The sequence below is a fragment of the Chiloscyllium plagiosum genome, unplaced genomic scaffold (genome assembly GCF_037043375.1).
Source record: "Chiloscyllium plagiosum isolate Xiang-an unplaced genomic scaffold, Cpla_swu_hap1 HiC_scaffold_12, whole genome shotgun sequence".
Lineage (NCBI taxonomy): Eukaryota > Metazoa > Chordata > Chondrichthyes > Orectolobiformes > Hemiscylliidae > Chiloscyllium > Chiloscyllium plagiosum.
In genome coordinates, this window is record NW_028270150.1 from 27,134,137 (window position 1) to 27,205,634 (window position 71,498).

The 71,498-nt window shown below is 42.4% G+C and overlaps 3 protein-coding genes across 8 annotated transcripts in view; 1 reads left to right on the forward strand and 2 right to left on the reverse strand.

The window, feature by feature from the left end:
• Window positions 1–7,335: 7,335 nt before the first annotated feature.
• On the reverse strand, window positions 7,336–14,558 carry cbr1 (carbonyl reductase 1). Its single transcript, XM_043701254.2, has 2 exons — window positions 14,078–14,558; window positions 7,336–7,974 (listed from the first exon to the last, which is right to left on the reverse strand). The coding sequence occupies exons 1-2, from the start codon at window positions 14,466–14,468 to the stop codon at window positions 7,538–7,540; spliced, it is 828 nt and encodes a 275-aa protein (XP_043557189.2). The 5' UTR covers window positions 14,469–14,558; the 3' UTR covers window positions 7,336–7,537.
• setd4 (SET domain containing 4) lies at window positions 13,415–58,931 on the forward strand. 3 transcript variants are annotated; one of them, XM_087992546.1, is made up of 11 exons: window positions 13,416–14,008; window positions 18,381–18,449; window positions 33,451–33,546; window positions 37,126–37,163; window positions 38,852–38,940; window positions 44,250–44,679; window positions 46,705–46,879; window positions 47,665–47,746; window positions 53,071–53,151; window positions 55,329–55,452; window positions 58,321–58,930. In XM_087992546.1, the coding sequence occupies exons 4-11, from the start codon at window positions 37,143–37,145 to the stop codon at window positions 58,462–58,464; spliced, it is 1,146 nt and encodes a 381-aa protein (XP_087848672.1). In that variant the 5' UTR covers window positions 13,416–14,008; window positions 18,381–18,449; window positions 33,451–33,546; window positions 37,126–37,142; the 3' UTR covers window positions 58,465–58,930. The 3 variants fall into 3 exon arrangements, with proteins under 3 accessions (XP_087848673.1, XP_087848672.1, XP_043557181.2); XM_087992547.1 differs by lacking the exon at window positions 33,451–33,546 and having other exon boundaries at window positions 13,415–14,008; window positions 58,321–58,931; XM_043701246.2 differs by lacking the exons at window positions 13,416–14,008; window positions 18,381–18,449 and adding an exon at window positions 27,400–27,739 and having other exon boundaries at window positions 58,321–58,931.
• A 4,106-nt stretch (window positions 58,932–63,037) lies between these two features.
• cryzl1 (crystallin, zeta (quinone reductase)-like 1) overlaps window positions 63,038–71,498 on the reverse strand; it is a 92,662-nt gene continuing 84,201 nt past the window's right edge. For all 4 annotated transcript variants that reach the window (XM_087992548.1, XM_043701259.2, XM_043701258.2 and 1 more), the window contains 3 exons: window positions 69,518–69,623; window positions 65,747–65,792; window positions 63,038–63,987 (listed from right to left, as the gene is read on the reverse strand). In XM_087992548.1, coding sequence (XP_087848674.1) covers window positions 63,888–63,987; window positions 65,747–65,792; window positions 69,518–69,623 — 252 coding nt within the window. In that variant the 3' untranslated portion in view covers window positions 63,038–63,887. The remainder of the gene's footprint in view (window positions 63,988–65,746; window positions 65,793–69,517; window positions 69,624–71,498) is intronic.

Genomic DNA, 71,498 nt, shown 5'->3' on the forward strand with positions numbered 1-71,498 from the left:
GAGACAGTGAGGTGTACTTTACTGGTGATAATTGGATCCAGAAAATACAGGTGAAGTGGAATGATTGTTGAAAGACACATGAAGCTTTGACTGATACTGGGGAGAATTGAATCTCTGGTAGACAGCTAGGAGTGATTTTGACATAGTTAAAAATCAAACAACACCAGATTATAGTCCAATAGGTTTAACTGGAAGCACTAGCTTTCGGAGCACTGCTCCTTCATCAGGTGGTTGTGGAGTACACAGTTGTAAGACCGAATTTATAGCAAAAGTTTACAGTGTGATGTAACTAACATTATACATTGAAAAATACCTTGACTGTTTGTCAAGTCTCTCATCTGTTAATGACCTTGTTAGTTTCACTTCTTTCATATATAAACCTCAAAACTTTTTTTAAAAGTTACATTCTCAGCTTAACTGTCAGCCCAGATAATGTGTTGAAGGTGTTAGCCCCCTGTGTGCTGTTGTCTGTGCCATAATGTTTAGACTGATTCTAACCTAAAACATGAGTTAACAGAGTCTTACATGGATTCATGCAGTTTTTGAGCAAAGTACAATGTAACTCTGCAAGTACAAATTCACTCCACATTTACATTTATACACTATCTCTGATACGGAGACTCAAATGCAGAGAAATTACCTTGCTATTTCAGCTGTTGGGCTTTTACCTTAATGATGTTTTACAGTTTCTTTGTTGTGAACTATCGAAGGAAGAACGTGCTGGCTTTCAAGGGGGTCCAGAGGAGGTTTACAAGATTTATCCCATGAATGAAGGACTTGTTACATGAGGAGCGATTGATGACTCTGGGTCTGTACTCAATGGAGTTTAGAAGGATGAGGAGGAATATTGAGGGAGCTGGATAGAGTGGACATAGAAGATGTTAACCCAAGTAGGTGAGATGAGGACCCGAGGGCACAGCCTCAGAATGAAGAGACAATCTTTTAGATCTGAGATGAGGAGCAATTTCTTCACCAGAGAATAGTGAATCTGTGGATCTCGTTGCTACAGAAGGCTGTGGAGACCAATCTATTGAGTGTATTTAAGCAAGAAATAGATAGGTTTTTGATTGGTTAAAGGCGTCAAAGGTTATGGGGAAAAGGTAGGAGAATGAGGATGAGAAATGTATCAACCATGATCGAATAGTGGAGCAGATATAATGGGTCAAAAGGCTTAATTCTGTTCCCTTATTTTGTTGTCATATGATTTTGTGGACAATACGAGGAGTCCTTTCTATTTTACCAACACAAACTAGGAGCCTTAATTTCCTCGGTTCTAATAACCTTAAGATTTCTAACCAAAATCTTAGTTTAGATCATTTCACAACTAAATCTATCTGCTGATGTATCTTGTTCCCTGAACTGCTCTTAACTCTTCTGAAGTGTGAAACTAAACTTGCTTCTAAACTCAATCTTGGTGTCTTCTAAATTTATTTTGTTGAGAAAAGAAATTGCTCTACCCTGCAGTCTTCCAAAATCAAAACAATACTAATGTCCTTCAATATTTACTCGAACTGTCAAATCCCCATCGATATTAACAACTTTTCATTCATACCACAAATGTCTGCAGTCACTTGCTGTATGACAAATGCAGGATTTAATCAATGTTCCAGAAAGACCTTTTTTTAAAAGCCCTTCACAGAAGTAATCAGCACCCATCTTCCTTGATTTTAAAATCAACAATTCGAAAAATGATATTAATACATATGTATATCTATATATGTATAAATTATACACCCTCTAAAGAAGAATGGAAATGTCCTTTTAAGAGATGTTTTAATTTCCTATTAAATACTTCTTCATAACATTATTTGTATGTTACCTTAATAGTGCCAATAAATATTAAACATGTTTCATGGTAACCCTATTTTACACAAGTCCATTTATTCTTGAGTTTCCTCAACTTGTGCTCTTAACAAAATATCTGCTGTAATATTATCCTTTCCAGCCAAATGAATGATATTTAAATTGTACAGCTGGACGATTAAAAAACTGTTTTTTGGATTTAAGTTCTTGTCCTGAAATTTCTCAAAACAAAAGAATATTGTACTCTGTATAAACAACAATTCCTTCTGAGTTGTTGTTATACGTAATTTGCAAAGTGATGTCAAGCCAACACCTCTTTCTCCATTGCCAAACATTTCTGTTGGGAGGCACTCAATTTCTTTGACAGGCCTTCCAGTCTCCCTCACTATCTTGTAGTAAAGTGCGACCATACCAACATCACTGGCATCACCAGCAGGTTTGCATGACTTCTCATACTTTGGTGTTGCAAAATCTGGTGCAATTGTCACCGGCAAAATTGTCAAATGCAACTCATCTTTGAGAAATTGACTTTTAGCCAGATCTGTAACCAAATGAATTTTTTGTAACCAATGTAATAGTTTAATCAAATGGTGTAAATGTTCATCCCACGATTGCCTGAGTACAACCAAAGTGTTCAAGTAGATAATGCAGTTATGTAGGTTGCTAATTATGTTGGTGGTTAATTATTGGAAATTTGCTAGTATTTTCTCTTCTTTCTAAAGAGCATGACTTTGCATTGATACCGTCCATTTGGTTTCACAACTGAAATTTATATTGCTCAGTCAATGGAAACTACCAACATTGTTTCAGTAAGTCAATTCTAGCAGTGAGTCATGTGTGTTCAGTTGCTTGAATGCAGTCCTTCAAATGTTGAATTGGATATGAATGCACTTTTGATTTTAAAATCATCGATACATATTTTTGTGACCTATTCTGTTTCTATTACAATGACAATGTTCAATAATGTCACTGCCCATCAATAAGTTAATCTCTTTCCGCAAAAACTTATTTCTCAGCATTGAGTCTCTAAAGGTGTTATTTTATGGGTATTGCATCCCTAACATTAATGTCATATAAGCCAAATGCAATTTTATTGCCTATTCATACAATTCATTAATAAGTGTTTAGGCTTGTAATAGCCTTGGAAAATCACTTTGATAGCATAGTATTTCATCTTGCAGGAAACTATCTAATATTTTAAGCACCTCCATATTATTTAATCTGATTGCTGGAGGATTAAAATTTGAATTTTTAATTTCTGATTCATTCTCCGATTGCCCTGACATTTTTATTTCGCCCTCTGTTTCTTTCACAAACAAGAATACACTTTTCTTGACAATCACGTCATGTTCGGCACACGTCATGGGCCAAAGGGCCTGTTAGCTGTATTAACATGACACGTTGACTGATGTTTCCTCCTGTTTGGTGTACTTGTCACATAATTCACATCATCTTTTTAATTTGTTCAGGTCCACGGAACCTTGCCTTCAATGGTTACCCAGAGATAAGTAATAATCCTAACACCTTGGGTGGAATCTTCCCTTGAACGTAGGCATTAAAAAGAAAGTTGGGAAATTACATGATTTAGCCAACAAGCAGCTTCTCAACAGAGAGTAAAAACTCTCATTTTCCAAAAGTGTTGAATGAGGAGGCGAGATTTGTATTAGTGAGTGGTGAGAGACTGATTTGCTTACCAGGCCATAGTGTCACGACACCGGGTAAACCCTCCTGCTTAAAGCAGCAACACAGAAAATATTTGTCCCATGCAGTAATCTGTGAAAATTCAAGAGGCCAAGAACTATTTAAAATACAAAATTAACAACTTTATTTCTTAAAATATAACAGAGAATAATTAACTAACAACTATTTACAACTCCTTCCTTTAACCTAGCTTTTACTTTCCCTTCTATAATACTAGTCTGATAAAAATCGCTGATTAAGATTGACTGAAAAATACAAATTTCAAAACCAGCCAGCAGTGGAACCTTATCGTTCTATCTTTCTCTGTAGATTTGCTCTCCAAGTCGGTGTTGATGTTTTTCTCTAACAGCCTACATCTGTTGGCCTTTTGGCCATTCTTCTCCAACTTTTCATTTTTTTTCTGGTTTTATATCCCCAAAGCATTGGATTATGTCATTGGCATTTAAGATTGTCAATATACTCAATTCAAACTTGATTGGAGTTTGGTATTTTTTGGGGGTATAGTTCATACTGATTGGCCTAATTTGAATTTGGTTTAGTCTCCAGGCAACCAGCTACACTAGCTGCTGGTCCAAAAGGTTACATTGGACCTTGTTCCAAATACTTGGTGCGGTCAAGTAGTTCTGCTAGTTTTTAAACTTTCTTAAAGATACAGTACATCCACATCTTCATAACAATAGGGCTGCGCTCTCATTAGGAGACATTCGTGATGGTTTAGCCTGAGTTCACAACACCTCAGGCAAGGAGAGAAGGCAAGGCCTTCATGATGCGGGAATTGAACCCATGATGTTGGTATCAGCCACCCAGCCAATGGAGCATGCAATAACAAATTATTATTCCTGAAACTCACCTCGTTAATAGGTAGTTTTCCATTCCTCCACCTGCTGGATGGAAACTGGATAGCAACACTTCCCGACATGAAAATCGGAGCAGTTACTTGGTGTCCCCAGCTCACCATCTTGCTCCTCGCAATCTCCATCCAGGACAGCAGTCACCAACATCTCAGGGCACACTCCATGGGCAGCGACCACCTGCAAGTCTCCTGTCCATGGATGTTGCCATCTAACACATACCAGACTCAATGCGTCATCATGGCACACCTCTGATTCACTTACAGTACAGTGCTGTGCGTTAATGCTACACTTGGGAGTGCAATGGTACCTCTAGTACAACTCTCCTGCATAGAAGACCAGAAATTCTGAAGTCCAAACCAGTTTTAGTCAGCCCAGTGTCTGACATGTACTTACAATTGTAAGGATGCTGTCACTTTAAAAAGGTTATGTTGTCCTTGATTTTTTTTTCAAGAGGTCATAAAGACAGAAGTACCAAAGTGTCTAGTTTAACAATGGGAGGGGAGTGGCGGGTTCTGGTTTATTCTAGTTTAGCTAGAGTGGTCATAAGATGCTAGTGTCCAGAAAAAGGTTCCAAGCTTCCGTAAATGGTTTCTGACTGACTTTCTCTGAAATCGCTTTGGATGTTGTTCCCTCCCGCTTGTAAGAATCTGTGTTTCAATTTACTTTTTTTAACCAAGAAGTTACTTGATTGGAACAGCTTCTTAGTTAAATTGCTATATTGGGCTAGTTAATCTTCCAATAGTAAAGTTATTCTAAATTCTGTTTTCTTTTGTTCATAGTTTAACTGTAGTGTTTAAATAAATTCTGTTTTTCTTAAAACCGAGTGGTTTGACTAGCTGTGCCACACCAGGGATATCCACTTCACATCAACCTGTAAAATATGAAAAAGTTAGGGTTTGGGCTACCTTCTTAAAATATTTTGAAGAGTTCTGGCCTGGACCAAGACATTATTTCTGAATCAAAATACTGATAAATCTTTCAGATGTCTGTGTACTGAATCAGGAGCATACCATCTCTCTCTGTAGGGTCATATCCCATTTGCCCAAATCAGCGTACATTGACAGAGCCAAATCTTAGGAAGCTCCATGTCTGGCAGACAAACCATAATCTTGAAACAAATAGATATATTAGAGAGTCACACATTACGGAAATAGACCCTTCGGTCCAATTCGTCCAGGCCAACCAAACATCCCAGTCTGAGCTAGTCACATTTTTCAGCATTTAGCCCATATTCCTCTAACCCCTTCTGTCGTGACTGCAACAAGCACCAGGTGGATTGCATTTACTGTGAGTTCCTTGATTGGAGCTGCTAACCTGGGCCAGTCAGGGAGCCCTGGCTGACATATAAACAGGAGATTCAAAGGGCATCTTCCTTGAGCTGGCTAATCAGAGCTCATGTACTGTATATGTATATATGAAGGGTTACCTGGTTATGGGATACCGGCCTCTATGCTGATATTTCAGCGGTGACGAGAGAAAACAATATGGCCCTGAAGAAAATTCACTCACAGCAGTCATCTTTGAGTTGGGATAAACATTTCTGGCATCATACCTTTATTTGGGAAGCTTAACTCATTCAGCACTGCCATTGAAGGCTGGGCCCAGTATATGGGAAGAATGACATTAAGGCAGATGAAAAGCAAAGATTAATCCTTTCAAGTGCTTGCGGACCTAAAGCATGTTCAGTTATTAGGAGCCTAACTTTCCCTGAGGTACCAGATACAAAAACTTTTCAAGCCTTCAGATTTAGTTAAGGAATATTACAATGTCAAACCTTCTCTAATTCTGAGACTATCAGTTTTATTCAATTGTTTGAGAACCAGAGGTATCTGGAGCTTCTTCACTCTCCACTACACCACCTATGTTAGTGTCATCTGCAAATTTACTAACCATGCATCCTTTATTCATATCCAACTCACTTAACATAAATGACAAAAGGCAGTGGACCTTGCACTAATCCTTGTAGCACACGGTGGTCACAGACATCTAGTGTGAAAAACAACCCTCTACCACCATTGTTATGAAGATGTGGACGTACTGTATCTTTAAGAGAGTTATAAGCTGGTAGAGCTACCTGACAGCACCCAGTGTCAATAAGGTAACAATGTAACACTTGGTCGAAAGCTAAATTAGTTGGTTGCCTAGAAACAACAAAACAGATTCAAATTAGGTCAGCTTGAATTATACCCCAAAAAAAAACCAAACTCCAATCCAGTTTGAATTTAGTATATTGACAACCTTAAAAACACAATCTGACGCTTGGGGGTATAAGACTGGGTAAAGTTGATCAGTTCAGTTGAGGGGAGTACTGTCCAGCAACCAGCATGGAAAAAAAACCTTGCCTGAAAATTAGCTCTCTTAAAAGGTAACCTTATCGATCAGTAACCTGTGAAACAGAATCCCTAAGAAAGGAAAACACAGGAAGATCCAAATACAACTGAAAGCTGCCTGGTTCAGTACTCCCCTCAACTGAACTGATCAACTTTACCCAGTCTTATACCCCCAAGCGTCAGATTGTGTTTTTAAGGTTGTCAATATACTAAATTCAAACTGGATTGGAGTTTTGTTTTGTAAATCTTAATTGGGAGTTTTATCAGACGAGTATAGTGGAAGGGGAAGGTATATGAGAGGTTAGAGGACTGAGTTGTAAATAGTTGTTAATTAATTATTCACTTTTACTTTAAGAAATAAAAGTTGTCAATTTTTACAGATTACCGCACGGGATAAATCTTTTCTGGGTTGCTGGTTTTAAATTAAGCAGGAGGGTTTACCCGGTGTCGTAACAACCTCTCTGTTTCCGATGTCCAAGCCAATTTTATTGAGGACAAAAATGCAGAAGACAGGATTATCAATTTGAAAAGTCAACAAGAAATTATAATGTTTAGTAAACACACTTTTATCATTGTTGAATACCTAACTAATCAATGTTTTACAACACTAGCAGCAATGATTTTATTTTTAAAAACTGACACATTAGCACAAGGCAAAATTATTGATTTTAATGATAGTGGTTGAGGAAAAGATATTACACAAGTTAGTCATTGGAAACAAAGAAAGATTTGCTGAAGTAAATTATAACCTAGTGATTGTCAGTTTCTGTGTTAGCATAAAAAGGATAATTTTCTGTTTCTTCTACCCTCCACTGTCTTTGCCATCCTGTTCCCCGAAATCTAAAAGGTTTACCATTTCTGAACTGTTTTATTGCTTACAAACTCTCCATGTGGAGCTTCTGCCCCTGCTGGGAGCAGAGCTAAATAAACTGGGGTCACTGCCCCTTCTGCTGCTGTTCCGGGTGCATTAGGACCTGCCATGTCTGTTTTTACCCAACCTGGACAACAAGCATTCAACAGGATCCCATCTCCTGGTCTCTCTTTCGTCAGTTTTCGTGCATGGATCCTGGAAAGGACCGTAACACCGATCTTTGAAACTCCATAGGCTGAGGATGGCCACCCCTGTTCACTGTGGACCCCTTTTGTAGCATCGTCAACAAACTTCTTCATCAGCTCCACCAGTTCTTCCTCTGTGATGGTGGAACTGCGGAATTTCTTTTGGAGCTCTGGGCTGCATTTTTGCAAAGCCATGGAGCCGGCTACACTGGATACATTCACCACTCTCCCTGCAGATTTAAAACGGAAACCAAAATCAGGTTATGTACATGAGCACAAAAACCAAAAGTCATATCTCTCTCTCATCCCATTTAGATCTTATTTTCTCTTATCCTGAACAACTAACTCCCATTCCTAGCCATGATGGTACAGAACACCGAACGGAGAATTCACCACAAAGGTATACAGGAAAGCCACACACACAGACCAAGTCCTGAACTACGAAAGCAACCACCCCAACACACACAAAAGAAGTTGCATCAAGACACTGTTCAAAACGGCCACAACACACTGCAGTACACCAGAACTGCAGAAAGACGAATTAGAACAATGTATTCGCCAAAAACGGATACCCACGCAATTTCAATCATCAAATGCCTAAGGGAAAGACAACGGAATGAGGACATGCCGCAACCCAAAGGACTAGCCACACTACTATACACCAAGAGCATTTCCGAACTGACAGCCAGACTACTACGATCACTAGGACTCACAAACCAACAGCCACTCTCGGACATCAACTCACCAGAACAAAGGACCCGAGACCCAGCATGAGCAAAACCAATGTAGTGTACAAAATCCCATGCAAGGACTGCACAAAACACTACATAGGACAAACAGGAAGACAGCTAACGATCCGCATCCATGAACAACAACTAGCCACGAAACGACACAACCAGCTATCCTTAGTAGCCACACACGCAGATGACAAGCAACATGAGTTTGACTGGGACAAGCCAAACAGAGAACAGCCAGGGAATTCCTAGCGGCATTGCACTCATCCATGGATTCAAACAATAAGCACATCGATCTGGACCCAATATACCGACCACTGCAACGGACAGCTGGAAAGGACAACCGGAAGTGGCAGATTCAAACCACTACAAATGCCGGAGGAAAGATCACAGAAGCGCTTCACAGGAGGCTCCCAAGCACTGAGTATGTCACATAGACAGGGGACGAAACATCTGCAACACAAATTCCCAGCTCGGCGAACAAAACCACAACAACGAGCACCCAAGCTACAAGTCTTCTCACAAACTTTGATGAATCTGAGCTACACTCTTTCAAAGATCAATATAGATTTCAGAACTGTACTCCAGATGCGAAGCAACCAATGCTTAGCAAAGCTGTAGGAACATTTCCACCACTGTAATTTCTTCTGCTGTACTATCTAGGCCCTCAGTTCATCTATCACTTTGATTAATTTTGTAATAAGCTACCATATTTCAGTGACCCATTTTTATGAACTTCCAAATATCTTCTAGCCACCATTGTGCACGTGTTGAAAGTCAGAGCAGTTAGTTTGTGGGTTCCAGCTCACTCCTCTGCAGCTCCATCTTACACACATTCTCATGATTTAAGCACACTCGAAATCTGTAACATCCTGAGGGGTCTTGATGGGGTGGATACTGACAGCCTGTTCCCTCTTGCAACAGTATCTAGAATGAGGGGGCATCGTTTAAAAGTAAGGGGCCACCACTTAAGGCAGACGAGGAGAAACTCTTTTTCTAAGGGTTATGTATCATTAGAACTCTCTTCCTCAAAAGATGGTGGGAGTAGCATCCTTGAATATCTAAGGGGAGAATAAAGAGAGTTTGTCTTTAGAAGACTGCTTGATATTCAAACCCTTGCCAGCACAAGAAAACTCAGAAGTGGAGTGAACATGGAGGATAGTAACAGACTTAAGGGAGACATAAAGGAGAAGACACTAAATATATACAGCAAAGAGTTGTGGTTTATTTGTTTTGCAGCTTAGTAGACACGGTGCTATGTTTCCATTGATTGCTTTTAGTATTTGAGAGTATTGTTGAGAAGAGAATTATGAGCTGGGTCACCTATTTGAAAAGATTTTCAATTAAATCAAGAGTTTTCTTTGAAAATTGTATAATTGAAGAGCAAAAATGTCCAGCTCAGTCCGGGACCCAGACTCAACTTTAAACATAGCTAATTGGTAGAAAAAAGGATTGAGTGAAGCAAGGGGAACTACACATAAGCGGCCTGTTACCCTATCACAATTATGTACAACTGTCCACATCCCCAGGCTAATACAGCCTTACCTCTGAGCCAAGAGAGGTGGGTTCAGGTCCCACCTGCTCTAGAGGGGTGTCGTAACACCCCTGAACAGATTAGTTCATAAATGCCTACATTGTTATCGCTCTTCACCTGATCATCCGAGAAAAGGCTGTTGGCAAACCCTTCCAGAAAACCCATACTTGTGCGCCTGCACATTATACAGTCCAATTGCCTCCCTCCCTTTCCACTCCAATGTCTGGAAAGTATTGTCACCTCCAGGCTCCCTGTGCATCTTTCTCACAACACCAAGAATTCAAGAAATTTTATGCTACAGAAGGAAAATTCAGTGCAAATGTATGTATCTGCTTGACAGTACAGTTGGTGCCATTCAGACCTCCACTCCACAAACCTGCACAGTCTTCCACTTCAGATCACTGTCAACTCAGCAAAGGAGTTTATCATTCAACTCACAAATGGTTTTGAGACTGCACTACTTATCCAGAACTCCAATTTAATGTTCTGAGGACGTTAGTTCAAAACCAACCACAGCAGACAGTGAAATTTGAATTTTGTAAAAATCTGGAATACAAAGCTAGCTTAATGACAACCATGTACCCTATCATGAACACCCATCCGGGAAGGAAGGAAGTTTGCATTCCTTACCTGGTCTGGCCACCAAGTGACTCCTGACCCACAGCAACGTGGCTGACACTTACCTGCCTTGTCGGAAATTAGGGAGGGCAATAAATGTGAGTGAACAACCCACGAGTGAATAAAAATAGTGGTATTACCATGAGATGTGAGATACCAGTTTGATATTTTTGTTTAACAAACAAACAATTAGTTTACGTGAAATGTAAAGGGAAGGAACAAACTCCTTTAGCCAGAGTGGTGAATCTATGGACTACATTGCCACAGAAGACTGTGGAGGCCAGGTCATCGAGTACACATAAGGCAGAGATAGGTAGGTTCTTGATTATCAAGGGTTACAGGGCAAAAGTGAGAAAGTGTGGTTAAATGAGGAACAACACCTTATCTTCCGCCTGGGCAGCCTACAGGAATCAACATTGAGTTCTGCAATTTCAAATAACCTCCCTTCCCATCCCTGACTCCCTATCCAGCCTCTTCCCCTTCCGTCCATTCCTCAACTGCCAACGGGATTCATTATTTCCATTGACCAACCAGGTCGTACCCTCTGCCTGTGTCCACCTATTCCCATCTCATCACGCTGCGCTCCCCACCCCCATCCCCTTTATCTGCAGCTCCCCTTACACCCACCCCCAGTCCTGAAGAAAGGTTACACCCGAAACATTGATTTCTCCACCTCCTGATGCTGCCTGGCTTGCTGTGTTCTCCCAGCCTCCTGCTTGTCTACCTTGAGAAATATATCAGACATGATTGAATGGTGGAACAAATTCTTGGGCTGAATGGCCTAACTTCTATTCCTATGTCTTATGGTGTGGTTTTTGAAAAAGTTACAAAGAGGATTTAATGAGGACATGGACATGATTTATATGGACTTCAGTAAGGTGTTCGACAAGGTTCCCCATGGGAGACTGATTAGCAAGGTTAGGTCACATGGAATACAGGGAGAACTAGCCATTTGGATACAGAACTGACTCGAAGGTAGAAGACAGAGGGTATTGGAGGGTTGTTGTTCAGACTGGAGGCCTGTGACCAGTGGAGTGCCACAAGGATCGATGCTGGGACCACTACTTTTTGTCATTTATATAAATGAACTGTATATGAATATAGGAGGTAGAGTTCGTAAGTTTGCAGATAACACCAAAATTGGAGTGGTAGTGGACAGAGAAGGTGATCTCAGATTACACCGGGATCTTGATCAGATGGGCCAATGGGCTGAGGTGTGGCAGATGGAGTTTAATTTAGATAAATGCAAGGTGCTGCATTTTAGGAAAGCAAATCTTAGTAGGACTTATACATTTAATGGTAAGGTCCTAGGGAGTGTTGCTGAACAAAGAAACCTTGGAGTGCAGGTTCTTAGGTCCTTGAAAGTAGAGTCACAGGTAGAAAGGATAGTGAAGGCAGCGTTTGGTATGCTTTCCTTTATTGGTCAGAGCAGTGAGTACAGAAGTTGGGAGGTCACGTTGCAGCTGTACAGGATGTTGGTTAGGCTACTTTTGGAATATTGTGTGCAATTCTGGTCTCCTTCCTATTGGAAGGATGTTGTGAAACTTGAAAGGGTTCAGAAAAGATTAGCAGGTCAGGCAGCATCCAAGGAACAGGAGAATTGACGTTTCGGGCATAAGCCCTTCTTCAGGCATGAGGAAAGTCTGTCCAGCAGGCGAAGATAAAAAGGTAGGGAGGAGGGACCTGGGGGAGGAGCGTTGGAAATGCAATAGGTGGAAGGAGGTCAAGGTGAGGGTGATAGGCCGGAGTGAGGTGGGGGCGGAGAGGTCAGGAAGAAGATTGCAGGCCCCCACCCCACTCCGGCCTATCACCCTCACCTTGACCTCCTTCCACCTATCGCATTTCCAACACCGCTCCCCCAAGTCCCTCCTCCCTACTTTTTAATCTTAACCTGCTGGACACACTTTACTCATTCCTGAAGAAGGGCTTATGCCCGAAACGTCGATTCTCCTGTTCCTTGGATGCTGCCTGACCTGCTGCGCTTTTTCAGCAACACATTTTCAGCTTTGATCTCCAGCATCTGCAGTCCTCACTTTTTCCTTCAGGCACAGTGGCTAGCACTGCTGCCTCACAGCGCCGGAGACCCGGGTTCAATTCCCGCCTCAGGCGTCTGTGTGGAGTTTGCACGTTCTCCCCGTGTCTGCGTGGGTTTCCTCCGGGTGTTCCGGTTTCCTCCCACAGTCCAAAGATGTGCAGGTCAGATGAATTGGCTATGCTAAATTGCCCATAGTGTTAGGTAAGGGGTAAATGTAAGGGTATGGGTGGGTTACACTTCGGTGGGTCGGTATGGACTTGTTGGGCCGAAGGGCCTGTTTCCACGCTGTAATGTAATCTAATCTAACAAAAGATTAATAAGGATGTTGCTAGGGTTGGAGCATTTGAGTGATAGGGAGAAGCTGAAGAGGCTGGGGCTGTTTTCCCTGGAACATCAAAAGGCTGAGGGGTGACTTCATAGAGGTTTATAAAATAATGAGGTGTATGGATAGGATAAATAGATAAAGTCTTTTCCCTAGGGTGGAGGAGTCCAGAACTCGAGGCCATAGGTTTAGGGTAAGAGGGGAAAAATTAAAAGGGACCTAAGGGGCAACTTTTTCACGCAGAGGGTGGTGCATGTGTGGAATGAGCTGCCAGAGGAAGTGGTGGAGGCTGGTAAAATTACAACATTTAAAAAGGCATCTGGATGGGTGTATAAATAGGAAGGGTTTGGAGGGATATGGGCCAAGTGCTGGCAGGTGGGACTATATTAGGTCAGGATATTTGGATGGCATGGACGAGTTGGACTGTAGGGCTTGTTTCCGTGCTGTTACATCTCTGACTCTAAATAACAAATTTATTTTTAGGATTTCACGGTCTGCAAAGTTTGATGACAAATTCCACACTAGTGAAAAGGGCACAAAGAATCACCTGAGGAATCTCGTGGCTTTTCACAGCCAATCTCAGCTCTTGCGTCACATGGGCCAGCTCTGAGTGAGCTACCAATTCAGGCCACTACGCCTACATTTTTCCCTTGGTATCCAGTTCCTTGCAGAAAAAGGTTCAAATGGACCTCCCCTCCCAATGGGCCAATATATTTCAAATCAGAACAACCCCTCCAGTAAAGATATGCCACTCCTGCTTTTTGTTCTGACAAATTATTTCAAATCTGTGCACCTTCCTGCTCAGGAGGAAACAGCTTCTCCCTAAGCCTAGTTTTCGAAGTCCCTTAATTTGTTTTCAACAAAAGTTATGTTTAATAGTACTATAGCTATTAACTCTCATTGTTACCTTCACCGCACAATCTGACCTAAATCAGGAATCAAATTAAGCTGCTCCCATTGCTGTTTAACCCGATTGAATCAGAAGAACTGGGTGTGGGCCGAGCTGATCTGAAATGAAGTGGTTAGTTGACAATGAGAGATTGTTTTAAAGGTGAAGTCTGCATTTCCAGAGCGTGTTTGTACGCTGTACCTTGGGGTTTGACGATGGGGAGGAGCTCGGTGGACACGTCCCTGGTCCCGTAGAAATTGGTGGCCATAGTCACCTCGGCTTGGATTCCAAACGGAGTGGTATCTGCCATTTTAAAGGCGATGCCGGCGTTGTTGATCAGGACATCGACGCCTCCGTACCTCTGGGTCATGAAGGTCCGCAGCTTTCCGATGCTCTCCCGATCGGTGAGGTCCAACTGGTGGTAAAGCGGCTTCAGCTGCTCCTGCTGCAGTTTGTGTAGCGCCTGTTGCCCCCGCTCCACATCCCGGGAGGTCAGGTACACGTCCCCGTCAAACTGTCGGCACAGAGCCCTCACCACCTCCAGGCCGATCCCTTTGTTGGATCCGGTCACCACGGCCACCCGCTTGGACATGTTCACGGTGTGAGTCGGCGCTACCTTTCTGCAGCAGGGACTCACCGAGAATAACTCCGGGCCAGATTGTTACATTCAGCACCCAGTGCGCAGGCACCGCCTCTGGTTACAGTCCAGAGGAAATGCTACCAATGCACTCAGGGAAAACTTCAGTCCATAAAGTGTTCGAGTTTAATTACTTTAACGACTTCATTGGACCTTTCCAAATGTCGATATAATCAGTCAGTTATGCAATCTAGGAATGTTTGAACTAGATATTAATACTTTGCATAAAATCAATTTCATTGCAATTATTTTTGTGGAAACAAAAACCAGATTAGATGCAGCCAGTTTCAATTCATCAACCAGTTTAATCGGGCAATTCAGTTTCCAGCGACAGTAATGACAAACTGTCTCCTACAGGGATTAGGGATGGTCAACAGATCGTTGTAGTGCAGGGTATTGTCCCTCCCCATGGACTTGGAGACCCAGGGTCAAGTCCCAACTGCTCCTAACGTCTCTGAACAAAAAGAGGCTCAGTACTATGAGGGAGAGGCAGAGGAACAGCCCCCAATCTGGAAACACCAGACAACCCAACCTCCAGCCATCAGGAACAAGGGGTACCCACTGCACCACAGCTCTGGGCAACTGGGAGCAGTAACGCTCCAAGTAATGAGCATAGCAGGGCAACCCCTCTGTTGGACCCAGAGCTAGATCTTCCTGGCTTTGTCCCCTGGACCAGGGCAACACCCCCAGGAAGAAACGGGATGGCTACAGTGCAGAAAATGTCCAACAGTTAGCCCACAGGATGGGAATGCACAAACTCTCCCATTGATAAGATTGCAGGGCAATGGACATTGGATCTACACGTAATTTTATGAAGTCTCAAAATGAGTTTTAAAATTGTGAGTTTCAACGTGTGTAGGGTTAAATCTATTATGCGATGTGTTTCCATGTTGGCTTAGCTGGCCAATGTGAAAGCAGACCTCCAATTTCTGCAGAAGTCTGGGATACTGCACCTCAGCAGCTACAAGAGTCATATGGTCAAACATGTGGGCCCATTGGCCTTAGATTTGGTCAGAGGAAAGTGATTGCCATTCCTCCAGCCTGGGTATTCTTCTGTGAGGAGGCAGTTTCACCATCCCCAAGGTTAATGAGGTTGTGGGCGGGTGCTTCCTTATATAAGACATTACATATAGAAACACTCCTCTGAGACTAATTAACATGTACACCTCGGCAGTAAAGAGAGAGTGCTGGCTGACTTGCAGCAGCTCCCACTGCTGCTGGCGAAGTCCAGGCTGGTCATTCTGTTAGTTGGACCGCTCCTTATCACCTGTCCTTCATCGAGAAGTTTGTAAAGAAAAATACTTTTAACCACCAGTCGGTCAGGAAGTGGTCAGCACACAGCATCCTTGAGACCCTGTGGGGAAAAGGAGAGGGTGGCCCTGTTACGTGGTTCCCTGAGCAGACAGTCAAAGTCATTCAGCAAAATGCCTCATCACCAAAACTTTCTAACGTGCACCAGGATATCACTTGGGTAGTGGTGAGAAGGGGACTGCCTGTGAGATTCTTTGTGTATGCCTGGAATCTCTGCACCATTGCATGTTCCCCTCTAAGCGGCTTTGGAGAGTTGAGACTATCACACATCTCCTTCTGGAATGTGCCTTTGCAGAGGTAATCTGGAGAGAAGTGCAATGGTGTTGTTGAGCTTCGTCCCAAGCTGCTCCATGATGCGGTACTCTGTGCTCTACGGTCTGTTCCCTGGGACACACACCAAACCAAACATCGACTGTGCCTAGAGAACCATCAACTCAGAGTAAAATGCTCTTTGGTCTGGCCAAAACTTACTGGTCTGTGAGTTTTTTGAGAAGATATTTAGCTCAGATTGTAAGTTTGCTTGCTGAGCTGGTTCTCAGACATTTCGTCCCTATGCTAGGTAACATCATCGTTGAGCCTTCGGTGAAGTGCTGATGTTCTGTCCTGCTTTCTATTTATGTGTCTTGGTCTGTTAAAGTGGTTTTATCATTTCTGGTTCTGTTTCTGAGAAGTTGGTAAATGGTGTACAAATTGCTGTGTTTATTGATGGAGTTCCACTTTGAATGCCAGGCCTCTCGGAATTCCCATATGTGTCTCTGTGAGATGGATGGATGTGTTGTCCTTCTTTGTCTGTGTGTAAAGATACTAGTGATAGTGGGTCATGTCTTTTGGTGACTAGTTGGTGTTTGTATATCCTGGTGGCTAGTTTCCTGCCTGTTTGTCCGAAGTAGTCTTTGTTACAGTCCTTACAGGGTATTTTGTAAATGACATTCATTTTGCTGGTTGTTGGTACAGGGTCCTTTAGGTTCATCAGTAGCTGTTTCAGTGCGTTAGTTGGTTTGTGGGCTACCATGATGCCAAGGGTCAGAGTAGTCTGGTAGCCATCTCCCAGATGTCTTTCATGTATGGTAATGTGGCTAGAGTCTCTGTGTATGTTGTCTTGTTGTTTGGGTTTGTTGTTTAACAATAGGTGGACTGTGTTTATCAGGTACCTGTTGTTCTTGAATACACTGTATAGGTATTTTTCTTCTGCTGCTTGTGTTTCCTTGTGTTGCAGTGTGTCATGGCCTATTTAAATAATGTCCTGATGCTCTTCCATTTGTGGGTGTTGGGATGATTGCTCCTGTAGTTCAGTATCTGGTCTGTGTGTGTTGCTTTCCTGTAGAGGCTGGTCTGCAGTTCTCCATTGACTGATCGTTCCACTGTGACATCTATTGAAGGGGAGTCTGTTGTTGTTCTTTCTCTTTGGTGAAATTTATGCCAGTAAGGATGTTATTAATGAATTTGGAGGTTTCCTCTAATAATAAGGCTCCACTGGGTTATCGGAACACCGCCACCACTACTCACTGTGCCTCAAATATAAGTAAATATAATCTTGTATAAATAAGAAATGCCTTTGGTTTGTGTGTTGGATACAGTCAAACTCCAATGTTAGTAATTCCATATGTTACTGTATAGAACCGAACTGCTTTAGTGACTGTATGTACATAAAGATATTTTATGAATAAAGTTCATTTTTGAAATAAAAGAAATCTCTGAAGAGGTTAATTAGAAAGAATAGATTAAAAATGAAATATAGTGGTAGTGTCCACCACCACACCAGGATGATTAAACAATGTGAGTGACTGACAGATTCCACTGTTGATTAAATAAACTCTGTATTTTGTGACTATACTATTTGTAGAGAAAATTGAGAAGATGAAAAGCAGTGCAATTCTATATGAATTTTTGGATAATTTTATTATATTGAGACCCCACCATAGTGCTTCCTGCCACTGTACAAAATTGAGTACAGCGGAGGTCCATTTTTGGCTCCAACGTAATGTTGAAAAGTGATTTCAATAATTAATTTTTCATCATATGTTGGTTTGTTAATTAAGTATGAAGCAAATTGGTCACATTTATATCTGAGTGCACAACTATGGCTGCCTGAATGTTCATTGTTTGTATTTCTTGACATGTTGTTCAACTTCATTTATTTCTAAGGGCGGTGTCCTGACTGATTAGAGTTCAAGTGCTTGGTTTAAAATGTAATAAAACCCGGCTGTTAACTGCCAGTCAGCATTAATGAGTGCATTGTCATGGGAATGCGTAGAGCAACTCTCCTCACATGCTTTCCGAAATGTTAATTTTCCCCTTGAATTTGTATTCTTGCAGAATGTCTTGTTGACTGCAAGATGAAAAGTTTCAATAAAATATGTATTTTTTCAGCCATACACAGGTTTTGTACCACCAAATGGCTCATCGTAACCAAAATTTCTTTGGCCTGTTGTTGTCCAACTGGTTTTTCCTTGATTTGTTGTTGCGTAACAAAAGTGATTTTTTAAATTAATTTGACTCCTTCCTTTATTTGAAGACTGATGTCAAAACATTCGAGTTTTTTTTATTCATTCACAGGATGAAGGTGTTGCTGGGTAGGCCAGTATTTATTGCCTGTCCCTAATGTTGGAGAAATTTGCCGAACAGGTAAGAGATCACAAAACACAGTTTAGATTAGATTAGATTAGATTAGATACAGTGTGGAAACAGGCCCTTCGGCCCAACAAGTCCACACCGACCCGCCGAAGCGTAACCCACCCATTCCCGTACATTTACCCCTTTACCTAACACTATGGGCGATTTTAGCATGGCCAATTCACCCGACGTGCACATCTTTGGACTGTGGGAGGAAACCGGAGCACCCGGAGGAAACCCACGCAGACACGGGGAGAACGTGCAAACTCCACACAGTCAGTCGCCTGAGGTGGGAATTGAACCCGGATCTCTGGCGCTGTGAGGCAGCAGTGCTAACCACTGTGCCACCGTGCCGCCGAAATGAAATTGACAAACAGCTTATTGCAAGCAATATCGCTGGAAGAGAAAATAGACCGACTGACACAGAACTGACTGTCTGTACAGGTAGATCAGATTTCTCCTCCCAGAGCTGAGGATGAGACCAGTTTTATAGTAATGCTGCACAATGACACTGATTAAGAAATGAGAAACTACAATGTATCTGGAATCTAGTTACAAGGGTGCTAATTGGAAAACAAATATCGGATGAATGTCCTGTTCCTTCACACAATGCAACATCCTGATAGTATCGATGGTTCCATCCCTCTTCCCAGGTTGGTGTTAATGTCTCCTCTGAAGTGATAAGATGCTTCCATTGTCCTGTTCTCAAAGCATGTCCTTGCTAGTGCCTCTCTGTCAGACCTGCTGTTTGTGTGGCTTTGGTATTGCTGGGTTGTGAAACTGCCCTTAGGGATTTGAGATATCTGTTGTGCTCTGTCATGTCCATGGGAGCTTAAAGTGTATTCCCTTGCCTGCGTGCTGTCTGATTTGGCTGGTGAACTGTTCAGGAATTCTGGGTGTGTTGGTACAATTTGGCCAATTTTGCTTTTGTGGGCCTATTGTGGGTTAGCAAATCTTTTCCCACACTTAACTACCCAGAGTTAAAAGTCAACCACATTGCTGTAGGTCTGGAGTCACATGTAGGCCAGACCAGGTAACAATGTAAGTTTTATTCTTAAAGCACATCAAGTGATGGTCTTAATTTTTATTGAATTCAATACCCACCATTTGTCATGTTAGGATTCAAACCCGTGTCCCCAGATATTATTTGGGTCTCTGGATTAACAGTGCAGTAATAATACCCTTGTCATCTCCCCCATCCCCTCTTGATTGTGATGTATATTAGGCTTTCCACTCCCTGAAACCATTGTGATGCAAAGCTGTTTGTAGCATATCTTTTGTCATTGATCCTGTACCTCCTAGACGATATAGTTGCACAGCTGTCAACTGTAGACATGGCATCTTATTTAACAATGTAGGAAGACTTGCCCTGTATCAAGCTTAAAACGAGTGAGATATCTGTCGACACAAGTATCTTCTTCTCATAAGCTAGACCTTGATAATTTTTTTCTCCCATGAATACCTCTGGCTTTGTTGTCTGTTCAATCTCATTAACTTCTCTGTGCAATTAGCTAATTGTCTTCTTGCTATGCTGTGGCTGTGTGCTATTTCAACACATTGAGTGAGGAATACAAAGTTACAACTGCAAAGAAGGTGCACAGAAAGCAAGATCAAGGATCTCTGGAAGGTTGAGCAGAATGGCCACTTTCCATGCTGTAGGGATTCTAGAATTCTACCAGAGTTAAGAAAACTGGGATAGCGAGGTGGACACCACAGGAATTGGAATACGTTATTTTCCCTCCAACTCCTTTTAATTTAATACCCTCCCTCTTTCCCTATCCTACCATTTTGTCAGTGTTGTGCTACCTCAGTGCCCCTTAAGATATTTTCTAACCTAATCATTCAGAATGTTATAACACATCTCTGGAGCAGGTGAGACTTGAACCTAGGCCTCCTGGCTTAGAGTTAGGGACAGAACTACCGTAGCCCTTAAAGTTGTTCAAATTTTAAAGTGAGGCTTGATCTTGTGACCTACATGGCCCAAGAGGTAAGGTTACTACCCAGTGACCCAACCAGGCATCCAATGCTTGTTAACTGTTTAATTAATAACACAGAGTCAAAGAGATATACAGCATGGAAACAGACCCTTTGGTCCGATATCCCAACCTAACCTAGTCCCACCTGCCAGCACCCGGCCCATATCCCTCTAAACCCTTCCTATTCATATACCCATCCAGATGCCTTTTAAATTTTGCAATTGTACCAGCCTCTACCACTTCCTCTGGCAGCTCATTCAATACACGCACACACTCTCTGTGTGAAAATGTTGCCCCTTAGGTCCCTTTTATATCTTTTCCCTCTCACCGTAAACCTATGCCTTCTAGTTCTGGACCCTCTGACCCCAAGGAAAAGACTTTGTCTATTTATCCTATCCATACCCCTCATGATTTTGTAAACCTCTATAAGGTCACCCCTCAGCCTCCGACGCTCCAGGGAAAACAGCACCAGCCTGTTCAGTATCTCCCTATAGCTCAAATCCTCCAACCCTGGCAACATCCTTGTAAATCTTTTCTGAACCCCTTCAAGTTTCACAACATCCTTTCGATCGGAAGGAGACCAGAACTGCACACAATATTCCAACAGTGGCCTAACCAATGTCCTGTACAGCCGCAACATGACCTCCAACCTCTGTACTCAATACTCTGACCAATAAAGGAAAGCAAACCAAACGCCTTCTTCACTATCCTATCTACCTGTGACTCTACTTTCAAGGAGCTATGAACCTGCACTCCAAGGTCTCTTTGTTCAGCAACACTCCCTAGGACCTTACCATTAAGTGTATAAGTCCTGCTAAGATTTGCTTTCCCAAAATGCAGCACCTCGCACTTATCTGAATTAAACTCCATCTGCCACTCCTCAGCCCATTGGCCCATCTGGTCAAGATCCCATTGTAATCTGAGGTAGCCTTTTTTGTCCACTACCCCTCCAGTTTTGGTCATGTGTAAACTTACTAACTATACCTCCTATGTTCATATCCAAATCATTTATATAAATGACCAAAAGTGGTGGACCCAGCACCGATCCTTGTGGAACTCCACTGGTCACAGGCTCCAGTCTGAAAAACAACCCTCCATCACCACCCTTGTCTTCTACCTTTTGAGCCAGTTCTGTATCCAAATGGCTAGTTCTGAGTGGATTCCAGGCCAACCTTATTGAATAGTTGCCCATAGGGGTATCTGGACCAGGTTATTTGCTGTATCATGATGTTGCCATCTGGAATCTCCAGATGACAATGATCAATGTCTTCCAGTTCATTTGCAATCCATTAATTACCTTTTCAACCTCCTTTACTCTGAAGAGAACAACCCCAGCTTTTGCAAGTGGATATTAGGGTAGTTGAAAATTTATTTAAGAAAGAGGATTAATTGAAAGACATGTTTGGTTTGTCTTTGCTAACTGAAGCTCAGATTGCAGATCCAGAGTTAAGCAAGTTAAGCAGCAACATTGTAGAAGCTAGCTGCCTTCCAGGACAAAGCAGCCTGCTTAACCAGTCACATCCCCAAACAGTAACTCCCTCTACCACCAACACTCAGCAGCAGTGTGTGCCATTTACTAGATGAACTGCAGAAATTCACCACAGATGTTTAGGCAGCATCTTCCAAACCCACAACCACGAAGGGCTTATGCCCGAAACGTCGATTCTCCTGTTCCTTGGATGCTGCCTGACCTGCTGCGCTTTTCCAGCAACACATTTTCAGCTCTGATCTCCAGCATCTGCAGTCCTCACTTTCTCCACAACCACTACTGTCTAGGAGGCCAAGAGCTGCATGGGATATGGGAACCCCACCAGCTGCAAATTCCCCTCCAAGCCACAGACCGTTCTTAGATCAGCTGAGAGGTATCTCAGTGGCTAACTTGTCTTTTGAGTTTTATCATCCTGACTTGTAAATATATTGCTGTTCCTTCAGCATCACCAAGGCAACATCTTGGAACCGTCTCTCCCTAACGTGTGTGTGCATGCGTGCGTGCGTATGTATGTATGTATCTGGACAAGACACTCTGACCCGGCCAATGATGTCTCAATATCATGAATACATAAAGGTATGAAATGGCATACACAATAACTCTGGTGGCGTGAAGTGCTGTCCTATGAATATAAATGCCCCTTTTAAATTCCAAAAGCAAATTACAGGAGTTGAAATAAAGAAACCTCTGAGCTGATGCCACGTCATCCTTGTTGAATAGTTGCCCATTGGGGTATCTGGACCAGGTTATTTACTGTATCATGATTAATATATGAAGTTGCCAGCAGGAATCTCCAGATGATAGTTGTTTACAATGATCAATATCTTCCAGTTCATTTGCAATCCATTAATTATCTTTTCAACCTCCTTTACTCTGAAGAGAACAACCCACCTTTTGCAAGCTAACCCTGGAGCTTCGATCCTTCATTTGTAGAAACTTGCTGCTGTGCAACACATCAAGGAGTCCAACATCATTTCTAAAGTGGTGGTGATCAGAATTGGATGAAATACTCTGGTTAGACAATAACCAGAACTTTAGAAAAGTACAATATATTTTCTCTGTTTTAATTCTAATTTTTAGAGTGAAATCCCAGCGACTTTGTTATGGATCCTAATTATAAGAGCTATGTTGCTTTCAGAGCTGGATTTGCTAATGAGCCAAGGGTCATGATGGGCGGCACGGTGGTACAGTGGTTAGCACTGCTGCCTTGCAGCACCGAGAGACCCGGGTTCAATTCCCGTCTCAGGCGACTCTCTGTGTGGAGAGTCTTTGCATATTCTCCCTGTGTCTGCGTGGGTTTCCTCCGGGTACTCCAGTTTCCTCCCACAATCCAAAAATGTGCAGATTAGGTGAATTGGCCATGCTAAATTGCCAATAGTGTTAGGTGAAAGGGTAAAGGTAGGAGAATGGGTTTGGGTGGGTTACGCTTCGGCGGGTCGGTGTGGACTTGTTGGGCCGAAGGGCCTGTTTCCACACTGTAAGTAATCTGATCTAATCTATTGCCACCTGCGATCCAGCAGAAACAGTGGAGAAGTAGGTTACACATATTGTAATCTGTAATTGCAAGGTATAGACTGAGCTATTAAATATGCCTGTGTGAGGTTTTCAAGTAAACTTGAACCCATATTACTTAATATGAGTTATTTACCAATTACACAAAGAAAAATTACACAAAGAAAAATTACACTTTGCTAACCATTCTCTGAATATTTCCTTCCAAAGATCAATGCAACTGAAGCCCCAAGTACATCTCTTGAGTTCTATTTCCTTATATTGGTGCCATTTAATCATTACAAACATTTTGCCTTAATTGCCTGCCACCCATCTTTTCTGACAAAATATAGTATGCTTTACAGCTGAGTCATTTTATAATGGGGCCACTGTTGTCATGTAGGAAGTGCTGCAACCAATTTCACACAAAGTTTCACAGTGGTGTTCTTCAACAATCAGATAATCTGTTAAGGGTGGATTTGGTTGAGGGATATATATTATTCTGCAGAATACTGGACAAGAATCCCCAGCGATTCTTTGATGGAGTGCCATGAATTTAACATACACCACAAATGGTTTTATTTTTGTTAAAGGTTTATTTGGAAAGTTTGGCCGTTTCGTCATCAAAAACAGCCATGTACATTTCCTATAGGTGTTAAAATGAACTGAGGTTTCTTTGTGTTCACAGGGGCTGGAATCTTACTTTCAAATAGGTTTGAAGATTCAAAGTTTGTGCGAAGATTTGTGGCTCGGGTGCTCGTTGTTGTGGTTCTGTTCGCCGAGCTGGAAGTTTTTGTTGCAAACGTTTCGTCCCCTGGCTAGGCGACATCATCAGTGCTTGGGAGCCTCCTGCGAAGCGCTTCTTTGATGTTTCCTCCGGTGTTTATAGTGGTCTGTCCCTGCCGCTTCCGGTTGTCAGTTTCAGCTGTCCGCTGTAGTGGTTGGTATATAGGGTCCAGGTCGATGTGTTTGTTGATTGAGTTTGTGGATGAATGCCATGCCTCTAGGAATTCCCTGGCTGTTCTCTGTCTGGCTTGCCCTATGATAGTAGTGTTGTCCCAGTCGAATTCATGTTGCTTGTTGTCTGCGTGTGTGGCTACTAAGGATAGCTGGTCGTGTCGTTTCGTGGCTAGTTGATATTCATGTATGCGGATTGTTAGCTGTCTTCCTGTTTGTCCTATATAGTGTTTAGTGCAGTCCTTGCATTGTATTTTGTACACTACATTCGTCTTGCTCATGTTGGGTATCGGGTCCTTCGTTCTGGTGAGTTGTTGTCTGAGCGTGGCTGTTGGTTTGTGTGCCGTTATGAGTCCTAGGGGTCGCAGTAGTCTGGCTGTCAGTTCCGAGATGCTCCTGATGTATGGTAGTGTGGCTAGTCCTTTTGGTTGTGGTATGTCCTCGTTCCGTGGTCTTTCTCTTAGGCATCTGTTGGTGAAGTTGCGCGGGTATCCGTTTTTGGCGAATACCTTGTATAGGTGTTCCTCTTCTTCTTTTTGCAGTTCTGGTGTACTGCAGTGTGTTGTGGCCCTTTTGAATAGTGTCCTGATGCAGCTTCGTTTTGCAGCTAGGAATTCCTAGAGCCATGGCATTCATCCACAAACTCCATCAACAAACACATCGACCTGGACCCAATATACCAACCACTACAGCGGACAGCTGAAACTGACAACCGGAAGCGGCAGGGACAGACCACTATAAACACCGAAGGAAACCTCAAAGAAGCGCTTCGCAGGAGGCTCCCAAGCACTGATGATGTCGCTTAGCCAGGGGACGAAACGTTTGCAACAAAAACTTCCAGCTCGGCGATCAGAACCACAACAGGTTTGAAGATGGAGCAAGGAGGAATTTTGCAGACTTTCTATCAGCTCTGCAGGCTGATGTATTCGGGACTCCTGATGGTCATCCAGAAAGAAAGTCATTGCTGGTAGAGGAATCTGCCATGCGTCTTTGGTTAGCCAATCTGTGTACTTTAATGTCCAAGTATGGACTGGTTGGGGACCCCAGTGGAATCTTCCTGATGTCGCAGATTGGCCCCTGAGGACAAAACACAGCAGATGCCTAGAGGCAGCTCACTGGTAGTTAGCCGAAGGGGCCCTAAGAGTTCTCCTACCATGTCACAAACTCCCCACCCCCCCTCTTTATGAGCCTTTGTCATCAGTGGTTGTGATGATTCTGTCACTTTAAAAAGGTTATTTTGTCCTGGATTTTTTTTTTGAAGACAGGTTGTAAAGGCAGAGGTGATGAACTGGCTCCTGAAAACGGCTGAAGTAAATAACTTCGGAAGCCTTTAGATTTACTTTTCAAAACCGTTGTAGCAATGGAAGGAGAGTGACTAGCCCTCGCACTCCCTGACATTCTAGTATTTTTCTAGCTGTTATAGTCAGAAGCTGTTTGGGATCCCAGAGGAGTTGGGGATTCAGTAAAAATAATTCCTAGCTGCTACTTTCTCTGAAAGTTCTTTTGATGTTGTTTCCTCCGCGATTGAGAAACTGCATGTAAGAATCTGGGTCTGAATTTCCCTTTTTGCCAAAGAGGTGTGTTTATCATAGAATCCCTACAGTGTGGAAACAGGCCATTTGGCCCAACAAGTCCACACTGACCCTCCAAAGAGCATCCCACCCCGACCCATTCCCCTCCCCTATTCTACATTTGCTCTGTCTAATGCCCCTGGCCTACATATCCCTGAACACTATGGGCCATTTAGCATGGCCAATTCAACTATGCCGCACATCTCTGGACTGTGGGAGGAAACCGGAGGATCAGGAGGAAACCCACACAGACACGGGGAGAATGTGTGAACTCCATACAGCCAGTTGCCCAAGGCTGGAATTGAACCTGAGTCCGTAGTGCTATGAGAAAGTGAGGACTGCAGATCAGAGCTGAAAATGTGTTGCTGGAAAAGCACAGCAGGTCAGGCAGCATCCAAGGAGTAGGAGAATCGACGTTTCGGGCATGAACCCTTATTCAGGAATCCTGAAGAAGGGCTCATGCCCGAAACGTCATTCTCCTGCTCCTTGGATGCTGCCTGACCTGCTGCGCTTTTCCAGCAACACATTTTCATCCCTAGTGCTATGAGGTAGCAGTGCTAACCACTGAGCTACCGTACTTGTGTTTATGGGATGTTTACTGTACTGGAACAGTTAGTAATAGGTAATGTCCCTAACCCTCCCCTTCACTGTTTTGATCACACAGCATCACCCTTTGATGTGAAGGGCACTGCTTGTCACTGGCCACTGGGGTGTTTTCCTATCTTCCTGGTGGTGGAAATTGAATAAAGATTCGTACACCTTGTGTCTCACACCTGCACACACATTCACACCATGGGTGCTCTGGGGAAAAAATAAGCACTACTGCAGTGTGGGGGTTAAATTATAAAAAAACAAAAAAAGTGTCAGAAAAAAAAGTAATAGGTAATGATTATTCAGTGAAATTTTGCAATGGTGAAGTTATTCTAAATTTCTCTTTTGTTTGTATTTTAATTATAATGTTTTAATAAATTGCGTTTTTCCTAATGGCGAGTCGTGTGACCAGTTCCATCACATCTGGAACACGCATTTTATATTTACCTTTAAAATAAGGTAGGCCAGTGAAGGGGGCCTCGTCTGGTCCATAACAGTGGGGCATATGAAAACGCCTTCATAGGAGGGTGGCCTTGCAGCTGTATCCTTTTTAAAAAGAAAGCCATCAGTTGGAGTGTCCGCACTGTCAGAGGGGTGACAATAAGGCTGTAGGCCCTCTGTCATCGTAAGGTCCTTGCCACTATCTGTAATTGCATGGTAGAAATGGAGATGGCTCTGACTTCCCCCAGGACGGTGTTCCAAGCAGGCATGCTGACGAATGGTGTGTGGTCAAGACCCAGACAGTCTCCAACACACCCTTGTGCTCTTTACTGTAGAGTGCACACGACTCCTCCTTTAGGGGGCAGTACCCCTTTAAGAAAGGCATCATCTGGTGGCAAAATCGACCTTGGAACGGAAACGGGGACCCAGGAGAGGTAAATCTGGAACTGGTATCAGAGACTGATCTGGATCTAATTGCAAAAACCTGTCCGGTTGTGCGTTTACTTTGTTTTGATCAGTGCATTGTGAAAGCTGACTGAGTTAATGTAGCCAGAGAGGGGCGTACTCTATTACACTTCATTGCTGTAGACTTGTGCAAAAGTGACTTTAGTCATTTTAAAAAAAAATCGCTGGGGTTTTTACCCCGGAAAACGCCCAGAGAAGATTGATATCTTTGCTTTTTGTGCTTAAGCATGTGAATTATGTCCAAAAGGAAAGGCCGGGCTTATAGAAGAAGGAGGCGGAAAGGTAGCGTGAGCCTGGGAACACACGCGGTGGAGACTGGAGGTAAAAGCCGGGCGAGATTGACAGCCGCGTCCCGGGGGATGTGTGGCTCCTCGGCCCCAGGTTAGGGTTCGGGAGCGGGGGGGAATGCAGCTTCTACCGCTGGCTCAGCAGAGGAGAAGGAGGCCAGTGAGAGTAAGCAGCTCTGCAGGCCACTCCAGCATGTCTCTCTCGCTGCGTATGACTTCCTTCAAGCTCTGGGCTAGAGGAGGATCGCCATCTATTGGCAAGTCCCAAACCAGACCTGAAAGACAGGCGCTCCAAATGCATGACATGGATTGCAAGCTGAGAGATCAGGATAACACCCCTCCCCAGTGCGGGGGGAGAAAAAGACAAGGACAAAAAAAACCAATGCCTAAAAATGATTGTACAAGTTGTACTGGAGCTTAAGTGTGAAATATGCAGCTCGGACCAGTATGCAGCAGAGGTTTTAGTGTTTTTTTTCTGGGATCATTTTTGAAAGAAAGCGTCACTGAAAAATGACCTTGATTTTGAAAATCACCTCTTGTCCCTGACTCAGAAGCATTGCGCAAATTGGAATGCATCGACTGAAATCAGTTAATCGCACCACTTAGAAATCGTATCAAAAATTGGTGCATTATAAAATTTTCATGAGGATAGAGGCAGCATTTAGACACTGCTAGTCGCACAAAGTTTCTCATGAATAAGATTGTGCACGTTGCTTTTATTTTTTTAATTGCTGCATGGTTTGCCTGAACTCGTCCTTTCGGGAAGGAAACTGTCACCCTTCCCACAGCAATGTAGTTGACTCCTACCTGCCCTCTGGGCAATTAGGGATAGGCAATAAATTTTGATCGAGCCAGTGATGCTGTCACCCTGTGAATGAATTTAAAAAAAAACCTAATCTCCTCAGTTTAGAGGAAATAGAAAAAAAATCTTCATCCAAGAAGGGATTTTACTTTCAGGTTGATATTGCACATTGAAATTGATGGTTCAATTGTCATTCCAGTCAAGATTACAGTGGTGCTGGAAAAGCACAGCAGGTTAGGCAGCATCCGAGGAGCAGGAGACTCAACGTTTTGGGCATAAGCCCTTCATCAGGAACGTGTGCTTCCTAGTGATACGCACATCTAGGGCTTTGAACTAAATAGTGGGGGTGGAAGTTCAAATGCATGGAAAATTATAAAATCAGAGATTAAGGAGAAGGTAGGGTTGCTAGTTACTGATAGGGTTGACTGTAATCGGAATATAAAAGGAAGGGACAGTATGTGTGAATGTCATGTTGTATCAAAGAACCATAAAAGTGCAGAGAAAACTGTTAATAGAACAAACAAGGCTTTAATGTACAAAGCATTTCAAACAAGGTCAATGACCTGAGGCACAAACTGAGATAAATGAAGGTCACAAAGAGTTTAAAAGAGGGGGAGGGTATTAAAGTTTCTAGAACAAGTAATATGATGGAGAGTATGGAAAGTGCAGGAATCTAACTTAAGGCACAGCAGATAAACAAATAACTATGAGAAGGGAGGGCAGCCAATGCAGGACTGAGGATGTTGCACTTAAATGCACGCAGTGTACAAAACAAGGTAAATGAGCTTGTAGCGCAGATTGAAATGGGCGGGTACAATGTCATGGGTATCACAGAGATCTGGCTGCGGGGGGATCAGGGCTGGGAATCAAACATTCATGGGCATGTGTCCTATTGAAAGGATAGGCAAATGGGCAGGGTTGTTTTGTTAGTAAGAAATGAAATTAGATCGATAGCAAGAAATGCCTTAACGATCAACAAAGCCATCTATATGTGGAATCACAGGAGGTAGGTGAGATCCTAAATGGACAAAGACATGGAAGCGGGGAATGCGGGGAAATAAATAATGATGTCTTAAAAAGAGTCCACATTACAGAAAAGGAGGTGCTGGAGGTCTTAAAATGCATAAAGTTAAATCCGTGGGATCTAAGCAAGAGTATCGCAGGACTTTGCGGGGCCCCCTAGTTGAGATAGTTGTATCATCAATAGCCACAGTTGAGGTGCCAGAAAACTGCAGAGTGGTTAATGTTGTGCCATTATTTAAGATAGGCTGCAAGGAAAAGCCAAGAACGTGACGTTAGTGGTGGGTAAGTTGTTGGAGGGAATTCTGAAAATCAGGATCTGCATGCATTCAAAAAGGGAAGGACTGATCTGGGATGGTCGACATGACTTTGTGTGTGGGAAATCATGTCTCATAAACTTGATTGAGTTTTTTTTAAAAGATGATGAAAAATGTAAATGAAAGCAGAATGGATTTCAGTAAGGCATTTGATAAGGTTCCCCACAATAGGCGATTGCACAAAATACAGAGGTATGGGATTGAGGATGATTTAGTGGTTTGGATCAGAAATTGGCTGGCTGAAAGAAGACATAGGGTGGTGGTTGATGGAAAATGTTCACCCTGGCGTTCAGTTACTAGTGGTGTACCTCAAGGATCTGTTTTGGGACTACTGCTGTGTGTCATTTTCATAACTGACCTAGGTGAGGGCATAGAAGGATGTTAGTAAATTTGTGGATGACACTAAGGTCGGTGGAGTTGTGGGTAGTGCCGAAGGCTGTTGCAGGTTACAGAGGGACATAGATAAGCTGCAGAGCTGGGCTGACTGGTGGCAAATGGAGTTTAATGCTGAACAGTGTAAGGTGATTCACTTTGGAAGGAGCAACAGGAATAAACAGAGGGAGCTAGCCAATTGGATACCAGATTGGCTTGACAGGAGGAGATGGAATGTGATAATAGACGGCTAATGGTAAGATTCTTGGTAGTGTAGATAAGCAGAGAGATCTCAGTGTCCATGTACATTGATCCCTGAAAGTTGCCACCCAGCTTGATAGGGTTGCTAAGAAGGCATATGGTATGTTAGTATTTATTGGTAGAGGGATTGAGTTTCAAAGCCACAAGGCCATGCTGCAGATGTACAAAACTCTGGTGCAGCCGCACTTGGAATATTGCATACATTTCTGGTCACCGCATTATAGGAAGGGTGTGGAAACTTTGGAAAGCGTTCAGAAGAGATTTACTAGAATGTTGCCTCATATGGAGGGAAGGTCTTATGAGGAAAGGCTGAGGGACTTGAGGCTGTTTTCATTAGAGAGAAGAAGGTTGAGAGGTGACTTAATTGAGACATATAAGATAATCAGAGGGTTAGATAGGGTGGACAGTGACAGCCTTTTTCCTGGGATGGTGATGACTAGCACGAGGGAACATAGCTTTAAATTGAGGGGTGATAGATATAGGACAGATGTCAGAGGTAGTTTCTTTACTCAGAGAGTAATAGGGGCATGGAATGCACTGCCTGCAACAGTTGTAGACTTGCCAACTTTAAGGGCATTTAAGTGGTCATTGGATAGACATATGGATGAAAATGGAATAGTGTCGGATAGATAGGCTTCAGATTGGTTCTACAGGTCAATGCAACATTGAGGGCTGAAGGTGTAATGTGCTGTAATGTTCTGTGTTCTATGTTCTATAACGGTAGATGTTGTCTACATGAACTTTAGCAAGGCCTTTGACGAGATTTCACATGGTAGGCTGGTTGATAAGGTTAGACCACATGAGATCCAGAGGGAGCTAGCCAATTGGATACCAGATTGGCTTGACAGGAGGAGATGGAATGTGATAGTAGAAGGTTATTGTTCAGTCTGGTGGTCTGTGACCACTGGTGTGCTACATGGATAATGCTAGATCCCACAGTTGCTCGTCATTTATATGAACAGTTTGGATGAGAATATTAGAGGCATCATTAGTAAATGTGCAGAAGACATCAGAATTGGTGGTGTAGAGGATAGTAAAGAAGGTTATCTAAGAGTACAATGGAATCTTGATCAATGGGCAAATGGTCTGAGGGGTGGCAGATGGAGTTTAATTCAAATAAATGTGAGGTGTTGCATTTTGGTAAGACAAACCAGGGCAGGACTTCTATAGATAATGGTAGGGCCCTATAGAATGTTGTCAAACAGAGAAACCTTGGGGTGCAGGTTCATAGTTCCTTGGAAGTGGCACCACAGGTAGACAGGCTGGTGAAGAAGACGTTTAGCATGCTTGCCTTCATCAGTCAGAGCGTTGAGTACAGGAGTTGGGACATCGTGTCACAGCTGTACAAAACATTGGTAAGGCCACATTTGGAGTACCGCATTCAATTCTGGTCACCCTGCTATAGGCTGAAACTCACACAGCAACAGGTTATAGTCCAACAGGTTTATTTGGAAGTATAAGCTTTCAGGACACAGATGAGTGTAGTGACCATCACTACAATGGGGAAGCTGAAAGATCTGAAGGTGGAGAAGTCATAGAGATGTACAGCATGGAAACAGACCCTTCGGTCAAATCCGTCCATGCCAACCAGATATCCCAATCCAATCTAGTCCCACCTGTCAGCACCTGGTCCATTTCTAAACCCTTCCTATTCTTATACCCATCCACATGCCAATTGGTGGCACGGTAGCACAGTGGTTAGCACTGCTGCCTCACAGTGCAAGAGACCCGGGTTCAATTCCCGCCTCAGGTGACTGACTGTGCAAACTGTACACATTCTCCCCGTGTCTGCGTGGGTTTCCTCCCACAGTCCAAAAATGTGTAGGTTAGGTGAATTGACCATGCTAAATTGCCCGTAGTGTTAGGTGAAGGGGTAAATGTAGACGAATGGGTCTAGGTGGGTTGTGCTTCGGTGGGTCGGTGTGGACTTGTTGGGCTGAAGGGCCTGTACCCACACTTGAAGTAATCTAATCTAATTTAATCTAAATGTTGCAATTGTACCAGTTTCCACCACTTCCTCTGGCAGCTCATTCCATACACTTACCACCCTCTGAGTGAAAACGATGCCCCTTAAGTCTCTTTTATATCTTTCCCCTCTTACCCTAAACCTATGCCCTCTAGTTCTGGACTCTCCGAACCCAGGGAAAAAACTTTGCCTATTTACCCTATCCATGCCCCTCATGATTTTGTAAACCTCTATAAGGTCACCCCTCAGCCTCCGACGCTCCAGGGAAAACAGCCCCAGCATATTCAGCCTCTCCCTATAGCTCAAATCCTCCAACCCTGGCAACATCCTTGTAAATCTTTTCTGAACCCTTTCAAGTTTCACAACATCTTTCCGATAGGAAGGAGACTAGAATTGCACGCAATATTCCAACAGTGGCCTAATCAATGTTCTGTACAGCCGCAACATGACCTCCCAACTCCTGTACTCAATACTCTGACCAATAAATGAAAGCACACCAAACGCCTTCTTCACTATCCTATCTACCTGCGAATCCACTTTCAAGGAGCTATGAACGTGCACTCCAAGGTCTCTTTGTTCAGCAACACTCCCTAGGACAGTCACTTAAACCGGATGGACTACACCCCAGGGTTCTGAAGGAGATAGCTGACAACATTGTCGAGGCATTGGTGGTAATCTTTAGGTATTAGTGGAGTCAGGCAGAGTCCTAGAGGGGTGGAAAAGGTATCTAAAAGCCTGGCAGAAACGGGTTACAACTGTGCCGTTCCAATATACCCCAGGGTGGTGAAGGCACAGTGGGCACTTGCCTGTTCTGTGGAATTATATCCCAGTTTGAGTTGCAATCTTTAACAGAGGGAGGGCAGTGAAGAAATATACATTGGCACTTGGAACAGAGTGCACATTTGTGTTCAGTATCGATTTAGCTCCATCCAGATCAATGAGTTAGATGTAGAGTATTAAGTGGAATAGCCTGTAAGATTGTAATCAAGTCTGTCGATTTTGCACAGCCAACATTAGTCACGAACCAGATTTTGTGCAGCTGAGGAAGTGGCTGAAAAAGAAGGGCTTCAATGGCTTCTACTTGGTGCCAGCAAATTTTCCAGGTAGGAGACTTCATCTTTTTTTTTGAACTTCCCTACCCAGCTTCCTTCAATATTTAAACAGGCGCTGCACAAATGAGGGAGGGACAACATTTCATTGTGTGACAGTATTACCTGGATGTAATCCTGTCTTTTATTTTGGTGCGAGGGGTACTTTCCTACTTTTTTTTTTCTTTTTTCTAGAAAGGGGGAGGACTCCCGCGTAGAGAGCCCTCCACAGTCCTGTTTATTTTATTTTTTTTTCTTCTTCTTTAACCCCCACACTACCACCTAAGTGCAGTAGTGCTTATTTTTTTCCCAGCACCCATGGTGTGTGTGTGCAGGTGTGAGACACAGTGAAAGACACAAAGTGCACGAATTTTTTTTATTCAATTTCCACCACCAGGAAGATAGGAAAACACCCGGGTGGCCAGCGACAAACACTGCCCTTCACATCACTGTGTGATCAAAACAGTGAGGGGGAGGGTAGGGACTAAATCAAAATAGAGTTGGAGGGAGAAATGATGCACTCCAATCCCTGCGGCGCCCACCTCTCCCTGAACAACTCCAGGGTGTTGGTGGACACCGCGTGCTCCCTCTCCAAGGACACCCAGGCTCTAACGTAACCGCGGAAGAGGGGCAGGCAATCGGCCCTAACGACCCCCTTCAAGGCCCGCTGCCTGGACCTGTTGATGGCCAGTTTGGCCAGGCCCAGGAGCAGACCCACGAGGAGGTCTTCAGACCTGCCCTCCTTCCTCCGTACCGGGTGCCCAAAGATCAGGAGCGTGGGACTGAAGTGCAGCCAAAAACAGAGGAGAAGGTTTTTCAGAAAATTAAAAAGGGAGTGCAAACGCCCACACCCAATATACACGTGGTCCACGGACTCCACAGCACCACAGAACAAGCAGTTGGGCTGGGAGTCCGTGAACCACTGCAATCTGCGGTTGCAGGGGACTGCTGCGTGCAACACCCTCCACCCCAGATCCCCGAGAGAAAGGGGGAGGACTCCCACATAGAGAGCCCTCCACTGGGGATCTCCACCGCCCGGTGGCAAATGGGCACGCAAAGGTGTGTCCGGACGGTGGATGAGGGAGAAGAGGTGGACGGTGTGCAGCAGCAGTCTATTTTTTTTTTTTCCCCCCTTTTTTTTAACCCCCACACTACCACCTAAGTGCGGTAGTGCTTATTTTATCCCCAGCACCCATGGTGTGTGTGTGCAGGTGTGAGACACAGTGGAAGACACAAAGTGCACGAATCTTTATTCAATTTCCACCACCAGGAAGATAGGAAAACACCCGGGTGGCCAGTGACAAACACTGCCCTTCACATCAAAGGGCAGTGCTGTGTGATCAAAACAGTGAGGGGGAGGGTAGGGACTAAATCAAAATAGAGTTGGAGGGAGAAATAATGCACTCCACTCCCTGCGGCGCCCACCTCTCCCTGAACAACTCCAGGGTGTTGGTGGACACCGCGTGCTCCTTCTCCAAGGACACCCGGGCTCTAACGTAACCGCGGAAGAGGGGCAGGCAGTCGGCCCTAACGACCCCCTCCACGGCCCGCTGCCTGGACCTGTTGATGGCCAGTTTGGCCAGGCCCAGGAGCAGACCCACGAGGAGGTCTTCAGACCTGCCCTCCTTCCTCCGTACCGGGTGCCCAAAGATCAGGAGCGTGGGACTGAAGTGCAGCCAAAAACAGAGGAGAAGGTTTTTCAGGAAATCAAAAAGGGAGTGCAAACGCCCACACCCAATATATACGTGGTCCACGGACTCCACAGCGCCACAGAACAAGCAGTTGGGCTGGGAGTCCGTGAACCACCGCAATCTGCGGTTGCAGGGGACTGCTGCGTGCAACACCCTCCACCCCAGATCCCCGAGAGAAAGGGGGAGGACTCCCGCGTAGAGAGCCCTCCACTGGGGATCCCCACCGCCCGGTGGCAAATGGGCACGCCAAGGCGTGTCCGGACGGTGGATGAGGGAGAAGAGGTGGATGGTGTGCAGCAGCAGTCGATACAGGGCTTTCCTTTTTACGTCCCTAAATGAGACAAAATTAAAATTTCGGAGGCGACTCAGGTTGTGGGGCACAGGCTCCCGCGGGAAGTACGGGACCTTGGGGCCAATGTGAAATTCCGTCCGGGCTAACTTTCCTACTTAGCTGTGTCTGTCTGCACAAATAATAAATTAGGCTTAACCACCATTTTATACCCAAAGGACTGCAGCAGTTCAAAAAGACAACTCCCCACACCTTCCCAAGGGCAACTGGGAACGGGCAATAAATATTGGCTGAGCTCATGAGATCCCCTTTGAGCAAATTGGATTCATGTGTTGACAGTTCAGTCTGATTCCATTCAGCTGCAGTCTCCCTTTGAGTGAGGTGGGCGCTGTGTGGGGTAGAATTCCTTATTTCCCACTCCAACTCCATTTTAATCCAGTCACCTCCCTTTCTCTCACGTTTGTTGTCATTGCATTGCCCCTCACTGCCTTTGCATCTAAAATGGTAATTGATTCAGAAATACATGGGGAAGAAAAACATTCAGCCGCATTCTGAGGGGCTGTAGAGGTGCTGTGATAGTGTCCCTCCCTCTGAGGCAGGAGGCTTAGATTTAAGTCCCATCTGCTCCAGAATATGTAATAACATATCTAACAGTGAAGCACAGTGATGGTGTCCCTGTCTCTGAGCCAGTAGACCTGGATGTAAGTCCCATCTGCTTCAGAGATGTGTCATCACATGTCTGATATCTAATGGTGAAGCACATTTGAATACTGCTAGTGTGTGGTGTTGATAAATTCACAATTTGTTTCTTGAGACTGATGGAAATAAACAGTGAAAATTAAATTGGCATTTCTGTTTTGAAAGCACCTTTGTGCCTATGGACCTTTGGTACTTTCAAAAGCAATTAGTGACAGCTGTGTTTTTCCACTGTTGTTTGATATATAGATTCATATCTTTAAAGTAATTATTTTAAAATATACGCTTTACAAAGTCACAGATTGGTAGAGGCATATTGACGGATATAGTGCTTGTGTGAATTCCATAAGTGTTCCATTTAAAATGTCAGCGTGTCTTTGTGTTTTCACTCTCATCTCTGAGTAACAAGGCCCACACCATTTTGTGTTGTAATTTTATTACCATTTCAAAGTTGCTCCGAGCTCTCTGCTGATATCCTCTCCATAAAGTCGATAGGGCCTCTTTTCAAATATATTTGTTTTAGAAGTGGTTAAATATTGGTGCATACAGCTGAGAACTTCTGAAAGACAGCCTAATTTACCCAAAAGAAAATAGTGCTTTGTTGCAGATTTTTTTTCATAGTTACTGTCCTGCAGGAGAACTAATTTAGTTCCAAGCCAACAGTAAAGGAATCTGATGATTTTGCAGATCTCTGAAGACATGTGACCCAAGGTTATAGCTCACAGAGGTTATTGCACACGCAATTACTCGTACATTCATAGTGGTGTTCATTTTGAGTTGTTAATGGTGTTATGTAAATGTTGCTATTGTTGGTAACCTATCTGTATAAGACAAAATTAAGGAATAATACATTTTTAAACCATTCTCTGAACTTTGCCAAAGAATAAATAATATTCATGTCCATTCTTTCTCATTTAGATATTGGCAGAGGATTAATGACCAGAAAAGCACTTGAGGTCAGTGATTTGAATGAGGAATTAGAAGATCATCATTTTCTGGGATTGTACTTTCAAAAGTCATGTGACATGAAGGAGGTTGTGTGACCTGTGCTGATTGATGTCTGCCTGGGTGATGAGGCTGTTAAAGCTTAAAAGAAGGTCTGGATTGCTTTAAGGGGACAATTGATGTAAAATATTCATACTTGAAGACACTGGTGCCATTGGATAGCAAGTGTCAAAAATATTAGATTGTAAATAGTTGTGCTTTGAACTATCCGTTTAGTTCCAAAGGTGAAAGAGAGTTGCTTCAGCATTTCCACCTGGATACAAGGCCAGTGTGATTCAGTGTACCATGGAATAGGATGCAGAGCTAGCCATTGTAGGAATCAGGTTGCAGCCTTTTCTAAAATATCACTTGCAAGTGTGATAGTCTGCCAGAGTTGGAGATGGGGAGAGCTGAAAGCAGAAAGTCTGTATTATTCACTATGCTAGAATATGGGTGGAACCTCATGCTCAAATTGAGACTATAAATTTGTGAAGAGTTAAAATGAAGTTGTAAAATTTGCCAAGCTTGTGCTGGAGACAAATGACCTCATTGTTAAGGATTGTCCTGAAAATCATAGAATCATTTATTACAGAAGAAGTCCCTCAACCCATTGAGTCAGTAACAACAAAAATGATTCTAAACCCTTAATAGAACCTACTTCCCAGCACTTCACCGTGTGTTGAATGTTAAGACAGTTCAAGTGCTCATCCAGGTACTTTGTAAAGGTTGTTTGTTTTCCTACCTCAAGATTGAAAGTTGCAGAGCTGTGGAAGTTGTCAGGAAAGTAATGGAAATAAACCCTCAGGAGAAAATTGATTTTGGAATAACTCTGGGAGAATTGAATGTTGTTTAAGGAACAGTGTAACATATACCTGTGAAATGTGTTTTCTTGGTTGTGCGAAATATAAGAGGGTATTTTCTGGATGCTTTGGTTGCAAAAGTAGTGTTTATTAAGTGGTCCTTTTATTCTTTTGTTACGATAAGCATCCTACAAGATTAAATTTTGTTGTGTCTTTCAACTATTAAGTGTGAATTTATTTTGAAAAGTTATTGGTCTCTATAGAGATCACATTATTTTCCTCCTTCCCTGTCACCTTTTGGATTTTAAATGACCTGTTGTCTCAGGTGAAGTGGCCTGTTGTTCAGTTTACTCTTTTCCTTTTGGCCCCTGATACACCTCAATACAGAGGAACCTCGATTATCTGAGCGTCGATTATCCGAGTTTCGGATTATCTGAACAAGATCTCCAGGTACCAGTGCTTGGGTAAACTGTATTATCCGAGCATTTGATTATCGGAACATTCAATTATCCGAACAAAATACACCCCACCTGTGTCATTGGGATAATGGAGGTTCCTCTGTATTAGCAGTGAATGGGACGGAGTTAATTGTGTGATTGGGCTGCTCTTTCATCATGGTGTAGGGGACAAATGGTACAGGGAGAGTTCTGAAAAAGTCACTTTGTTCCCTGGGAGATGCTGTTTTGTGCTGGTGAGATCTCTTTTTAACACATATTTTCCAATCTGTGTTGAAAATTATAGCAGATTAATTGTTTTAAATTTCAGTCCTGATTCTCTTTTGTTTGGGTTTGTGCAAGGCTTAGTCCTTGAAGAAGCAATATATATAACGTAAACCGACTTTATATTGGTTTCTTATTTAGCCGGGAGATCTTGTTATTGCATTACCTGAGAAATGTCTGCTCACCACCAACACCATCCTCAGCAGTTATATGGGTGAATACATTAAGAGGTAAGTTATGTCCATGGTGCTAGATTCTGTTGTATTAATCCACTGAAAGTCTTATTCTTAAAAAGCAGATGATCTCTCTTAATGGAGACAAAATGTAATCCAACCGATGATGATAGATGTTATACAACATTTTATCCCTGAATATATTTTTTTGCACAACTTCATTGGATGATGGGGTTGAAAGAGCTCAGGTTACAACTCTTTAATCGTTGTGCCTTGACAAGCATGTAAATAAACTCCCAATTTCATCTTGCACATACATTCTGAGGAAGGGACTTTGAGAATTCCAACAAGTATTAAGACTGGTTAGAGGGCTGGAAAGGAGTGGGGGAGCTTGGGCTTAGGAGGTTCATGCTATGCACTGAGATGTTTTCACAGAATTCCTGAAATGAAACAGTTGAGGGAGCAAAAGACAGCATCCTTTGCCTGCTCTGGCACTAAGTGGTTACTCTTTGTGTGCTGAAGGGGAGTTATTTCAAACAAGACAGTTGTCACATCTTAATGGATAACTTGGGGGGGGGGGGGGGGTGGCATTGTTGGTCAAGGACAGTATTTCAGTTGCAGAAAGGATGTTTGGGGACTCGTCGACTGAGGTAGTATGGGCTGAGGTTAGAAACAGGAAAGGAGAGGTCACCCTGTTGGGAGTTTTCTATAGGCCTCCAAATAGTTCCAGAGACGTAGAGGAAAGGATAGCAAAGATGATTCTCGATAGGAGTGAGAGAGACAGGGTAGTTGTCATGGGGGACTTCAACTTTCCAAATATTGACTGGGAACACTATGGTATGAGTACTATAGATGGGTCAGTTTTTGTCCAGTGTGTGCAGGAGGGCTTCCTGACACAGTTTGTAGACAGGCCAACAAGGGGCGAAGCCACATTAGATTTAGTACTGGGTAATGAGCCTGGCCAGGTGTTAGACTTGGAAGTAGGTGAGCACTTTGGTGATAGCGATCACAATTCTGTTATGTTTACTTTAGTGATAGAAAGGGATAGATGTATACCACTAGGCAAGAGTTACAGCTGGGGGAAAGGCAATTACGATGCGATTAGGCAAGATTTAGGAAGCATAGGATGGGGAAGGAAACTGCAGGGGATGGGCACATTAGAAATGTGGAGCTTATTCAAGGAAAAGCTCCTGAGTGTCCTAGATAAGTATGTACCTGTCAGGCAGGGAGGAAGTTGTAGAGCGCGGGAGCTGTGGTTTATGAAGGAAGTGGAATCTCTGGTCAAGAAGAAGAAGAAGGCTTATGTTAGGATGAGATGTGAAGGCTCAGTTAGGTCACTTGAGGGTTACAAGGTAGCCAGGAAAGATTTAAAGAGAGAGCTCAGAAGAGCCAGGAGGAGACATGAGAAGTTGTTGGTGGATAGGATCAGGGTAAACCCTAAGGTTTTCTATAGGTATTTAAGGAATAAAAGAATGACGAGAGTAAGATTAGGGCCAATCAAGGATAGTAGTGGGAAGTTGTGTGTGGAGTCAGAGGAGATAGAGGAAGCACGAAATGAATATTTTTCAACAGTGTTCACTCTAGAAAATGACAACATTGTCGAGGAGAATATTGAGATACATACTACTGGACTAGGTGGGATTGAGGTAAAAACGAGGTAAAAACGAGGTAAAACCTCCTTCTTTAGAGAACGCAATTTCCCTTCCCACGTGGTTAAAGATGCCCTCCAACGCATCTCATCCACATCCCGCACCTCCGCCCTCAGACCCAACCCCTCCAACCGCAACAAGGACAGAACGCCCCTGGTGCTCACCTTCCACCCTACCAACCTTCGCATAAACCAAATCATCCGCCGACATTTCCGCCACCTCCAAACAGACCCCACCACCAGGGATATATTTCCCTCCCCACCCCTCTCCGCCTTCCGCAAAGACCGTTCCCTCCGTGACTACCTGGTCAGGTCCACGCCCCCCTACGACCTACCCTCCCATCCTGGCACTTTCCCCTGCCACCGCAGGAACTGTAAAACCTGCGCCCACACCTCCTCCCTCACCTCCATCCAAGGCCCCAAAGGAGCTTTCCACATCCATCAAAGTTTTACCTGCACATCCACTAATATCATCTATTGTATCCGTTGCTCCCGATGCGGTCTCCTCTACATTGGGGAGACTGGACGCCTCCTAGCAGAGCGCTTTAGGGAACATCTCCGAGACACCCGCACCAATCAACCACATCGCCCAGTGGCTCAACATTTCAACTCCCCCTCCCACTCTGCCGAGGATATGGAGGTGCTGGGCCTCCTCCACCGCCGCTCCCTCACCACCAGACGCCTGGAGGAAGAACGCCTCATCTTCCGCCTCGGAACACTTCAACCCCAGGGCATCAATGTGGATTTTAACAGTTTCCTCATTTCCCCTTCCCCCACCTCATCCTAGCTTCTAACCTCCAGAAACTCGATCCCCTGACCTGTCCGGACTTGTCCGACCTGCCCAGCTCCTTTTTCACCTATCCACTCCACCCTCTCCTCCCTGACCTATCACCTTCATCTCCTTCCCCACTGACCTATTGTACTCTATGCCACTCTCTCCCACCCCCACCCTCCTCTAGCTTATCTCTCCACGCTTCAGGCTCTCTGCCTTTATTCCTGATGAAGGGCTTTTGCCCGAAACGTCGATTTTGCCTGTCCTCGGATGCTGCCTGAATTGCTGTGCTCTTCCAGCACCACTGATCCAGAGTAGGTGGGATTGAGGTTCACAAGGAAGAGGTATTAGAAATCCTGCAGAGTGTGAAAATAGATAAGTCCCGTGGGCCGGATGGGATTTATCCTAGGATCCTCTGGGAAGCCTGGGAGGAGATTGCCGAGCCTTTGGCATTGACATTTAAATAGTCATTGTCTACAGGAATAGTGCCAGAAGACTGGAGGATAGCAAATGTGGTTCCCCTGTTCAAGAAGGGGAGTAGAGACAGCCCTGGTAATTATAGACCAGTGGGCTTTACTTCAGTTGTTGGTAAAGTGTTGGAAAAGGTTATAAGAGATAAGATTTTTAATCATCTAGAAAAGAATAATTTGATTAGGGATAGTCAGCAGGGTTTTGTGAAGGGTAGGTCATGTCTCACAAACCTTATTGAGTTCTTTGAGAAGGTGACCAAACAGTTAGATGAGAGTAAACCGGTTGATGTAGTATATATGGATTTCAGCAAGGCATTCGATAAGGTTCCCCACAGTAGGCTATTGTACAAAATGCGGAAGAATGGGATTGTGGGAGATATAGCAGTTTGGATCAGTAATTGGCTTGCTGAAAGAAGACAGAGGGTGGTGGTTGATGGGACATGTTCATCCTGGAGTCCAGTTACCAGTGGTGTACCGCAAGGGTCGGTGTTGGGTCCATTGCTGTTCGAGGGTGTAGAAGGGTGGTTTAGTAAATTCGAAGACGACACTAAGGTCGATGGAGTTGTGGATAGTGACGAAGGATATTGTAGGTTACAGAGAGACATAGATAAGCTGCAGAGCTGGGCTGAGAGGTGGCAAATGGAGTTTAACGCGGACAAGTGGAAGGTGATTCACTTTGGTCGGAGTAACTGGAATGCAAAGTACTGAGCTAATGGTACGATTCTTGGTAGTGTAGATGAGCAGAGAGATTTTGGTGTCCAGGTACACAGATCCTTGAAAGTTGCCACCCAGGTTGACAGGGTTGTTAAGAAGGCATACAGTGTTTTAGCTTTTATTAATACAGGGATCGAGTTCCGGAACCAGGAGATTATGCTAAGCTGTACAAAACTCTGGTGCAGCCGCACTTGGAGTATTGTGTACAGTTCTGCTCACCGCATTATAAGAAGGATGTGGAAGCTTTGGTGCAAAGGAGATTTACAAGGATGTTGGCTGGTATGGAGGGAAGGTCTTATGAGGAAAGGCTGAGGGACTTGAGGTTGTTTCATTAGAGAGAAGAAGGTTGAGAGGTGACTCAATAGAGACATACAAGATAATTAGAGGGTTAGATAGGGTGGACAGGGAGAGCCTTTTTCCATGAATGGTGATGGCGAGCACGAGGGGGCATAGCTTTAAATTGAGGGGTGATAGATTTAGGACAGATGTCAGAGGTAGTTTATTTACTCAGAGAGTAGTAGGGTATGGAATGTTTTGCCTGCAACGGTAGTGGATTCACGAACTTTAAGTACATTTAAGTCGTCATTGGACAAGCATATGGGCGCACATGGAATAGTGTAGGTTAGATGGGCTTCAGATTGGTGTGACAGGACGGCGCAACATCGAGGACCGAAGGGCCTGTACTGCGCTGTAATGTTCTTAGGAACTATTAGTAGGAACTAGTTATGGGGAAGCAATGGCCTGGTGGTGTCATCATTGGACTGTTATTCCAGAGACACAGGTTCAAATTCGGGTTCAAATCCTGCCGTGGCAGGATTTTAATTCCATACAAAATCTGAAATTAAGAGTCTAATGATGACCATGAAATGATTGTTGATTATTGGAAAAACCCATCTGTTTTATGGAAGGAAATTTACCATCCTTACCTGGTCTGTCCTACATGTGACTCCAGACCCACAGCCATGTCGTTGACGTTTAACTGCCCTCTGGGCACTTGGGCATGGGCAATATTAAATGCCCATTTAAATATTAACTGCTGGCCTAGTCAGCACTGCTCTAATCCTATGAATGAATTTTTAAAAAGTGTAAATAAGCTAAAGAGCCTCATGTTTGCATGCAGGCCTTACAGGATGCATTCTGAGCTCAAACACGACTCTTAAAGTTTAGTGGATGAACCTAGTGGATGTAATAAGACACTTAAATTTGTCTTTCGTATAAGTAGGTGCCTTTTGAAGGTTCTTCTAGGATCATAGGAACAGGCTCAGCAGTTGGCTATTCAACTAGCTTTCAATTTACTCAGCAATGCCAAGCACAGAAATATCGATGCCATTTAATTTTATCTTTTTAAAAAGACAGCCGTCATTGAAATGTGAAAGATATTTTCTTTGTCTAGTAATGATCAACCTGGTCAACAATATTCCTAAATCACTTTATCTTTTCATAATGAATAGGTTTAATAAGTTTTAACATGTCTTTTTTAATAAAAATCCTCCACTTGCTACGCAAATGCTGGGAAATGAGACAAATGAAATACCTCTTCCAGGGAACTGACACATATCATGGATCAGAATTGTCACCGTCAGTGCTGCAAAATTAAATGGATTCTATAAATTTCCTATTGTACTTTTCTTTTGGTGCTGGAACAAATCATAACAGTGTGTGTCATTATTTAAATTCGTTCTTGCACCTTTTAGAAATTGATGCTTCTTTTATATAGCACAATGCATTTGTATTGTTAAAATTTTCATTTATTTATTTCTAGGTTGAAGCCTTGTTTGTCTCCCCTCCAAGCCTTGTGTACTTTTCTCATTGCTGAGAGACATTTTGGGAGCCGGTCTCCGTGGAAGCCCTATATTGATGTGTTACCAAAGACATACACATGCCCAGTTTATTTGCCAGAGGAAGTAATTGAGCTGTTTCCCAGCCCACTGGTTAAGAGGATTCATGAGCAAAAGAGAATGGTTCAGCAGCTGTACCTTGCTTCGAAATGCTTCTTTGGTTCGTTGCAACCCTTATTTTCAGAGCTTGTAGAGAAAGTTTTTACTTATGACGCCTTCCGCTGGGCTTGGTGCAGTATCAATACCAGGACGATTTATATGGAGCATAAGCAGAGTGAGTTCTTGACCCAAGAACCAAATGTCTATGCCTTGGCACCATATTTGGACCTCCTGAATCACAGTCCCTCTGCTCAGGTGAGAAAACAGGCTCAAGTCTAAAAGGCTAGCACTCTCCGGTTAGGATACATCATCAACCTTTTAGCACATGCCTCTTGACAAATGTTACACATTCATGCTTCATGACAACAGTGGTGGTTGCTTTGAAGTTTAGCGAATTGAATTTAATCTTTAAAAGTATCGTGCTTCTCTTTTCCATACACCGTCATCACTGTCCCAGTCTGGGATCATGGTTTACATTTTTGACACCAAAAGAGAAAATGCTGGAAAATCTCAGCAGGTCTGGCAGCATCTGTAAGGAGAGAAAAGAGCTGACGTTTCGAGTCTAACTGACCCTTTGTCAAAGCTCTTTTGTCTCCTTACAGATGCTGCCAGACCTGCTGAGATTTTCCAGCATTTCCTCGTTTGGTTTCAGATTCCAGCATCCGCAGTAATTTGCTTTTATCCGATGTTTACATTGTTGATTTCCAGCTGGAAATCTGAAACAAAAACAGAAATTGTTGGAGAAACTTAGCAGGTCTGGCAGTATCTGTGGAGCCAAAGCAGAGTTAATGTTTCGTGTCCTTCTTTAGAACTGACAGTAGCTAGGGAAAGAACTGGTTTAGTTGCATTATTTTGAATGACCGACTCAAATATGCACTGGCGCCCACTCCTCTCTGCAGTCAAAGCACAAATTCAGTTCTCTTTCATACATGTTCCTGCATTCATTTTAAGATTTGTGTTACATTCCCTGCTGTTCTACTTTGTCATCTTGTCTTGTTGTTTTCTATCTCCTCATATCTTCAGTTGACAACCTCGCCAAATGCTTTGCAGATTCTTCTGACAGGAGCGAAATGTTAATATCATTCCCCACAGGAAGGAACAACTTGATTTAGAGCCAACCTGAGCTATTGATTAATGCTCTCCTAGCAACTGTTTTCAGAGCTGGGAAGGGAGCAGGTACTGAGCTCTCTCTCCTCTTGCTGCTCTGCTTTCTCGCCAGGAGATCTCAATGTGAGGAAAGGATGAAGGGGATGGGGGAGGGGAAAGGATTTAGGTACATCGTAAAGGCAGCAAAGTTCAGGGGTTTAACAGCAGCAACACGCATCTTTTGTATCGTGGAAAAACCTCACGGAATCTTAATCGGACAAAAGTAGATGCTGACCACAGGAAAAGGTCAGAAGTCACATGACACCAAGTTACAGTCCAACAGGTTTATTTGAAATCATGAGCTTTCAGAGTGCTGCTCCTTCATCAGGTGACTTCTGACTTAGTCAACCCCAGTCCAACACCGGCACGTCCACATCATGACCACAGGAAAAGGTAAAAGTAGGGAGTCTAAAATCATGGCTCAAGAGAGAGGTTTTACAGAGGATTTCAAAGGTGTACTTTTTTTATTTGTCCCTGGGATATGGGCAGCACTGGCGAGGCAGAAATTATTACCCATTCCAGATTGAATTGGAGAAAGTGGTGGTGGCTTGAACTGCAACGATCCATCTGGGGTAGGGACCTTCACTGTTCTGTTAGGGAGGGGGTTCCACAAAACAGAATGGTTGTGAAACTTGCATTTTCTGAGGCATTTTCTACCCTTGTCCTTCCAGCTGGTAAAATTTGCAGGTAATGGAAGCTGCTTTTGGAAAAGGCTCAGTAAGGTTATATCAGAGCATCTTGTAAGTGGTACCCACTGCTGCCTGTGTGTCATGGTGAAGTGAATGAATAGCGAAGGTGATGGGTATGGTGCCAATCAAATGGACTGCCTTGACCTGGATGGTTGAGTTTGATCATGAAATCAAAATCTGCAGCATTGTGTGTCTATGTTACAGCAAGGGGCAACTTTGTTAAATCCAAAACAAATCAAAAATATGATCTATCAAACCAGCTTCCTGCCTGCGATATGCCTTGTACATTGATAACATTAGCTGGCATTCCAAGATGCCAGACTGAGAACAACTGTGTAAAGGTTACAGAGATTGGGCAGGGGTGAGGCCATGGAGAGAGTTAAACAAGGGGCTGACATCAGGAGTTAATTTAAATTGGGTTTAACTCTTATTTCTATACTTGCAGGTAACAGCTGCTTTCAACCAGAAAAGCAAACATTATGAAATCCGAACAGTGACAAAGTGCAGGCGGTATGAGCAGGTTTTCATCTGCTACGGCCCACATGACAACCAGCGGCTCCTGCTGGAGTACGGATTTCTCACAAACAGCAATCCACACAATGTCGTATATGTCAATAAAGGTGAGGCTACACCAACTCAGCTGAAAGGCAGGCTGCACTTCAGACTGGTCTCTTCTCCAGTTATCTGTAACATTTTACAACGTGGACCATTTTATGCCAGAGGTGGCAACTAGGTTCCCTATCTCCTGAGTTACTTATTGCCTCTTCTCCAGTTTGCCAGTTGTACCTCGGGTTGGAAGAACAGGAATACTTCTCTCCCTATCTGTAAAAGATACTTTGAAACGAGCCACCAGAAAATGTTTAAGAACAAGTCTGTTGTGGGCAACTTTAACTGATGGAAAATCCATGGGATGGAGGAAATGATTTCTACCTCATTCAATAAGCATTGACTTCATTAAACAGTAAATTCTAGATGGGTGTAGCTGAGGTCTTCACTTTGCCAACAAGGAGGGATTGTTTAAATTTGTATTTCCTTTCCTGATTTGTCAGCTTGGCAATGTTTCAGGAATCTCTTGGACCTTTTTAAATTCGTTCATGGGATGGTTGTTGACAAAGTCAGCATTTATTGCCCATTCCTTATTGCCCTTGATAAGATGGTACTGAGCTGCCATCTTGAATTGCTGCAGTCCATTTGGTATAGGTACACCCACAATGCCATGATGGAGAGAGTTCCAGGATATTGGCAGTGAAGGAATGGTGACTGACTGTGGACCTGTTGTCAGGACACACTTTGTGGACATTTTTCTAATTCAGTTTTATTCCCATGTTGCATCATTACTTGTTGAATAAATGGAAAAGGTGGAGCTTTAAATTTGAAGTCATACACTTTTTAATCTTGCTTTCAGAACTCCTTTGCAACCACATTTCTGAAAAGGACAAACTAGTGAACAGGAAGATGTTGTTTCTACAGGATGAAGGCCTCCTGGAGTAAGTATTGTGGTGTCTCATGGCTGGTTAAAATTACCTGATTGGGAAAAACAGATTAATAAAAACTGACAGAACTGCGGATGCTGTAAATCAGAAACAAAAACAGAAATTGCTGGAAAAGCTCACTAGGTCTGGCACCATCCGTGAAGAGAAATCAGAGTTAATGCTGATTTCTCTCCACATGCTGCTAGACCAGCTGAGTGTTTCCAGCAATCTCTCTTTTGTACCTCAATTAACAACTTCACCAAGCACTGTTGAGGAAAACCCACAAAATCGGAAATAGTTGGAGAAACTCAGTAGGTCTGGCAGCATCTGTGGAGAAAGAAACAGGATTAATGTTTCAGTGACCCTCCTTCAAAATTGATAACAGCTCGGAGAAGGTGGTATTTATGCTGATGTGGGGTGGAAAATGAGTCAAGGAATAGGGGGATTTGGAGCTCAGAGAGAGAGAGAGAAAAATTCCTTTTGAGTGCTTAAATTTTCTCTCCCTCTTTCTCTGGGCTCCATCTCCACTGATTCAGTTCAGTAACAGTTGACTGGACTCAGTGTTAGTGTGACTGGAGTGGTTTGCTTCAGACTTGATCAGAGTGGTACTGTTCAGGCCATGGATCCTTCACAAGGTACAGACTCAGATTGGGTGTGCCGCCTTATGCATTCTGTCATTCTCTCCAGCTGAAAAACACTCCCCCAGACTTGCGGTGTACAGAGCTCACGAATGTGACTTTTTTTATGCAAAGAGGCAAAGTTAGATGTATTAACCTATCCACTACAGGAAATCAGGATAGCCTTATTATTTTCTTCATCACAGGAATTCTTACAAAAAAACACGTCCAGTTTAATTTTGGGAACTCACTTTTTGCCTTGCATTTGCTAACTTCAAAGAATACTGCACACAGAGTAGTCAGCTGCCTGCCAGTGCCCTTTACACATACAGATTAGATTATTGATTCTTAAGGGTGGATACAATTGTTTTGTGGCACATATCTCTCCCACATCAAACGATAGGTACCATATCCTGTTTATTCTGTCATCAGGTCATGAATCAGCGCCCAACATGTGTAACTATGTGGTTTTAACAGATTCAAGAACTGCAGAGTTAGATTCTCAGTGCCCTGGTGTTGGTTCAATGGGAACTTGGCTGTCCAAAGATAGCTGGTCTGCTTTTGGCCACTTCATGCACTACCCATGCAACCATCTTGCACTTGCAAGTGTGCTTGTTCCTGCATGGTACTGTGCATGCCCGGAGATGCAGGTTGGAAGGATAGGGATGAAGATGGCATTCGCAGAGAGTTAGTCATTGGTGGGTCTCCGTTTTGATGACTGAGTCTCTCAGCCTGGTGCATGCCACATTACTGGCATTGCAAAGCTGACCGTGTTTTGCTGTGTGGGGAGATAACAGAGACTCTAAAAGGGGGTATCACAGAATTATAGCATCACTTCCTTGCTTTTATACTCTGTGCCTCTATTTATAAACCCAAGGATCCTATTAGCCTTCTTAACAACTGTTTCAACTTGACTGGCCATCTTCAGAGAATAATGTACGTGAACCCTGAGGTCCCTCTGCTCCTGTACTTTCCTCAAAGTTGTACCATTGAGTCTCTATTGTCTCCCCTGTTTCTCCTACAAAATGCATTAACTCATATTTCTCTGCATTGAAATTCATCTGCAAAGTATCTGCCCATTTGGTGTACTTGTCAATGCCCCTTTGAAGTCGCTTAGCATCATCCTTACAAACCACTATTCTCCCTAGCTTAATATCATCATCAAATTTGGAGATTTTGCCATGAACACACACCTGCAAATCATTAAATTGGAAACAAAGAGTCTCAACACTGATTCCTGGGGAACACAGCTTTAACAATAACGCCAAAGTTTATTACACGGAAGAATAGAATACAATAAACCAAACAATTTACATATAATGCACATTTTGAAACCAGCAGTAAAATATGATCCTTTTAATCCCAACAATAGCTTTCCATTATAGTACTCAAACACCTGATAAAAAATACCTTCTCTGACCCACGTGGAGTTTGACTTTAATTCTTGGTCATGAGAATCTAATAGTTTCTTCCTTGATTTGTCATATAACTGAGCCTAGACTTTCTGAGCTTCACACAACCCTTCTGACATGGAACTTTTAAACTGATCTCCTTACATAGAGGTAACCTCTTTCTTAATGGTCCTGAATTACCTCCCTTTCTCATAACAGCTGTTTGTTTTACATCTAGCTTCAGCTGCAATGTCTACAATCCTGAAACCTAAAAGCTTATTTCCAAGCTTTATCCTAAGCCCAAGAAACAATTCTAGAATCTTCTATCTGAAAGCCTTGGGCATTATACTGCTTACTTTATTAGCTCATAAATTCTAATGTCAACAAAATCCCATTACTCTCCAGGGAATCTCTCTCTAATACTGAGTTTTAAAAACTGTCACCATGGCTACAGCAACACACAGTTTATTCAGGCTGTGACAGTCAAAATGCACTTCCCCTTTAAGAAGCAGGGGCTGAGTAAACTTGTGTTACCCCCACAGGCACACATGGGCCACCTATTGGGATTGCAGCCAGTCAGCAGTATGTTTAGCTCTGGCTGCACGCCATAATCATCGAGATTATAAGACAGCAGGAATCTTTTGTGCAGTTTTGCTTTTTAGTTATGTTAATTCAGGAAAAAAAAAGGTTAATTCTCCTGGACCTCTCTGAAATAGTCCCACGGGATCTTTAGCATTCACCTGAAAGAGGAGATGGGCTTCAGTGTAATACCTGCCCAATGGACAGTATCTCTGACAGTGCAGTGCTATGTCCTGCATCAAGAATCTACATATTGTACTCAGGTCTCTGGAGCAAAAGTTTAACCTATCATCTCCTTGATCAGAGGGAAGAATGCTACCAATTGCTGCTGACTGGCTGTTCCACAACCTGGCTGTAGAGTGTGCACTGAACCCATAATCAAGTTTGTGATTTTTCCCAACTCTAACTTTTCTAACCACATTGAAAATTACATATCACTGCTTGGTGTTTTCCTGCAACACCTTGTCTGTATTAGATATCATTTGAAATCCAGGATGAAACCTGTAACCCACTTCCTTCAGTGGCTCAGTATGTTTATCTAATCCATAATAAAGACATTGAGCAAAGTTTGATCCCTTTCTGTACTAATTTTAATCAATGTGCTGTTGGGTTACATTCGGTCTGAATCCCAGTCCTTAGAAGAGAATAATACTCGTGGAAAGTATTGATTGAAAGCTCAGCATTGTGGCTGTATCAATGTTTTGCAAAGAACTGAATTAGACTCAGCAGTGACATCGCCACCACTCAGGAATCTGCTGACATTGATCAAGATTGTTGGTCCTCTGGGTTTATAATACTGTAGTCCAGCAAGGCATCAATGACATTGAGTGAACAGGGCATGGAAAGGGAAATTAGTTAGACTGAAATAAACTCTTTTTGGTCACTGTGTGTTTCTGCTCCATGGTGGATGAAGGAACAAATTTCTAGTGTCCTGGGAATACAACATGCAGAGAGCAGACCATTCCAAAAGATTTTACATGCCAACATTCAACTTTACTTGAAAGTAGGAGCAGAGTTTATTGCAATGGCTTCAGCAGGTCACTTCAGACAATTCAGGGCAGTTTTGAAACACCGTTTAGATTAGATTAGATTAGATGCCCTACAGTGTGGAAACAGGTCCTTCGGCCCAACAAGTCCGAAGAGTTAACCCGCCCAGACTTCCTTCCCTCTGACTAATGCACCTAACACTATGGACAATTTACCACGGTCAAATCACCTAACCTGCACATCTTTGGACTGTGGGAGGAAACCAGAGCACCCGGAGGAAACCCACATAGACACAGGGAGAATGTGCAAACTCCACACATACAGTCGCCCGAGGCTGGAATCAAACCCAGGTCCCTGGCACTGAGGCAGCAATGCTTACCACTGAGCCACCGTGCCACCCCAAGGAAGGGGTAAGCTCCTATGTCTGTGCAACTGATTGTGAGCTCTTCTGCTGAGAAGAATTGAAGAGCAGTTGACTAGCTCTGTGGAGGTAGGAATCAGAAGAAGTCACGAGGAGCTGACAAAGTCACTGGCTCTGTACTGGGGGAAGCTGTGAGAGTGGGAGTCAGTGAGCATTAATTCTTCAGTGCACCTGAGATTTTTGGGGATTGAGAAGTCTTAAGCTGTATTTGCTTCATGCAGCTGAGCAGGATTAGAGCTCAGGAAAAACTCAGGGACAGATCTGGTTTGGTGAAGTCCGCTGTCAACGAAGAGTCAGAGAAATGGTGGTGAATTAGTGCTGGAGTCTGGCGGGGGAGGGGAGTGTAGACCAAGACAGAATTCTAATTGACTTAGAGCAGGAGCAGTCCATAATGGTGCAGCTCTTGAGAGGGGGTTCCCAGGCTGGATCAGCAATAAATGACAAATTGTAATTCCTTCTGTAGTTGGATGAGATTTAATGACCATCATGCCATTAATGTCTGGGGAGAGCTACTGAAAAATCCATATGATTTCTCATGATGACATTTGCTATGTGTTAGGTACAGGCAATAAATGCTGGCCAGTCAGTGACATCCACATCCTACAAATGATTTTTTTTAAAAATGCCTTTTGGAATATTCAGTCACCGTCTGTCTGTATTTACCTCAGATTCTGTAAATTCTGGGCGTTAGAAATAATTTGCATCTATATTGTACATGATATTACTCTCTAAATTGTACGGTAAACATGATGTGGAGGTGCCAGGGTTGGACTGGGATGGACAAAGTTAAAAATCTCACAACACCAGGTTACAGTCCAACAGGTTTATTCGGAAGTACAGGCTTTTGGAGCACTACTCCTTCGTCAGGTACCTGACGTTCCAAAAATTTGTTCTTCCAATTAAACCTGTTGGACTATAACCTGGTGTTGTGTGATTTTTAACCTTGATTGGTAAACTATTGTTTGTTCAGAACTGTGGAAGCTGGCTTTATCCTCTTTGAAAGTTCACTGGAACTCCCCTTTATATACTTCAAAACAAAGGTTACTGGTCCCTAACTAGAATGTGGCATAATTTGATGAAATTGTTTGGGATCATAATAAAAAATTGCGCGTCTGGTCTGGGGCCAAAATGGGTGCACCTCCCAGAGCTTCTCCGAAGTTTCATTTCAAGATTGTAAAATAAGAAGCAAAATTTAACATCTAAACAGCAAAAACTTTGATTACGCATTCAGCCTCAAGTTAATCAATGCAAGTGTACCAGAGTTATTTTAACAAGTTTGTTTTCTTAGTGAAATCTTTGTTTTACAATCAATCCAGGTACCATTTTATTCTTCTTTGTTTCCAGAAACCTGACGTTTGGATTCGATGGACCATCTTGGAGGCTTCTGACAGTTCTTAAGATCTTCTGTCTTAGAGCAGAGGAATAGTAGGTGTCTTAACATTCAGCGAAAGTATTCTGCATTTTATAACTACCGGGTATCCTTCACGAATGTTTGCACCATTTAACTTGACCAAAAGAATGACTGGGAGAATGCCTGAGAGAGAGTGGTCTATGCTAGTTCTTAAAAGGTTTGAGTCCTTTAAAAGATGCTTGTTCCTTTTGCCACTTCTAATTGAACTTAGAGCTTGTGTTATGATAAACTACAGATGAAAATGCATGCAAGGATTCTCTAGTTAGATGGTTAAGTGATTTATTTTGTACACGCGAGCCATGAAAGTTCGAGGATGCACAGGACATTGTAAGGCAAAGAATAAATGTTGTGGGAATGGTAGAGTCAGAATTCAGAGACCATGGTTTCTCATGTAGGAATAGGTGCGAGATTGTGTGAAGGAATTCAAAATAATTAGGTTCTAGATTAATAAGCAGAACCTCTACAGTTGGAGTTGTTGCATTACTTCTAAAGCCAAGCATTGGACCAGACAGGAGAAGAATGAGTTTGTCAGTGCCTAGCGAGAATGATTGTGTGAAAGGGAAGCATCAGGTTCTGGAGATGGATTTTTTTGGATGGAATGGCTTCACCAACAAAACGGAACCTTACAGAAAGGATAAATAGAGCAGCAAAGAAGGATTTAATTTAGTTGGGGAGATGTGAGGGGCATATCCACAGTGTGAGGAGAAAAAAATGGTAAGACGTCATTGGTAAGGTGAAGACATTTATATGCTTGAGAGATATCTTCATAAATATATATGGTATAAATAAAACAAGTGAATTAGAAGCGTAAACTGAGTAAACATTAAAAAGAACTACAAGGAGAATGGTAAATAGGAATGGAGATGGGTGGAAGCACAGCTATATTGATTGGATGAAAATGAGGTCTAGTTGAAGAAATGATTGATCATTGTGGAGGAAGAGAGGAAATGAATTGTGTATAAAGGAGCCTAAAATAGCTGAGTGGGAAGAATGGAGTTGCCTTATAGGCGTTTATATAAATTGCCAAAAGTTGGATCACAAATCCGGAGCACCGGGCTGATGTTCTGGGGTTAAGGGTTGGAATCCAACCATGGCAGATGGCGAAATTTGAATTCAGTAATGGTGCGAATGTAACCATTGTTGATTGTTATTAAAAAACCACATCTGCTGCACTGATGTCCTCTTGGAAAAAGAAACCTGCTGTCCTCACAATGTCTCCCTCACGTGTGACTCCAGGCCCACAAAAATATGACTGACTCATAACTGAGCTCTGAAATGGTCTTAGAAGGCCACACTGTTCAAGGGATAATTAGGGATGGAGAACGAATGTGAACGATGCTCAAAGCCCATACAAGAATTCTTTAAAAGTACAGAAATAACCAAAAAGGCTAATAGAATATTGACCTTCATCTTAAGGAAATTGGAATTCAAAAGTGAGGATGTGATATTTCGATTGTATAAAGCCTTGACCAGACCGTCTCTGGAGGATTGTATTCAGTTTTGGATGTGGAACTTGAAGTATATATTAACAAATTCACCAGAATGTTGCCAGGGCTCAAAAAGGTTAAATTATACAAGCAAGCTGCATAAACATGTTTGCTTGATTTTAGAATGTTTGAGGTGATTTAACTGAGCTAATTAAAATGATAAAGAGATTTGATGGTGGGGATTTAGGGAAATTGTTGCCTATGGTGGGGGAATCAGAACAAGATGGTAATTTTAAAATTTAGAGATGTGTTTAGGAGTGAAATCTGGAACTCCCCATCTCCAAACGGCTGTGCAGGATGAGTCACTGAGCATTTCAGGATTGAGGTTGAATGCTTTGTGTTAAGGATTTCAACAGATGTGGGACAATGGTGAGTAAATGGAGTTGTGATAAAGATCAGTCATGGTCTGGTTGAATGGCCCATTTCTGTTTTATTGTTTCACTCTTTCCTTGTAACTGGACCAGTTCCCTACCAAAATTCATTAGGGGAGCAGCATCATCAATGGACTAAGGAGAAAAGCCATCAGCATTTCAAGATAGCTAGGAATAAAACTCAGTCTGTTAGGCTTGCTTATGTTCTGAGAACAAAGGTGAAATAATCTTCCATTGAGTCTGGAAAGGAAAGAATTCAAACAGCTTTATAAGAAAAACTTGCTGCTCCACTCTCTGGTGAAATTGGAATGATTGATACTTTGTGTCTTACAGTTTACAAAGGAAGAAGGTCTTGCTTGGCCTGTCTATCACTGCTGATAATGAGTTGGGCAGTTTGGAGCTTGCGGAGAAAATCTGTTTCCATCTAATCAATGAAAACCAGAAAGCGATGCAAAATGTGAGTGTTCTTACCTTGTGATGTTTCACTTCATCATGCCAACTGTACATAGGATCCTTAGTTTCTCAAGAGAGCCGTAGGTATGAACTCAAACATGCAAATTATGCACAAAGTTTCTAAAACCTTGATAATCTTCAACCAGCAAATTGTGTACAGTTCTGAGATCACAGTTTAGGGAAGATGTCAAGACGGTGGAGGGGATGCAGAGATCACATAGCAGAATGATGCCAGAGATGAGGGATTTCAATGACGTGGGACACCCTTGGAAAAACTGCAAACAGAGAAGGCTAAGGGAAGATTTTAAAAGTGTTCAAAATCGTGACTGCTCTTGTTAAGAATCAGGAAATTGAGATTATTCCCACAGACGAGTGGGTCACTATACCAGAGAGCATGGATTCAAGATCAAAAGAGTCAGAGAGGATCTGTGATTATTTTGTCTTTTCACAGTGAAGCTGCAATGATCTGGAATGCATTGCCTGAAAAGATGGTGGAAGCAAACTTAGTAATAATTTCCCACAGGACATCAGCGATATATTTGAAAAGGAAACGGTGTACGACTGTCAGAAAGTAGAGAGACATATTGGGCAACTCTTTCAACGAGTCAGCAATGGGGTAATGGGCCTCTGTATCATAAGAACCTAAAAAGTAGGAGCAGGAGGTGGCTGTTGGACCCCTCATCCTGCCTTTCAATTTATCAAGATGAAGGATTTATTTATTGTCACATATATCTAAAGCGATACAGTGAAAGTGTTCTGTCTCTGCAAACCAATACCCTCTTGAGAATAAAAGAAGAATAAAAGAAAGTACTTAAATAGAGTTCTGCACTGAGTCAAACACCTAAGGCAGAAGTGTGACCAGAGATGTGTTAAAATCACAGAGGTGTGACCTCTGTCTCTCCTTCCAATGTTAGCAAATGTAAATTGCTTTTCATGCCTGTTTGGGCTCAAAAATTAAACTTGCGACATCCTGAATGACCTCTTGTAAGTAATACTTGCATTTTTAAAACTTTCACTGGGCAAACTTATTTTATGAGGATGATGGAGAAGCTACCAGATTAAAATAAAAGCAAAGTGCTTTGTTACTAGTGATCGGAAATTAGTGCTGGGAGGTTGACCCTGCTGAATATGCACAAGTGATGAATTGGAATAAGAGGAGGCTAATCAGCCTCTCAAGCCTGCTCTGATACTTAATAAGATCATGACTGATCTGATTTTTGTCCTCAGCTGAACATTCTTGCCTATCTCTGACAACCTTTGACTCCCATATCAGTCACAAATCTGCTTTAAAAATATTCAATAATCTACCTTGTCCACACTTCTGTTAAAGTAATTCCAAGACTCAGGAAAAAAAAACTCACCTCCATCTCAAGTGGAAGGCACTTATTAAAATTGTATTTTCTTATTCTAGCTGATTCTTGGTCTTTGCCCGCAAATGCTTTCGGGAAGTGCAAGTATTGAGGTCAAAAAGGACATTTGTTTTATTCATTCACTGGCTAGTCCAGCAACTATTTTTAATGCTTTTTTCACTTGTGGGACATGGGTGTCAGCTGTCCCTCCTCCAACCTAGTTTACTCTGTCCAGTGCTCCCGCTGTGGTCTTGTCTACATCGGTAAGACCAAACATAAACTAAGGGCACGTTTCACCAAGCATCTCAGCTGGGCCCCCAGGGGCCAACCTGGTCTCCCACTCACCACCCATTTCAATTCCCCTTCTCTGACACAACCATCCTCGACCTCCTCCATTGCCACAATGAATCAGACTGCAAATTGGTGGAACAACACCTCATCTTCCTCCTGGGCAGCCTACAGCCTGGAGGACTCAACATTTTGAGTTTTCCAATTTCAAATAACCTCCCTTCCCTTCCCCCGACTCACATCCCAGCCTGTCCCCCTCCCTTCCTTCCAGCCATCAATCGGATTCATTCCTCCCATTGATCAACCAGACTGTAACCTCCACCTGTGTTCACCTATCCCTATCTCACCACTCTGCCCTTCCCCACCCAAAACCCTCCCCTCAACCCCTCCTCTATTCCCAAAGGAGGGTTATACCCAAAACGTTGACTCCTCCACCCCCGATGCTGCCTGGCTTGCTGTGTTCTTCTAGCTTCCTGCTTGTCCACTCTTGTAGATAGTACACACTACATGCTACTGCCTGTCAATGGTGGACAGAGTGGATGTGGATGTGTGTCAATCAATTGGGCTGCTTTGTCATGGACAATGTCCAGCCTCTTGATGTTGCTGAAGCTGAGTATTCCATTACACTCTTCGACTGTGCCTTGTAGATGTTGGACAGGCTTTGGGGAAGCAGGAGGTGAGTTTCTTACTGCAGTATTCCTAGCTTTTGACCTACTCTTTTAGCCACTGTATTTATATTGGGAGTCCAGTTGAGTTTCTGGTAACCCCAGGATTTTGATAGTGGGCTATTCAGTGATGGTAACACTATTGAATGTCAAGTGGTTAGATTATATCTTGTTGAAGATGGTCATTCCTGGCATGATGTTACTTGCCACTTGTTAGCCGAAGCCTGGATATTGTTCCAGGCTGTTGATAGCTTATATTATGTAGATGGTAATGCTCAGGAAGAATGGTTAAGAATACCTAAGAATCACTCTTCCCATTTAGCAGGTACATAATATGTAACTAAACCAAGAATGTCAAATAGTTTCTGTTGGTTAAACACGCAGTGAACTTCATTCGGTCATTCACATCTCATCTATGGATTGCTGGCACTGCTGTGTGCAGTGAGGGAGTGATGTTGGCAGGGTTGTTTGACAAGGTTATGGGGTTGACAGGATGACTGGAGTTTCTGGATTTCCAAGTAGTTCTAATGTTTTACTTAACTGACATTTTTTTTGTCTTCATCTTTGCAGATTTCTAGACTATTAAATGAAATTGTTGAGGTTTCAGACCATCTGGAGTTGGTAGCAAATGTTCGAAGAGAAGAACTACAGATACTGCAAGCTTCAGCTGAAGTATTACAAAATATGAGAGTTACTGCTCCCACACGATCATAGGCAATACTCCTTGCTGCTTGACTGTAAATAGTGATCAGACTTGAACAGCTGTTTGGCTCTGGGAAGACCACATTTATTGTTTAAAACAATTTGTTGTGGAAAAAATTCTACAGCATTTGCTGATACTGCTGTAATTCATGAAAGACTTGGGAAGATGATCAGTATGAACTCCCTACAGGAGAACACAATGGAAAAGCAAAGGGGATTTGTTGCACAGTGACCTGGTACAGTGTGCAGTTCCTCACATAAAAGCTGTGCTTGCGGTTTGATTTCATTGGAACCTCTCCAATGAATTATTGCCTTCCCACTGGAATAAAAGAAATGAGGAGTGATCAATCCAGTTTAAATATGTAATGTTAGCTTTTCAACAATAAAATTACTGCTGTTTTAAGTAGCTATTTTTCTGAAATTTAACAAAACTGATGTATTTAATGATTCAAAACATGGGGATTGTAATTTTTGTAGTTAAGTCTACTAAACCTGATCAGTTGTCAATCTGTTTATTGATGCTTCAAAGTTAAAAATCACAACACCAGGTTACAGTCCAACAGGTTTAATTGGAAGCACACTAGCTTTCGGAGCGACGCTCCTTCATCAGAAAATCACCTGATGAAGGAGCGTCACTCCGAAAGCTAGTGTGCTTCCAATTAAACCTGTTGGACTATAACCTGGTGTTGTGTGATTTTTAACTTTGTACACCCCAGGCCAACACCGGCATCTCCAAATCATTGATGCTTCAAGTTTGTACCTGCAGCTGAAGAATTCTTGTGGTCTATTCCAGAAGTCTGTAATAACATCTCCAAACAGGTTGACTAGAAAATAGCTACACAGAAACTGTACCTGTAGCAAATTGGTGAGACACATGGACCTGCAGAATCCTGGCCTGGACTAGTTTAGCTAATTTTGTTTGCCAATTGATGTACTCTGTGCACAGCCTGAACGTGCAAGTGAATGCAATAGTAACTAATAAAAAGAAATTGGACATACACTTTAAAAATGTATACAAGTACGACAGAAGAGGAATGGAACAAGACTCATTTGGATAATACCTTCAGTTAACTGCTGTTGTGCTGGCGTGTAGAAGGGAGAGAATGAACCACAGCTGTTATTCTTTATAGCTGCAGGAAAACATTCATTCTGAGTTTGAATGAGTACACACTGTACTTACCCACGCTCTCAGTAGAGACTCCCAAATGAAAAATGATTCCACTGTTGAGGTATCAGCAGGTCCAGCAACTGTCCAATTCTCAGTAAATAATGACAGCTTCAGGGGAGGAGAGGGGAAAAAAAATTGCCACAAAAAACACAAATAACAGTCTTTGCTCTCTGCTTATTTTTTAAATCATAAAGCCTGCTCATTATAGCTTACACTGCTTCCTCCCCTTGGTGTTTAGTCTCAGAATCTCGGACAGGACACTGTATTGCTCCAGGACATCTAAACAAGGAGGGAAAATAAATGTCCTCAAAGCAATAGTGGTTAAATTGCCCCATCTAGTTTTGCACTTCAGTCATAGAGGAAAGAACCATAAGTGGCACAAGTCTTGATCTGTGTCAGGAGGTGACAGCTTAGAGGGAGGGCTTGCTGATAAGTGGAACAAGCTGCTAAAGTTAAAGTTTAGAGTCAAGATGAAAGTGACACTTAGATGAAGAGAAAAGCCATTGCTTTGGAACAGTACCCTGGCTGAAATCAGTACTTGGAGAGAGGAGAAAATGTTGGAGAAAAATAATCTTCAACGATCTTGAATACAGAAGTTCAACAAAGTTCCATGTGGTAGTCTGGTTAGTAAGGTTAGATCACATGGGATCCAGGGAAAGCATGCCAATTGGATACAAATTTTGTTTGATGGTAGGAGAGAGAGTGGTGGTAGTAAGTTACTTTTCAGTCTGAAGGCCTGTGACCAGCAGTGTAGGGCAAGGATCAGTGCTGTGTCCACTTTTGATTGTCATTTATATCAACAGTTTGGATGAGAATATAGGAGGCTTTGTTGGTAAGTTTGTGGAAGACACCAAAATTGGTGGTCTCGTGGAAAGTGAAGAAGGTTGTATGAGAGTACATGATTTTGATCAGTTGGCCAATAGGCCAAGGAGTGGTGGATGGAGTTTGATTTGGATAAGTATGAGATGTTACAATTTAAGACAAACCAGGGCCATTAATAGTAGGGCCCTGGGTTCTGTTGTATAACAGAAAAATCGAGGGATGCACATACATAGTTCCTTAAAAGTGGTGTCACTGGTAGACAAGGTGATGATGAAGACACTTTAAACACTTGCATTCATCAGTCAGGACATTGAGTATAGGAGTTGGGAAGTTATGTTGTGCCTCTACAAAACATTGTTGAGGCCATGTTTTGAAAACTGTACATAATTTTGTTCGCCTTTCTATAGGATGTTATTGACCTGGAAAGGGTGCAGAAACATTTACAAGGATGTGACTGAGTTTAAAGGGTTTGAGTTACAAGGAGAGGCTGAATAGGTTTGTACTTTTTCTTCCCTGGAGCATAGGAGGCTGAGGGGTGACCTTATAGAGGTTTATAAAATCATGAAAGGCATGGATAAGGTAATAGCCAAGATCTTTTCGCCAGGGTAGGGGAGTCCAAAACTAGAGGGCATAGGTTTAAGGTGAGAAGGGAAAGAGTTAAAGGGGACCTCGGGCAGCATGTGAATTATAATTAGCTTTATTGTCACATAAACTCACATGAGTACTGTGAAAAGTTTGAGTTGCCACATAGCAGATTATGCACAAAGGTACCTAGATGTAGATTCTTAAGTACAAATTCTTAAGAAAACAAAATAGAAAAAGGAGGGTAGTGTAAGTATGAAATGAACTTCCAGAGGAAGTGTTAGAGGCAAATACAATTATAATATTCAAAAGACATTTGAACAAGTATGTGAATAGGAAAGGTTTAGAGTGATTTGGGCCAAACACAGACAATAGGGATTAGTTCAGTTTTGGAAACCTGGAAACACGGATGAATCGGATTGAAGGGTCTGTTTCTGTATTGTGCGAGTCTACCACTTCCATCAATGATCTTTTGTTGCAGGCATGGCATCAAGTTAAATTGTGACCCTTACCAATCACAAATACACTATTTCCTATCCAAATTACTCAATCGCAATTGCTAGAGGATTTATTTCACTTAAAGGAGCGATTCCAGAGGCAAATATCATACATCTGCAACCATATCTATTGAGGACTGTCAATTCAACACAGCCTTTAACTTTAAACGGGACATTATTCAATTTTGTGCTGTTTTGCACTGTTAGTTCAGTAATTAAACAAACCCACATAATATTTTTGAACGTTGATAATATTACCCTGGTTCTAAAATTCAGCATAACTAAAGTCAGCATCGATGAATAAAGGAAAGTACGATAATTCACTGAACATGATGACTGAACAGCTCCCAATTCTGAACAGAATTTTTTGTATCATAACACTAGCCTGAAATGTCCACTTTCAAGGAATATTGGATTTTTACCATGAATTTGTGCTCCATTGCCAGCTTTATAGTTATTTTGAGAATCTATTCACTATTGATATTTAATTTGTAAAGTAATGCTAAGCAACAGGAAAATTACTGGTCCCCTTCCAATGGTGCTATTTACAGATCTGGCACAAGGACACTCAACAGCTCGAATGGCGTCATCTGAAAAAGCAAAAAATATTGGCAAATGAAATACTTCTCATGTATAAACAGTACTTTTTTTTTTACATTGGTACAACCAGTAATTTACAATCTACACGTCAAAAATTTAAATGAGTCAATTAAAAAAAAGATAAAAGACTTCTTTAATAAATTGCTGTTGGGGCAGTTACTGCAAAACTATTTCCACCCCAACTATGAGGGAAAAAAAAGTACTGTTTGTGCAAAAGAAATTTTCACTTGTCAGAATTTTGATCTGGACCCCAACCCAAAACCATGTCTGAATTGGATTTCACTACATGGACGCAGTTCTCTGGCATTTTTCTGTACAATTTTTAGGAAGGAATGGTAGCTGCATGACCATTTATTTTACCAACAGTAGCCATACACTGGGCTTAAATATTTATAAAATACAAACACACATGACATATTTTACATGACAGCGAGGGGTTGAAGTTTCGGTAGCCATAGAATCATGGAATAGTCAGACAATGATTACAGCACAAAAAGAGGCCTTTCATCCCAGTGTGTGCATGGTGGTTCTCTGCAAGAATAGCTCAAGTCATCCCATTCTCCACATGTCTCCCTGTATTCCTGTAAAATATCCTCTCTTTAACTGCTTATCCCATTGCCTTTTGAAAGTCGTGACTAAACCTGCCTCGAACACATTCATAGGCAGTGCATTCCAAATACCACCACTTGCTGCTAGATGGCATAATTGGCTCTTTTCCAATCATCTGGAATTGTTTTGAAGATTTAAAAAAAAACATTAGAATGAGTTGAAAATTTAAAAAACCATTTTTGCCTTGTATTAGCTCAGGATCAACATTTCCAGAAAGCATACATTTTCCTTTTGTTGAGTTTGTATAGAATTTCAAGCATCTGATCTTATTGACACAGCTAACAAGAAAAAGACACTTCAGCAAGCAGGCTTTCTAAAACTTTTATTTATTGCCCATTCAACTTCTTTCTATAATTGTCAGAGACTGCTGGACTGAGAATTGCTTCAGCCCAGAGCAGACAATGATTTCACTGGGATTACAAAGGCTCAGGCTTGAGCCAACATGCTTGACTAAACTAGTGCAGGGAACTATAAACAACTCACACTAACCAGCCCTGAAAGAAAAAAAAGTTTAATTTAGAAGGACTTGCGGGTACACAGCCAAATTAAGCTAATTTCTTTTTCACTCTTGCTATAGAAGCAGAGAAAAGGTTACATGGTGCTGTTTTGAAATAGTTTAACATTATCCAAAGTTTTTTAAAAAATGGTCTTTTGTTTCCAGTGTGGTTATAGTTAGGGAGCTGTTGCAATATTACATGACAACAATAGGACTCACCATTAAATTCAATGCAGCTCATTCAGACTTGGACTGTTTCCTTACCAGCAATACACTACCAAGCTGACCTTGGAGACAAGCAGGCTACACTACTGCAATCTTATATTCTAGGTGGTGCATCAACCACTCTGTTGATAAGGGGCAGTATAAGCTAGAAACTAGCAAAATTCAATCTCTGGATACATCTTTTCATATGATTTCAGAGTGTTTCAAAACAATTTGAAATTAGTCCTGAGGTCAAATAAATGCAGTGAACCACATTCTTGCTGTTACAAATGATCAGCTTTTCTGGTACATACTACAGCATTGTAAGGAAACAGGTGGATATAATCAAGTACTGAAGTGGAATTGAAGCTGCTGATTTGCCCAGAATAACACAGATGCTTTGGGAATCAACACCAGTTTTTGGCGGTTTACAGAAATTAGTTATCATGACACTGTCTCAAAGCCGAACAACTTGTTTTTTCTTGACTTGTTTCTTCTGAACCATCTCCATAGCAACTGAGGCTTCATATATTGGAATGGGTTCATCCAACTGAGGCCTGGAAAGAGACAAGCAGTTAGAAATGTCTAGACATTGTGCAAAGTCTTCAAAATACCTTTTACATTCTTTTTCTTTAGGAAACGAGGCAAACTGCTGTCTAAAATGTTTAGTTAGTTGATTGTGGTTTTTACCTCATCGTCAAACATGTATTTATATTACATAACTAATCGAATATTGGAGACTGCATTTTGGCTGTGAATGAAGTGAAATGTATTGTGTAATACCTGCGCATATATTTACTATTTATATCTTAATTATAGCACTTTTCTTTACCAACTAAGAACGGCCATGCACCACCACCCACAGAATTAAGAAAGAGCTATCAATCTGTCAATTCTTTCCATGTCCGGGCCGGGTGAGGTTTCCCGTGGCGCCGGCTTTAGCTCAGTAGATACTTCGATTTCAGTCAAATCCGCCTGGTCACGTCCTGTTAACTACGGGCGCTGCCCGGCATTTTAGGGCCCCTCAAAGGTCAACAAGGTGGCCTTTGTGTGGAGCCACAGAAAATGGGGGGGAAGATACTAAACGAGTATTTTGCATTGGTATTTACTGTGGAAAAGGACATGAAATATATACAATGTAGGGAAATAGATGGTGACACCTTGAAACATGTCCATATTAGAGGAGGAAGTGCTGGAAGTCTTGAAATGCATACAGGTGGAGCTGGAGCGTCAGAGGCCGAGGGGTGACCTTTGAGGTTTACAAAATTATGAGGGGCATAGATAGAATAAATAGACAAAATCTTTTCCCTGGGGTGGGAGAGTCCAGAACTAGACGGCACAGGTTTAGCATGTGGGGAAAAATATAAAAGAGACCTAAGGGGCAACGTTTTCACGCAGAGGGTGGTACGTGTATGGAATGAACTGCCAGAGGAAGTGGTGGAGGCTGGTACAATTGCAACATTTAAAAGGCATTTGGAAGGGCTTGGAGGGATATGGGCCGTGTGCTGGCAGGTAGGACTAGATTGGGTTGGGATATCTGGTCGGCATGGACAGGTTGGACCGAAGGGTCTGTTTCCATGCTATACATCTCTATGACGCACTTAGCTTGATTACTGATTTATTAGACAATTGTCTTTCAAAGCGAACTGAATTAAATGCTGACAGCAGACTCCCCATACCCCAGCTTAAATGTCAGGGCTGAGCCACACTCAGTGAGCCAACCTGTCTCACTTCAATTTTTCAGGTGACAACCCATCCCCAAGAAGATGTGTCACCTCATCAAACTGCTAACCAATTGCAAAAGCTGTGCTAGTACTGGTGGAAGGTAAGGAGCTGGAATGCAACAATGGACGAGAGCATTCAGGTACAGGCTTGGTAAGGTGGATGAGAGGGCATGTTGAATGAAGGGAAGAATAAATATGGAACTCTAAACTGTGATGATGGCCTTCAACTGGTACGAATTAAAGCGAAGTGGGGTGAGGGAGTGATAAGAAGGATGCTGCCTTGTGTTTAACTGGCCAGCAGGCTGCAGGGTCAAATTTACATTGAGTATCAGCCTTACCTGTCACCCGGTTAGTCAGAGATGTGACAGGATGAAGCCCTAAACTGGGCATTAAATGCTCATTTAAAGGCCTGCAATGGGTCATGGGAGGGAGGCTCACTTAATGTCTCTCTGACCCTCAAAATTGCAATGGGGATAGAGATGGACAGGCTGACACTTTATAATGTACAGGCCCACACATCTGCTTTCCTGCCAGTGAGTGGTCTGTAAAGTGCAACCTCAAGAAAGGCTAGAATAAATAACTAAACTATTACCGAAAAGTTCCACAGGACAGCTTCTCCATCACGTCTTTCAAAATATCTAAACAATGGCATTTAGGAGTATAAAGTTCTATGTGACAAGATGTGGAACAATACATGAATGTAAAACAATGGAGACATGGAAGGAAGAATTTTGTACAATGTATCTTCCCTGTTTCTAAATGATTGCATTCTTAACATCAGATGTGGGTGGCACGGTGGCAAAGTGGTTAGCACTGCTGCCTCACAACGCCAGAGACCTGGGTTCAATTTCCCACCTCAGGCGACTGACTGTGTGGTGTTTGCACATTCTCCCTGTGTCTGCGTGGGTTTCCTCCGGGTGCTCCGGTTTCCTCCCACAGTTCAAAAATGTGCAGGTGAAGGGGTAAATGTAGGGGAATGGGTCTGGGTGGGTTGTGCTTCGGCGGGTTGATGTGGACTTGTTGGGCCGAAGGGCCTGTTTCCACACTGTAACTAATCTAATTGCCAACCTTGGATGTTTTGTCATTACAATCATTTCACCATTCGAGAATTGTTCCTCTCAATGAAGCTTAGGCCATGCATATCTGACCAATGTGAAAATCGTGAAAGTCTTTCCATTTTTTAAAATGGAATTGTGAAAAAAATAACCGGTCAGAAAAAGGAAAATATAACCATGTTGGGTAGTTGTGGCGTTGGGCGCATGTGGTGAGAGTGTAGACAGATAAACTTCTAAAATGCCAGGGCTGCACTCTAAAAATGGTTGGTTGAGCTCGAACAGACTACCAGAAAGGTCATAGGTCTGATGAGTCAATTACAGTTAGTGGAAGTGAAGGTATGCAGATTACAACCAACTGTCATAAGGTGTGTTACTGGGCTGGGTGTTGACTGAATTACTGGGTTGGGTCTTGATGGGGAGGAAGATTGTGAAATATAGATCAGAGTTTCTGCTCCTGCTGGCTGTTATCCAGTCATTCGCAGCTGGATGTGTGAGAAAAATAATGTATTAGGGTATGTTTACATTTGATTTCATGCTTCCTGCATTTGTGATATGGAGATGCCAGTGTTGGACTGGGGTGTACAAAGTTAAAAATCACACAACACCAGGTTATAGTCCAACAGGTTTAATAGTGCTTCCAATTAAACCTGTTGGACTATAATCTGGTGTTGTGTGATTTATAACTTCCTGCATTTGAGTAGTCTTTTGTCTGCCACCTGGATTCATACAATGAGAACATCTACATTGGCACTATCAGAGACAGAAAAAAAGAGTCAAAAACCACATCTTCATCGGAGAGAGGAGAGATTTGCAGAAAAATGGGGAGATGATGAGTCCAATACAGCCCACTGCTTGTCCGTTCTTGCTAATACAGAGCAAAGCCTTTACATTCTTCAGAAAATAAGGATTTGCAGTCACAAAATACACAACTTGTAAGTTCGTATTTCTTCAGTGACACAATGAAAATAACAATCAGGGAAACAGTTTAGTTTGAACTAGTCATCAAAGTTATTAATAGAACAGTTATTGATAGAATAGAAACAAACTTTTGTGCACATCTATATACAAAAGTTTGGGCAGTATCAATCTCTGTATTTAACCCCTCCCACCATACATTTGCTAAAGCTGAGACTAGAGTGTAGTGACAGAAGTCATTCTAAATACTGAATGGTTTTGGCTACACAGCAGCGCAAAATATGCAGTACAACTGAAGCCAAAACTGCCCCAACCCAACTTTGGACAACAGGTATGAAACTGTATGCAGAAGGTGACTGCAACCATTCAAACAGAATTAAAACTTCCAAAACTTAATAAAATCCTGAAGTTTTTAATGTTAGCTTGTTCATTATAATTTTTCATGTTTCAAGCATTCAAAACCATTGAGCAGAAAGAGATGCATGCATTTAAGCACACTGCACTCTCATTTTTCTGAGTCAAAGAGATATAGAGATGATTCTTAGTCCAAATATCACAGAATCAAGTTACAGCGTGGAACTATGCCATTTGAGTCATTTGCCCAAACTACACTTCCCACCCTGCCTTTGTTTTATACTTGTTTACTTACTACAGCTGCATTGTACCATTGGAAAACACTTAGGGGGAGAACAGCTGCAGACATTTTTGTTCATTCACATATCATTTTGTACCAGCCTGAAATTAAACCCTGAAGTAACAATTCTCTACTCACTGGGCAACCTTTTGTTAAATTGGTGTCGACAAAAATATAAAGCACCAAATATTGTACAACCTATTTTGCAAAAAAATGTAAACGATGGGGAAGAACTGAAACCAATGCATTCAATCTATTCATTAAAAAGGAATAGGGGAACTGAATTATCAGATCAACAGTTGCTTCTTTAACCAGGTGAAAAATGTACATGAATAAACATGTATCATAGACTATGGTATAGGTAATGTACAATGGTTTTTATCCATTGAAGCATGCACATTTAGGGTTGTCAATGTCCAGAAATCTGCTGTAATTGAAGATAGATAACACAGTGCACTGTGATCAGTCCATGAGAAAAATACGAATTCAGTTAATGAACAGTGCTAATGAACTAATGACGGGACACAGATATTTTTGATAGCAATTAGGTGATGACAATCTTTTAATGCAGTAAGTCAGGCTATGTTAGAGTCCAAGTCCCATGCTGGATAGTACTCAAACAATGGCTATCTGTATTTCACACCCCAGAATCAGCTATTAAAATTTGATACACAAAATATTTATTTCGATATGTCCCAAGCCTACTGGAGCTTGCCAGAGTCAATTTTCTGTTCAAAGTAGTAGCAGGAGCTGCAGCTTCAACAGGTTATTGTTTCACTGTGAATGTAATTATGCCTTTCATTTTTCATGAAATGGCATTCAAATTCCTGATTTTCCACTAATGGTACCTGTCATTTGACAAAGTTATCAACCCTCCTCGATGCTGTCTGACTTTTTCCCTGGAGCTTCGGAGACTGAGGGGTAACCTAATAGAGGTTTATAAATCATGAAGGGTATGAATAGAGTTAACAGCCAAGATCTTTCTCCAAGGGTAGAAGAGTCCAAAACTAGAGGGCATAGGTTTAAGGTGAGAGGGAAATAAATAAATAAAAGGGAACCATGGGGCAACTTTTTCATGGAGAGGATGGGTATATGAATAGAAAGGGTTTAGAGGGATAGGGGTCAAATGCTGGCAAATGGGACTAGATTAATTTAGGATGTCAGGTTGGCACAGATGAGTTGGACAGAAGGGTCTGTTTCCATTCTGTACATCTGTGACTTGTTGAATATTCAAGCATTTTCTACCTTTGTCTGAGGCATAAAGAACTGACTGCCTTCAATTTCTCAGCAGTGGGATGAGAAAATGGTTACCGTGGTTGTGGGGGGCAATGCAGGAGAAAAGAGTAGGCAGGCATTGAGAGATCAGAGAGTTCACCTCCAATAAACCATTCATAGGGTATTGAAGGCATTTCCTGAAAACTGGCTCCCCAGCCAACAGTCTTTTTATAGCCTCACAGGGAGCATATTCCCCTTCACCACAGGGGAACTCTACTTCATTAATGAAAACGCAACAACACTGACAAACTTCAGGCAACTGACACATGAACAAGCATCAAACCTCCAGAAATGACTCTAGCAAGAGTTGGAAACTTTACGTCACAATTATTATTTTTGACTGTTGATTATGAACACCAGTAGAAATATTTACATATACAGTATATACTGTAAAAATGGAGGTCTTGTTATTCAGTTCTTAAGGTCATTGTGTACTGTAAACTCAATTATCTGAAATCCTCCAAACAGTGCCAGGAAAGGATACGGAGATATTTCCCTTGATGCATGTTTGATAGTTGCCACACTTCCTCATTTAGGAATGAAATGGTTGCTGCTTTACGAAATAGAAATTGACTATCTGGAGGATCCAGCTGTCAAAGGAAAAATTAAATGGGTTGAAAAGTAATACCAACCTATAATATGACAATCATAACATTGATCAAATATGGAAAAATTTGAACACTTTAAATTTTTCCTAAAACGCATGCTTGCTTGTCAATGTTTAATTTCCTGTTGTGCAATTTAGTTAATTTCCTGGTGGTTGGAGTGCTATAAAGGCTTTAACACCCAAGTTAATGATGACCAATTGTACTTTCCTGATCACTATCAAGGGACCATTGGTGGGTGGTGTGGGGGTGTGAGAGTGAGAGAGTGAGAGTAAGAAAGAGAGTAAGAGAAAGAAAGAGAGAGAAAGAGAAAGAAAGAGAGAGAAAGAGAAAGAAAGAGAGAAAGAGAAAGAAAGAGAGAAAGAGAAAGAAAGAGAGAAAGAGAAAGAAAGAGAGAGAAAGAGAGAAAGAGAGAGAAAGAAAGAAAGAAGAGAAAGAAGAGAAAGAAGGAGAGAAAGAAAGAAAGAGAGAGAGAGAGAGAGAAAGAGAGAGAGAAAGAGAGAGAGAAAGAGAGAGAGAAAGAGAGAGGAGAAAGAGAGAGAGAAAGAGAGAGAGAAAGAGAGAGAGAAAGAGGAGAGAGAAAGAGAGAGAGAGAAAGAGAGAGGAGAAAGAGAGAGAGAAAGAGAGAGAAAGAGAGAGAGAAAGAGAGAGAGAAAGAGAGAGAGAAAGAGAGAGAGGAAGAGAGAGAGGAAGAGAGAGAGAGAAAGAGAGAGAGAGAGAAAGAGAGAGAGAGAGAAAGAGAGAGAGAGAGAAAGAGAGAAAGAGAGAAAGAAGAGAAAGAGAGGGAGGGAGGGGAGGGAGGGAGGGAGGGAGGGAGGGAGAGGGAGAGAGGGGAGAGGGAGAGAGGGAGAGAGAGAGGAGAGAGAGAGGGAGAGAGAGAGGGAGAGAGAGAGGGAGAGAGAGAGGGAGAGAGAGGAAGAGAGAGAGGAAGAGAGGAAGAGAGAAAGAAAAAAGAAAGAAAGCAAGCAAGGGTGCACTATGGTGTGTATGTGTCTGCCTGAGTGCATGCACATGCTATGCAAGTACAGGACTGAACTGGTTCATGGTGCTCTCTACAATCACTGCATGGCTTATAATAGCTTCAAAAATACATTACTGACTGTCAGAAGTAGAGTCATAGAGTTATACAGTGCTCTGACCAATTAAGTACTTTGGAACATCTTTTTGTAATGGAGGCATTATAGAGAAGTAGAAGCAGAAAATAGGAACAGGGATGGTCCATTTGGCCCTACTCTGCCACTCAATATGATCATGGCTGATCATCCAACTATTACCATTTTCCCTCTGATTCCTTTAGTCCTAAAAAACGTATCTAACTCCTTCTTGAAAACATTCAATGTTTTGGCCCCAACCACTTCTAGTGGCAGAGAATTTCACAAGCTCATCACTCAGTGAAAAAATTCCTCCCCATCTCAGTTCTAACGGAAACAGTGTGCAAATAGATTTCTTCTCACTTAAAAGCAATTAATCTGAGTCACATACTGTACCAGTTAGTGGTGTTGTGGTTATAAAACAATTTTATTAAAAACTAATTGATCTCCTGGGATGTTATATATGGAGACACAATGCCAAATGAAGCATTCAGATCAACAGGGCCAAAGAGTTCAGGGAAAGAAAGGAAACAGCAGCAGGAGGGAGAGAGAGAGTGAAGGAAATGGAACAAGAAAGAAGTTATACGATTATGCTGTGTGAATTGGTAAAGAAAATGCAACTCATTCCTCCTGTTGGACAGACATTTCATTGAACTAATGTGGTTTTTGGTAGCAAAGTGATGTTTGGGAGTGTTGCACTTATGGAATACTTTATGCCTGATTAATGTTGGTGAACTCTAAATTTAAAAGTCAATGATCAATCAAAAAT

Bases quoted from the DNA above. Each gene is read 5' to 3' on its own strand.
- cbr1 (XM_043701254.2), bottom strand. From the start codon at position 14,468: ATGTCCAAGCGGGTGGCCGTGGTGACCGGATCCAACAAAGGGATCGGC. The intron at 7,975-14,077 runs GTACAGCGTACA...TTAAATCTGCAG, and splicing joins CCCCATCGTCAAACCCCAAG to GGAGAGTGGTGAATGTATCC.
- setd4 (XM_043701246.2), top strand. From the start codon at position 27,655: ATGTCCAAAAGGAAAGGCCGGGCTTATAGAAGAAGGAGGCGGAAAGGT. The intron at 27,740-33,450 runs GTAAAAGCCGGG...GATTTTGCACAG, and splicing joins ACACGCGGTGGAGACTGGAG to CCAACATTAGTCACGAACCA. The intron at 38,941-44,249 runs GTAAGTTATGTC...ATTTATTTCTAG, and splicing joins ATGGGTGAATACATTAAGAG to GTTGAAGCCTTGTTTGTCTC.